At 45.0% G+C, this 71571-nt stretch overlaps 2 protein-coding genes, 1 long non-coding RNA gene and 1 other non-coding gene across 4 annotated transcripts in view; 1 reads left to right on the forward strand and 3 right to left on the reverse strand.

Moving 5' to 3' along the window:
- Positions 1-18249: 18249 nt before the first annotated feature.
- On the reverse strand, positions 18250-18597 carry LOC132010322 (large ribosomal subunit protein uL16-like). Its single transcript, XM_059388218.1, has one exon. It carries the CDS (start codon positions 18556-18558, stop codon positions 18256-18258), a length of 303 nt encoding a protein of 100 aa, XP_059244201.1. The 5' UTR covers positions 18559-18597; the 3' UTR covers positions 18250-18255.
- A 21-nt stretch (positions 18598-18618) lies between these two features.
- Positions 18619-18752, reverse strand: LOC132012736 (small nucleolar RNA SNORA70). The gene has a single exon (XR_009402718.1). It is a non-coding gene; the product is annotated as a small nucleolar RNA SNORA70 (small nucleolar RNA).
- Positions 18753-48340: 29588 nt separating this feature from the next.
- On the reverse strand, positions 48341-51787 carry LOC132012359 (uncharacterized). Its single transcript, XR_009402599.1, has 2 exons — positions 50122-51787; positions 48341-48567 (listed from the first exon to the last, which is right to left on the reverse strand). It is a non-coding gene; the product is annotated as an uncharacterized LOC132012359 (long non-coding RNA).
- IL10RB (interleukin 10 receptor subunit beta) overlaps positions 49294-71571 on the forward strand; it is a 56606-nt gene continuing 34328 nt past the window's right edge. The window contains 8 exon segments of the mRNA XM_059392277.1: positions 49294-49650; positions 58334-58560; positions 59561-59648; positions 60891-60932; positions 62246-62369; positions 63678-63850; positions 65678-65835; positions 68949-69117. Of these exon segments, the coding sequence (XP_059248260.1) occupies positions 59594-59648; positions 60891-60932; positions 62246-62369; positions 63678-63850; positions 65678-65835; positions 68949-69117 (721 nt within the window). The 5' untranslated portion in view covers positions 49294-49650; positions 58334-58560; positions 59561-59593.

Consider the following 71571-nt stretch of genomic DNA (forward strand, 5'->3'; position numbering starts at 1 on the left):
CTGATTGGCCCCCCTGAGTCACGTGCTTCCGCGCGCAGGAAGCTCCCAGCCTCCACCCATCCGAATCAGCTCCCGGGACTGCGCGGCACCGGAAAGAGGTAGGCTGTTGGAAGTGAGGCAGATAGCTCCAGTGTCTGCTGTAGGCAGGTGAGACCCCTTTAGGAGGGAGTGGGAAGAAGCCCGTTGCAGGGGGAGCAGCATGAATGGGTCATGGGACCGAAGTACACACCGCCTGTGAGCGGGCACAATGAGGCGGTGACAAGGGGATTGATGTGGTGGAAGTGAAACCACAGTCAGGCTGGAGGCAGGTCATGGGAAACTTCAGGGGCAGTATTTGCGTATCCTCTTAAGTGTACAGGGGCCAGAAAAGGGTTTGAAGCAAGGGTGGCCAGGATTAGAGCTTGTATCAGGAGGACTGGCTTAGAAACCCGTGCAGATGCGGGAACTCCAGGAGCAAAGGCAATTAGCATTTACTGAGCACCTACTGGGGCCCAGGCCTCCAGCTCGGTGCTTAAATACAGCGTCCCTGGGTAGGATCTTTATGGCAACTTATTATTAGCCTAGTTCCCTGGTCAGTAAACTGAGACTTGGACCGGGGAACGACTGGCCCCAGAGGAACCTTACCCCTTGTCTGGTCCTCAGGTGATCTTTCCATGTTAGTGCGTGGCAGAAACTGGGAAGACTCAAGATCCTCTAGGTGAGCTGGGACAGGACGAAAACACGTGGTAAGAGAAGGTGGGGTCAGATGGCGCTTGGGTCCAAGATGGCAGCCATGGAGTCCAAGGGACACAGGAGAGCCTGATTCCATGGGGTGGCTGACTTCCCGGAGCCCAGGAGCTTCCCAGGCACAGATAGGACCTCCAGCCTTTTGCCTGTATCTGAGGGGTGGCTGGGCCTTCCTGTGCTGCCCCCAGCCTGCCCCCCTCTGGCCAGACCCCTGCCCCCTCAAAGGGGTTCTCTAGAGTCAGCTGGAGGGTGTAGGGGTGGGTATCTCATGAATTTTCATCTCTTCATCAGAACCGCATCCTTTCAAGGCCCCGGGAGCTGCCCAATGACTAGAAACTAGGAAGACCGGAGTGAGAAAGTAGGAAGCTGGGTGTCCCAATCCACGATCCTACAGGCTTGAACTAGGGCAAGGAGGATGGGGGAGAGGAAGGGTCAGATGCAGGACTCATTTTAGTGGAAGAAGTCTGCACACCTGTGACCCACAGAGTCCAGGGTCTTTCACATCCAAGGCCCCACCCTGTAGGCACCATTGCGGCCATGACATGAGGAGAGGGAAGGAAGGCAACCTTGGGAGCACGAGTGCAGGCTGAGAGTGTGACCCAGAAGCCAGAACCCCTGGGCTCTGCTGTTGACTTAGCAGTGTGACGTCAGGCAAGCTCCCCAACTACTCTGGGCCTCGGCTTCTCTTCTCTAGAATGGGACCACCAGTGGCACTTAAGTCCCGGCATTATTGTGAGGATTAGACAAATGGAAGGTAGAAATCACGACCTCAGAGTGTGCTCGGTGAGTGTTCCTCATTACCCTCTGAGTTCGCTCCTTCCTCATCCTATCGAGTGACACCCTTTCCTTCCCAGCTCTCATCGCTGTCTGACCTGACCACATCTGTGGTTGGTTGGCTCATTTGCTGTCTGCCCTCTTTCGTCCCTGTTGCTGGAAGCTCAGTGTGGGCAAGGAACTTGTTCCATCTTCCCCGAATCGCCACGGCCTAGAAGAGTGCCCGCCTGGCACAGGTCAAGCCGTTGCTTAGCAACAAATGCAGAGGCTGCTAATATCAGAGACCTGAGAGTGGGGCTGGAACAATGTTGACACAAAACACAACACAGGAGGACTTGCTGGGCCGGTTCGCAGAGCTACCGGGCTTCAAAGGAAAGAGAAAGGAAATCAGTGGAGAGTTCCAGGAAAGGTTTTGGAGAAGAAGAAGAGAAGAAGACCCCTCTCTTAGGAGAGGGGTCTCAATGAGGAGGAATGTCCCAAGGGATAGAGATGAGGTGGAAGGTGTGGCTGGGTGGGGCGGAATTAGTAAGAGCAGGAGTTTAGCAGGTGTCTACTAGCATCCTCGGGCTGCTCCGTAGGGATTGGCCGAGGCTGAGATTACACAGGCTGGTGGCAACAAGCTTTTGGTGTGCGCTTCAAAGGGTAAAGTGTTCTCTGGGTCCCGGGAGGATTGGCAGCAGGTCCCTCCTGCTCGGTGACACCTGGACCTGACCCTTCCCTGGAGCGTGCTTGAGCTGGGAATGATCTGTGGGGCCACACTCGTGGTTGAAAAGATCCCAGTAGCTTTACGTGTGTGTGTGCACGCGCGCATGTGTTTTAAGAACGTAGAAGCCAGGTTTTCACTTCTGAATTCTTAGAGAATACGTTCCACCTTTAGGGCAATAGGGCTCCCCAAATGTTATTTAGCATTGGGAAAGACAGGCATGATCCCCAGAACACCCAAGAGCATAGTGCACCCATGTCTGGATAAAACAAAACAAAACAAAACACACACACAACCACAAAAAGTCACAAATCTGTCTCTTCTGCACATCGTCACCAAAAAAGGACTCGATGTTTTCTGTAGAGTAGGCAGAACCGGTTTTTCTAGCCCAGGAGCTGCTGTCTTGTCATTCATGAGGTAGAAAGGATGCCCTTTTCATCAGTGTGTTTAGTACCAAACAAGCAGTGAAAGTTAAAATAATTACCTAGGAACAATTGTCTATGTTTCTGTCATCTAATTAGGTAATCTGCCCAGGTGTTTAGCACCAAGGCCTCTGTGCTTTAATTGGAAAAAGTCAAGGACAGAAACTAATTAGCTGCATTAATCCAAACCAGAAGTCTAATGATATTAACCACAAATCACCACTGCAATCAGGAACCTTTCTTCTAAAACATTTTCAAAGTGGGGGAGGAGGAGGCGAAAGCAGAGTAGTTTTGAGCTTTAGAATACTGACTTCTAGCCACCAATTCCCAGCAACCTTGATCCACTCTCTCAAACGGAAAGAATCATGACTGACAAGGCAATGGAGAATTATAAGTGCATAAAGACCTCATCCACACCCTTATTTCAGGCAAGAAAGAAAGAAATACCATTGTAGATTCGATAGGCTCAACTTCTGTTCCTACGTTGACCCCCCACCTCCCTTCTGGAATCCTCCCCAAGTTAGAGAGAAGGATCCACGTACGCCTGATACTTTTAGGGGGTAGATCGATTTTTATGTTCTTGAAACTCTACCAATAGTTCCCTTTCCTTCCTTATTGTTTTCATTTCAGTGTGAGAAAAATAATCAAATTCCACAAGAAAAATCCCTCATTCCAAGATGGCGAGTGGACGACTGAGTCTCTAGAAAGAACCACAAGGGTTGTTTTTATTATGGGCTTTTCTTACTTGCCTCTTGGTCTCTTTTCCAGAATTTTTCATTTTCTGCTGCATTTTTTAAGGAGAATTGCTGGTTTGAAAACGCAGGGGAAAACAGAGCACACAGTCCTGATCTGTTCTGTTTTTAAAAGCTAAAGTAAAATGATCTTGGAATAATTTTAGATTCCTAGCACTATGACGTTTTAAGTGATTAATTAGATCAAAACCCCAAATTGGATGAAAACCTCAATACGGGAGCAGGCTGAAGACCAAAAAATCCTCCAAGGACTTGGAAATTCAAACACCATCTTTATTTGTCTTAACAGAGGGTGTTTTTCTGCCCCCTCTTCCCTCCGTTGATGACTTGAGTTTTATCAGGATTGCTAGCCAGATCCCTTAAGGTTAGTGCCAACAAATTCAAACTTGGGCACCACCAGGAGAAAGAACTTCAGTTGCCGTGCTAAGGACCATTTCTCCCCCGTTACTCTGCTTCTCATTCCCCACTTCATTTCCACTACACCTCCTCAAAGCAACCCGCTGTAGACAAAAATTCTTTCATGAAAAACTAACTTTTCCAAGAGTAAAATCTAGGAGTTTGCATAATTCAATGTCAGCCTTTTAGAAACTAAAAAGGAAGAAAAGAAAGAAAGAAAGAAAGAAAGAAAGGTTTTCACCATCTTTCCCTACAGAATGTAAACTGACTCTGTTTCGTGAAAACATCCCTGTGTCCCAAGCACTGGCCCTCTAGAGGTTGCGGCTTAGAAACCGGGGTGTAAATAAAACATGTGCATAAGGTAATGCTCCCAGCAGCTGCTTTGGGAGATGCTCCCGGCTTGTTTATTTATTTGTTTTTTTCAGCCTCTCTTTGTTTGACACGTGCTAGGTTTCTCCTGAGCTGTGCTTGCAAACACAGCTCACGTCGAAGGGTTAAAATAATGTGGTCATTATGGGACTATTCCCGAGGACCAGGCAGAAGACATCCACAGCCGACTTGTGGCAGCTGTTAGAGGCCCAATTGCCATCCACCAGGGAATTTGCTTATTTCTATATCACAGTCTCCCACCTTGATAAAAAAGAAAACACACACACACACACACACACACACACCCATTTCATTTGGACTGTGTACTAAGAATAATTGCCACCAATATTGATTAGTCCTCGGGGACCCGGCTGAATTTAAAAACGGCAGGCTGAAATCCCAGCTGATGTGGCCTCGCGGAGACTGCTGCTTATTTGTGACATGTTCCTATGTTTAAACTTATCTGTGAAGACTGTGAAATTAACATCCTCATGTCGCCAGCAATATGGTGCCACGCCCGGCTGAAACACACACCTATTTGGGTTCTGTTGTTAACACTGGCTTCTGTGCACGGGCACCCCACTGCAGAGTTTCCTAATGATGCAGCCCAAGTCCGTTTATTGCCTATGTATTTTCAGGATTTGGGCAAATATGTGAGGTTTTTCATTTTCTTCCGCCACACAGTTTTTTCCCGCTGGTCTTTAACCTAGAAGGTCTCTGGCAGTGGCCTCTGGCGTGGGTGTACATGCTCGGCTCTTGCATTAGCTTCTCCTTCACCATGCACACCTTTAACGCAGAAGGGTAGAAGCGAGACGTTTCCTGACAAGTGCCTTCGTCTGGGAAAAACCGAGAAGAAAATGTGCTAGGCTCTTAACCACTAAATCCATGTGATTACCGTTGCAAGGTGCAGAACAGGACAAGGATGGAACTTTCACCTGTTTCTGCAATTAATCACAGCTAAGAAAGAACTCCTACTCATTCTTTCTTAAATCATGCAGAGATGTGCTCTTAACCCACACAAAACATCTAAGTGGCTGTAAGGCTGGAAATTTCAGGACACAGATAAAAGCTGCAGAGAACTATGGCACTCTGCTGCTTGCCCAGCGGCTCTCTGTTTCCTGTGTTGTTATTATTATTTCCTGTGTTATTATCAGTTGTTGCTCATCTCATCTTTCTTCCTCTCTCTTCAGGGTCCTCCCTTTGCCATCTCGTACACAAATTGAATAATCTGAGCAATACCACTTTTTAAAAACACATGCATACAGAGAAAAACTGGAAAGATGTACACCGAAATTCCCAGAGGGCCTCTCTGCCTACTAGGATTACCTGTGATTTTAATTGTTTTCTTTTTGCTTGTCTCTGTGTCTTCAGTTTCCTACAATGTATATGTATCGTGATTGCAATATAGAAACAATTGTTTTAAAAAATGCAACTGGGACAAGTAGCATGACTTCTGTAGTTCATGTGCAAATTCCATGTAATTTCACTTTACCTTACTTAATGTGACAAGTATATTTATAAGCAAAATACTTAATATTGTCATCAATCTTCCTACTGACGTTGTACATGTTAAAATTTGCTTTCGTGTTACATTTTTTCAGATTCACCCCGATATAGCCCAGTGAGTAATTAAAATGGAACTGTCCTTTCTTCTTTTTATGTACTTATTGGTTGACTGCTCTGTTGGTTGGTTTCATTTGATCTTTGGTGGTAGGTTTTCCTGTTTTTCACTTTTATTGAGCATTTCCCTTTATCGTGACCTTGAAATTTCTAACAAAGGTCCCGATTGCACAAATCCAAGTCATAACTAATGAGTTGGAAAGCCCGTAGAATATGAAAAATACAAATGCAAGACACACACACACACACACACACACAGTAGGCATGATTTATTTCATGAACCCAAATTTTGAAAATGTTTTTTAAAAATTACAAACTGAGCAAGCACCTAGTGCACTAGAGAACAGCAGAGAAGTCTCCGTTCACTTATTCTCCCCTAGAGCCATGAATTAATGTGAACAGCAACTAAATTTCTTTTCACACAGGCCGTCTCACTTTTTTATCGAAAATAGAGCGTAAGAAACCAAGATAAAGTGTATTCCTTTATTTTTTTAAGATTCATTTATTTATTTTAGATAAAGAGTGTGTGGTGAGAGGAGCAGAGGGAGAAAGAAAATCCTTTTGTTTTATTAAGAAGATTTTATTTATTTATTGGGGCACCTGGGTGGCTCAGTGGGTTAAAGCCTCTGCTTTCGGTTCAGGTCATGATCCCAGGGTCCTGGGATCGAGCCCCACATCGGGCTCTCTGCTCAGCAGGGAGCCTGCTTCCTCCTCTCTCTCTGTCTGCCTCTCTGCCTACTTGTGTTCTCTGTCTGTCAAATAAATAAATAAATCTTTTAAAAAAAAAAAAAAAGAAGAAGATTTTATTTATTTATTTGAGAGAGAGAGAGAGAGAGCACGAGTCGGGGGCAGGGGTGGAGGAAGAGGATCGTAAGCAGATGCCCCGGCGAGCACGGAGCCCAATGCAGGGCTCGATCCTAGGACCCTGAGATCACGACCTGAGCTGAAATCGAGTTAGACGCTTAACCGACCGAGCCATCCAGGTGCCCCAAAAGAGTGTATTCCTAATTACTTGGGGGAAAACCCGGCTAGCTTCAGGGGTACTTTAGAATCAACTCATTTAAAACCGTTTTGAAGTGGAGTTCGCCGTGTTGCTGTTACTTGTACAAAGTATTTCTACAGAGCTTGATCTCGGGCAGTTTGGCCCATTCCAGCGCCATCCAAGAACTGTCCCATTTGCAGTTCCGGGACCCACAGACTCACGGCGACGGCGACAGGCTGGCTTGTGTCCCTGCTGCCTGTCACCCGCTGCCACCCTGGGAGGTCCCAAGCCAGGAGGAGCGAGGAAGCTCTGTTCCTAAACTCAGCTGCAGGGGCGCCTCTCTCTCCTTGGTGGGGCTTGCTTTCCTGAAATGCAGCGGAAACTTGGCTTTGTTGGGTGTTATTGATTATTTTAACTCTTAACCGCAGGTGTCCGGAAGTACCGGAGGGAAGACAGCAAAGTGGCCCCTCAGGTTGTCTCAGCTCAGTCAGGTGGTCTCTTTACCGTCATCATACCCTAATTAGAAAACACAAAACCTTCGGGCGCCTGGGTGGCTCAGTGGTTTAAGCCGCTGCCTTCGGCTCAGGTCACGATCTCAGGGTCCTGGGATCAAGTCCCATATCGGGCTCTCTGCTCAGCAAGGAGCCTGCTTCCGTCTCTCTCTCTCTGCCTGCCTCTCTCTCCATCTACTTGTCATCTCTCTCTGTCAAATAAATAAATAAAATCTTTAAAAAAAAAATAAAAAAAAAAAATAAAAAAAAAAAAGAAAACACAAAACCTTCAAGTTCTAGAACCTTCCCTTCCTGCCTGGGCTTTGCAAGAGGTCAATTACCAAAAAGTGATGTAACCCGGGCGTTAAGTCAGCAGCCCCGTCCTTGCCAGCTGGTGTGGTTTTGTAAAAATAAATAAAGCAGAGGAGGATGAAGACAAGAAGGATTTCCCCTTATTTAAATTTGGAAGGTTAACGGCTTGGTGCCAAGCACAGACCCACAGATGTTACGCCAGAGACTCTTCTGGGAAGAGGCGGGAGGAGCTGCTCATCCCACATCAAAAACAGCACTTGGAAAACTGCAAACACTGCCTTGGGTTGACGTTGCCTGAGAAATAAATGATGGGCTTCTCCCAGACAGATTAGACCGACCGAGGGACGAACAGCTTTTCTTCCCCCAGGGGTAGATGTGTGATACACTCACAGTGCAACGTACACCTAGAGATGTGAGGTTGTTTACTTGAAAATGATTTTTTAAGGAGTATTTAGCTCAGGAAATTCTAACCTGACAACTCCATCCAGACGTCATCTGAGGGGATAACACAAGAAGTCCACAGACAGCCATTGTGTCCCGGTGCCCCTGCCCAGGGCCCAGGGGGCCAGGCGAAGGTCGATGGAGAAGGGAAGTGGTGATTGCGCAGAGAAAGCCACCTCCTCCAGCCACGGCCTGTCTGGTCACACAGAGACTCCCCAGACAGAATCCAGAACACCCAGTTAAATTGGAACTTCAGATAAATGGTGTAAGTTTTTAGTTGTAAAAATGTCCCGAATATTAAAAAATTACACTCCACATTAGTACATGCCCTGCATTCTAGCCTGTCTTCTAAATCGGACATATTCCAATATGACACATAAGTCTATTCTACCAAAATCTTATTTATTATGGTCTGAAAGGCAACATCAAAGTCAAATGCAAAAATAGAGGGTGTCCTGTATTCTTATTTGCTAAATCTGGAAACCGTGGCACATGGCGATTTGCGGGGCGGTGGGGGGAGGTGCTTCAAGCCCTCTCTGTGGCCCCTCCCTGCTCAGAGCCCCCGACCACCACCGGAGACCCCTTCCTAACCATCTGCAGACCACTGTCTCCTTTCCCACGCTCTGCTCCCTCACCCTGCTGCCTCCTTCCTACAGCTTATCACTAAAGGACATACCACATATTCTAGACAAGAAGGTTTATGCTCTGCCTACCCCATAAGCTCCAAAAGGCCAAGACTTTCATCTTTACTCTCAAACCTCAGACGAGTGTCAGCCACACCGTGGCCTCAGTAAACATCTGCGGCTCTGCACGACTAATGAGGACCCCGTGGGAAAAACAGAACTCTGGCATGAGAGGAGAGGCTGAATGAGGCACTTGGGTGGCTCAGTCGGTTAAGCGTCTGCCTTCTAGCTCAGATCACGGTCCCAGGGTCCGGGGATCAAGTCCCACTTCGGGCTCCCTGCTCAACAGAGAAACTGCTTCTCCCTCTGCTGCTTCCCCTGCTCATGCTCGCTCTCAAATAAATAGGTAAAATCTTCAAAAAACAAAATGTGTTAGGTGAACAGGAACTTCAACAGAAAGTGAGCACCAGCTCTTTTTCTTTTCCTTTTTTTTCCCTTAGTAATTGGTTATTTTTCTTTTGGGCTTCTGGCTCAGCAGGAGGTCCAAGCAACCTCTCCCTCCCACTCACACTCTCTCTTGCTGTATTTCTTTCAAATAAATAAAATCTGAAAACAAACAAACTAACAAAAACCCACAATTTAAATCTGGCCTGTGGTTAGGAGTAACAGGCATTCAAAATTCAATGACAGTTTAAATCTCTGGAAATATCACCAATTAAGTACCCATGATTGATTTGATTTGGTTCTTAACGTAATTACTCTCTTAGTGCCCTGGAGGACCAGGCCACGCCCAGCGGAGTGAAAAGAGCAGAAGTTTATAATGTGGGAGACCCCTGTTTAGCCTCACCTCCGTGGCTTGGCTTGAGGAAAGAGTTGGATTTAATAAAAAAAAAAAAAAAATCTCTAGGTCTCCATTTCTTTGCCTAGAAAGTGAGAGAAATAAATCAAATTACTTTGAAGATTCTCTCCAAGGCTGCCACCAGTCACACTCCCTTTAAAATGAGGTGTCGGCCTCCGACCGACCCAGAGCCCTTCTTCGTTGAGAAACAGCGCCACCTTCAGGTCACAGTGACCATAACAGGGAGGTTGTGTTCTTGCTGTTCCAGCAGCCTGAGGAGGTATTCACAGAAAGCGTCCCCCTGGGGTCCTCTGGGACGTGGTCACACATTTGTGAGTCTGCCAGCTGGGTTAAGATCAATGTGTATGGACACGGAGCCAAGCTGAGCTAACTGGCCCGCCGGAGACAGACGCACGACCTTAGTCTAATTACCAGAGCCCCCCTGCCAATAGGGCTCACCCACAGAACAAGTCCTAGTGGAAGGAAAGGCACCAAGGAACAGTGGATTAACTGAAGCCTATGGAACAATGATAACCATCTAGGCAATTCCACTTGAGACAGTTTCCACCTGCTCTTATCTTAGGACTATGTCATTTAGAGAGATCTCTTACTTACCTTTATTAAGAACAATGACATAACAGACTCTTTAAGTAAATACCTTTCTCTCTCTTTTTTTTTTTTTTTTTTGCACAGTAAATATTTATTGAGCAATGGCTTAATGTCAACGCAGTGCTGAGGGCTCTTACAAAATTAATTTTATCAAATTCCCACAACAGCCCTTGCAAGATAGGCATTAAGGTCCATGTGTTTCGACACAAAGAATTTGAGAGTCAGAGAGGCCCAGGGTGACAGTTCCAGCCTCCAACCAGAACACGCAGACACATGAGACACATGCCTTCACAGGGTCCTCTGAGCGAGGACGGACCCCAGGCAACAAAGAACATGAGAGCAGCTGCCCCTTTCCAAGAGCTTATCTCTAGGGCACGGTGTTGCTCCGCCAACTGTGGTCAGCAGTTTGGAAGCCAAGGCAGTTTAAGGACATGGTTTATTCCTTTGAAGAGTATCTGTATGCAGAATAGAGCGTCGTCTTTGCCAGCTGTGCTCAGCTGCAATCACCCAAGCCACTGATGGATGGGGCCCAGTAGAGGGCGTTCGATGGTGAATTGTTACTAAGTATCGCCATGTCTAAATGATGACACTCCCGAGAAATAGAATAGAAAAAAGTTTAAGATTGTTCCTTTGACAATATCTCATCATTCCCTAAATTCCAGAGGTTTTCATGGTTGGGCAAAGGACAGAAAAAGTGCCGCCCCAGAGAATGCATCATATACGAAAATCCATGCCTTGGGTAGCACTGAGAGAGAGAGGCAGGGAGCCACTGCACTTTGGGCTGTGGATCTCACACTTTCCTACATATTCCTATGTTTCCTATGTTCCTATGATTTTAGTTGACAATACTGGTTTTCAGTCTTTGCATCCCCTGCTACACTTGTAGCACAGAATAGTACAGAATACTAGGCACAGAAATATTTGCTGATGCATTAAGGAAAGAATGTATGTTCTCCATGCAGAAGATAGGAAGTACACTCTCGGGGTGACCAGATCTATCTGAGATGACAGCTGAGTTATTTGAGGACAGAGCCCAAGGAAGGAATCCAGCTGCCAGGGGGATGGGAAAAAGTGCCTATGAACTTTGGATTCTGGGAGGAAGTCAGAGGAAATAGAAGGGAGCCAGCCTGGCCCGGGGCTGAGCGTCCCATCACAGAGGCAACCAGCGAGCATGAACCTGAGCAGAAAAGCAGAAATATCTACACGGCATGTGTCCCTGAAAGAATGGGGTGCACCAAGCCCCAGCAACAGTAGCAGTGGCTCAGCTGATCCCGATTCGAACCCGGTTGGACCCTTCTCCAGACCCACTTGTGACAGTTAGCTTCGCAATCATTTGTCACCCGTCAAAGCCATCCATGCTTCTCATCCCATTCGCCTTCTGTTTGCCTTCTTTCCACCTTACCCTCCGTCAACCCTGCCTCCTTTTTAAAAAAATTCCTGCTCTGCAGGAGGCGAGGACAACAGGGAAATCAGTGCGTAGCTCCCTGAGGGGCAAAGTGAACCCATGGAAACTGGTTTAACCCAAGTGGAGAGACCAGTATACGTAAATAAAGAGGTAAAGATGAGGACCGTTATCTATGAGGAGCAGCGAGTGACTGGTTAGCTCTTGGTGATTGGGTGTACTTTCCGTCCCCTGAATGAGCCAGGCTCCGGGACCTGTCCGCCCACACAGCAACGTTGGGAAGTTTGGGAAAGACATACTCTCTGGACCACTGCAGCCCAGGCTTGGGCTTGGCAGGCAGAGGATGCCTTCATGGGAATTGGGTCAAACAGCACCGCAGCTGGATCTGAGTCCCCACGCACCATCACCCTCCCCCTTGCAATGCTCTGGTGGCGTGTGCTGCCTTGGGCATGTACTTGGGATCTTCTGTCTTCAAGTCTTACCTTAGAGGTGGCTTTTCAGGTTAGCCTGCGCAGCCCCTCACAGCTGACCTTGCTCGTTGTCCACTCTCAGATCACCCTGTCCTCCCCCATAATTAGCCTCAACTCGATCACAGCACCTGGGGCATTGTCTGTCTCTGATGAGCGTGGAAGCTCCCAGAAAGGAGGGTCTGTGTCCCTTGTGCTCTCTGCTGGAAGCCCTGAATGGGTCAGGCACATGGGATGCACTCAGCCAATGCTTCCAGAAGACGTGAATGATGGAACAAATGGAATGTTCGACTCAGGAGTCATCAGAAGCTACCCGATCCTTCTAAGGGAAATAGTTGGTCCACACTCTGCCCTCTGTGTAGCCTGGACACGCCAGGACAGTCCCTATGTCAAATGCTGGGTCCTCTGATAGGACTGGGTCACGGAAGCTGAGGCGGAATGGGCCAGCCTCCTCTGCGCGTACACCCCATCTTTCTCATTCGCATCCAGAAGACATGCACTGGGCGCACGTTACAAAAACGTGCTTCCCCGGACTTAAAACAGAAGCAAATTCCTCACATCATCCAGGCAACCTAGAAGTCGAGAGACCACCCAAGTTCAGAACACATAGGCTGCCAGTGTTTTCATGATGCCCAGTCAGCGTTTACTCCTTTGAAAAGTGTTTATGGGGTACCTACTAAGCGCACCCAGCACAATTCTAGGGGCTGATTTTTCTAATCTCAGGATAGCTGTTGGGAGCACAAGCGGCGCGGGTTGCCCTCTGTTTCATTGCGCTGCCACGGGCGGAGAGTGGTGGAAAGTTTGCCATTCTGACTGCAACTCCGCAGACTTGGTCCAGACTTGCTCTCCCGTTCCCAGCTGGACCGCGGCAAGGAGAGAGCAGCTGATAGCATTAACCTGATTTATAAGGGAAGAGCCACAAACCACAGCAGGACCGTGACTTCCTGCTTTGAAAAGGGTACCCGCCTGTGGACTCTTTCCGGGAGCTCCAGACCAGGTTAAAGATCTGCAGCTTTATAAGGCGGTGATAGGAAGCTATTTGTATAGATTATAAAGTGACCTTCTGCCTGACGCCCAGCACAGCTTCACCTTCCGTAGAGGTCAGTGTCTCTACCCCTGAGCCCCCGCCAGCCCTCCCCACACTGCTCTGGCCATGTAGCCCTTCCTCCCCCTCCAGCCCTCCTCACAGCCCCGCAGCACCCCTCCCCACCTGCCCCTACCCTCTTGGCGCAATAGGGAGCCGTCGCAGGTGCTGAGTATTTTTAATATCAACCCTGATTCCAGGGGAAGAATTCTATAAAGATCCTACAGTCTATTCCATAAAGATTCTAGAAAGGATTCTGTCAGGGAGCATCTAAGTACTTTGTGTTTAATGATGCAGGGTGGGAGCAGGAAGTCGTGGCTTTCAGAGCGGCTGGCCTGTAACACGAAGGCCAGCAGAGGGAACCATTTCCCAGCAGAAAAGTGGCTACGAAACCCAAGATGGCCGCTGTGTTAGGGCCTGTAACCAAGTGCCACAGACACAGCCAAGGGCTCAAACCAGGGAAATGTGTTGTCTCGCGCTTCTGGAGGCCAGGGGTGAGCAGGGTTGATTCCTTTTGGGCCTGTCTCCCTGGCTTGTAGATGGCAAACTTCTCTCTGTCTTTCTGGTCTGCCCTCATACCGCCTGTCCCCATCTCTTCTTCTAAGGACACTTAATTACCTCTTTTTTTTTTTTTTTTTTTTTTAAAGACTTTATCTATTTGACGCCAGTGCAAGCAGGGGAGCAGCAGGCAGAGGAAGAAGCAGGCTCCCCGCTGAGAAGGGAGCCTGATGTGGGACTTTGTGCCAGGATCCTGGGCTCATAACCTGAGCAAAAGGCAGACACTTAACCAACTGAACCACCCAGTAACACGGCCCTTAAACCTCTGTAAGGCCCTATTTCAATTACGGTCACTTTCTAAGATACTGGGGGTTAGGACTTCAACATATGGAGTTAGGGTGGATACAATTCAGCCCGGAACAGTCACCATGTTTTCTATTTAGTTAACTTTTTTAAAGATGTGTGTGTGTGTGTATAATTTACATATATATTTTTTAAAGATTTTATTCATTTATTTGACAGAGAGACACACACAGAAAGGGAACACAAGCAGAGGAGTGGGAGAGGGAGAAGCAGGCTTCCCGCTGAGCAGGCAGCCTGATGTGAAGCTCGATCCCAGGACCTTGGGATCATGACCTGAGCCGAAGGCAGACGCTTAACGACTGAGCCACCCATGTATATTTTTTAAATGTTTGCTCCACTGTTTTCTAGAAATGTGCTCATCTTGGAGTGATGTGGTTTTGGAATATAGGTGAGGTTTGGTGGGGTGGGGTCCGGAGCCGACAACCAAGAAAGAATTCTTGAGACATCTTTGGTGCAAAATGGTGGTTTATTGAAGCGCGGGGCCAGGACCCGTGGGCAGGAAGCGTTGCAGCCCCGGGGTTGTGAAAGATGGCTATGTGGTTGGGGGAGGTAAGGGAAAAGAGAGGTTTCAAGAAAGAAGTTTCGTATATTAAAGAAGGCTCACAGGATGCCAGAGGACTTGGTATGGTCAGGTTGAGGTTATTTACCTCTCTAGTAAGGCCTTAACAGTAGGATAGTTGGGAGGTTCCTGGAGGAATGTTACAGTTGTTACAGTCCTCCTATCACACGTCCTTATCAATGGCCTGCAGGTTTAAAAGAAATTCAGTCTCATCTACATTTCTTTCTGCCTCAGCCTCCCTCAATTTCATGGAGGAAAGGGTGATGTTAGGGCTTCAGGAAACTGAGTGATGGGTCTCTGGAAATTAGGCTGTTAATAAGAAAGCTTCTTCCTTATAAATCACTAGGACATTTGTAAACGGAGGGAGGCTCAGGTCTTGCAGGATTGTGATCTCCACAAATTAACTATTTGTTTTTCCTTTAGGGCAGCCAGGAATGCCTGAGGAATGTCACATATAGCCCACTGGGGGGGTGGATTGTGGTGTGTCAGCTTCAGCTTTGTCCTCAGCTTGCCTTCTGTCCCCTCATCAGGGGCGCCTGGGTGGCTCAGTCAGTTAAGCATCTGCCTTCAGCTCAGGTCATGATCCCGGGGTCCTGGGATGCAGCCCCCCATCAGGCTCCCTGCTCAGAGGGGAGTCTACTTCTTTCTCTTCTCTGCCCCTTTCCCCACTTGTGCGCACGTGCTCTCTCTCTTTCTCATAAATAAATAAAAGATCTTTTTTAAAAATTTGCTAACCTACGCTGTTTTTACTCCCATGGTGATCAACACGTAGTTCAAAGGTCTTGTCCCACTGCCATATTGGCACACACGGATGGTTCGCTCAGATTAACAGAGGGCACGGACACAGGCACCCCATGGGGGAGTCATGCGAGTTCACATATCTAAAGACACAGAAGGACGTGAGTGAGGTCAAAACATAAGCAGAGTGGCTGGCGGCCACCTACAGAGGCCAAGTCGGGTTCCTGAGGTGTGGAGTGGGGAGTCGCAGATGATGCCATGATAGTAAGAGTTGCCCCAGACCTCCTCATGCCAGTCTCAAAAACTCTCTCCTCCCTCCTGGTTTTCCCCTTCTCTTGCTGCAGCTTCGTACCCTCAATGCCGGGGCAGCTCTGCTGCTCGGCTAGCCCGGAGTCGTGCAAGGAAACCTTCCAGGTCTGGTGAGCCTCATCAATCTTTGAGCTAGACACTAGCAATCTGACTACAGGGGAACACTCTCTGCTCCCGGGGCAAATGGAGCCTTGTCTGCTCTACCCGACTCAGAGCCTCAGAGCTGAGACAAAGGCAGGAAGAGTTCTCGCGGGGTCCGGCTTACTGGCCCTTGACTCACCACGCATCTCACCCAGCGCTCCTAAAATGTGGTCTGCCCAGTCTAAAGGTTGTCTTAAGGATGAACGAATGCATCTGAACAGAAACCAGTTGTCTGACCCTATAACCAATTCATTGCAAGTAAATATCATTAGAAAATTATCATATGTACTTCCTTATGCATTCACGCATTGGAGATTTTATGCAAAATACCCCGTTACCACCAACAGTACAGTAGATGGGCTGAGGGAAGGACAAGGATTTGCTTAAAGTGGGAGTCTTTGCTCAAGGTGCGCTTGTACTTACTGGGCAGGTCAGGACGTTTGAGGTGAAGTTTAATTTTTTAAAGAGATTAAAAGCCAGAGCCTGGATCCAGAGGTCAGCAAGCTCCATACCCCTCAGGTCTCCCCCGGGGGGGGGGGGGGGGGACAGGCGCAGTTCTAATAAAATAAGAGTTCTGAGGCAACGCTGATGCACTCAGCCATTCCATCTAGATCCCAGAAGTCAGCTGGGGCCCCTTTCTCTTTGGAGATCAAAGTGTGATTGGCTCAGGTCCGTCTTTATCATGACCCAGGACACGAGCTCGCTGGACCTGTGTTCTTAAAAGCTCCCTCACTTCACCCCAGTATGATCTCAGGACTTCTTTAAGCTCTGCCAAAGGAATGCACTCACAGTCACACAAAACATGATAAGCCCTCTGGGAAATGTACTGTGCTCGGGGATTGTATCACATAATCCACAGCAAACCACCTCACAGAATACTTTAATGTTTTAATATGCTTTTTATTAAATAAAATAAAATCTCATTAAAATATTTTAGTATTAATGAAATATTAATAGTATAAATTACTATTATCAATTTAAAATTAATCTTAATAAAATATAGATCAAATATTACTAAAATATTATAAAATAGGATATTATTTTAGTAAAAATGAAACATATTAATGCTTAATATGCTTCAATATTCTGGCTCTTCCTGTGCCCTGAAAGGGCAGGTGGTGGGGGTGGTGTGGGGGACAGTAGCTCTCTCGTAGCTGTTCCTTCTCCCACATCATGCCCGCCTCACCAGAGTGCCTCCTCAATCCTGGACCTCCCCACTCCCAGGGCCACCTCCAGTCCACAGAGCACCATGGTGGACATATACAGAAAAATCCAGCTCGCTCCAGCCCCCATGCCACGGGTTACCTCCAACCCCGTCTAGGGGCTCCCCTGAACCTTCTTTTTAACAAGATCTGCCGTCTTTAAAGGTCAGCTAAGGTTCCACAGAACTTTTAAGTTTTCTCTTTCTCTTAACAACCCACGTGACCTGTTCTCATTGAATGCCTTCTACATTGTGGTCACAACTAGGGCTCTGGACCCAGACTCCAAGGTTAGGGTCCTAGATTCACCACTTCCTGTGTGACTTTGGGCAAGTTACTTGTCCTCTCTGGGCCTCTGTTGTCTCGCCTGTAGGAGGAAGGTGTTAGTGGCTCCTGGCTCCCGGGGTTGACATGAACACGTTACCTGGTATGTCAGAAGCTCGCAACAGCGTCAGCACGGGTTAAGAGCTTTGGTGGCATTGTGTGGTAGATGCAGGACGAGTCAGGGAAACACAGCCCAGGGGCATGTAGCCCACCCCCCACCGACGTGATGTCACCATGCTGTGATGGGTGAAGTGCAAGGTGCTGGGGGTTTGATGGGAGGGTCATCCTGCCCATATCTGGGGACAGGGACAGCTAAGCTGAGTCCAGGAAAGGAAGGAGGGACCAGAAGAGAGGAGGCTAAGGGTCTTCTGGAGATAAGGAAGAGCATTTGCATGCCCAGCCCATAGGGACAAGGGAAACCAGGTCAAGGTCAGACATGAATTAAGCCTCACAGGGCAGAGAATGGGTTGGGCTACGGCGAAAGACTGGAGCAGGAAGTAGGGACAGGAAGAGGTGGCCTTTGGCCCAGTGGAAGAGTCCGCATTTCATTTCAAGGATGATGGGAGCCCCAGAAGTCCTATGCAAAGGACCAAGGGATGGAATTTGCATTTTAGCAAGAAGGTGCTGGCTGCTGGGTGGGAAGTGAGTGAAGCCTGGGAACATGAGATTTTGTATTTTTCATGTTTGCCCGAGACCTGTAGGAAGTGAAGCCTGCTGCCCCACAACCAGAAAGAGGCCCAGGGTTTGAGGGGAATGAAGCATATTCATCTTGAAGAAAAACAGTATGAGGGGTGCCTGGATGGCTCAATTAAGTGTCTTATTTTGACTCAGATCATGATGTCAGGGTCCTGGGATGGAGCTCTACACTGGGCTCTGTGCTCAGCAGGGAGTCTGTTTCTCCCTCTGCCTCTCGCCACACACACACACACACACACAAACACACACACACACCCCACATAACACACATGCCACTCTCTGCACACACCACACATACACCATGTGTGTATATATACACTTGAAACAGTTCGACGTTTAGCATTATTTTTTTTTTTGACAGGAAGTTGGATTTATTGGTGGGCATGAATATGACGGGAAGGGGTAGTGCTAAGGTTCTCATGAGTGCAGAGCCCTCCATTTGTCCAAGGGACCACGGTTAGGGATGTATTTGACCCCACAGCCATCTGGGATAAGCCGCTTTTCAGCCACCATGTCTTCAAATTCATCTGCATTGAACTTAGTAAAGCCCCACTTCTTGGAGATGTGGATCTTCTGGCAGCCAGGGAACTTGAACTTGGCCCTGCGTAGGGCCTCAATCACATGCTCCTTGTTCTGCAGCTTGGTACGGATGGACATGATGACTTGGCCAATGTGGACCCTGGCTACTGTGCCCTGGGGCTTTCCAAAGGCACCCCGCATACCTGTCTGCAGCCTAAATTGGAGATAGCCATGAGGTCAGACCCCAGCATCCACCAAAAGGGCTGTCTCCAAGGTCCCTTAGGGCAACACATACAATCAACAGGCTGCATACACTACCGAGGAGGCTACTGTTTGCAGCCATGGCACACTGGGCCCCCACAGACAAAGAGCACAGTCGGCTTAATTGGCTGCAGAGGACGTTTAGCATTATTATGTGCAATGCGCTGTGCTATGTTCTAGTCCACTTTTTTTCTTCTTCCCATTCTATTCCTTTCCTTTTTGTCCCCCTAATGATGTCTAAGCCTCACTAAATTGGTTTCATGAATTACTCATAGATCCCAAGCTTCGGTTTGGGAAACACTGACTTAGAGGGAGGCATGGGAAGCCCACAGGCCGCTGTGGATGGGGCTTTGAAGTAGAGTGGGCCATAGGGTGTGCTCTAGGCATAGTGAGGGCCCTGGCCTGGGCCCCAGCTCTGACACACAGCCACCTGCCGCAGTGGGGTATGGATAGGGGGACACAGGGCCTCATAGCCTGCTGGGGGTACTGACAGGAAAGGGCCCTTTCTGCACTTGTGTGGCTAATATGACCTCAAGGTTTGCTTTAAAAAATATATACACACATATATATATATGTATATATTTTTTAATCCATTCATCTGTTGAGAGACTGAGACATCTGGACTCTTTCCGGATCTTGACTACTGTAGACATTGCTGCTGTAAACATTGGGGTGCATGTGCCCCCTCAAATCACTATGTATCCTTCAGATAAACACCCAGTAGTGCAATTGCTGGATCATAGGGTAGCTCTATTTTTAACTTTTTGAGGAACCTCTGTGCTGTTTTCCACAGTGGCTACACCAGTTTGCATTCCCATCAGCAGTGTAAGAGGGTTCCTCTTTCACCGCAGCGTCACCAACATCTCTTGCTTCCTGAGTTGTTCATTTTAAGTTATTCTGACTGGTATAAGGTGTTATCTCATTCTAGTTTTCAGTTGTATTTTCCTGATGCTGAGTGATGTTGAGTATTTTTTCATGTGTCTCTTGGCCATTTGTATGTCTTCTTTGGAGAAATGTCTGTTCGTGTCTTCTGCCCATTTCTTGACTGGATTATTTGGAGTTTTTTGGTGTTGAGTTTAAAGAGAACACAGGCAGCAACTTCTTCGACCTTAGTTAAGCAACTCCTGTTAGACATGTCTTCAAAGGCAAGGGAAACAAAAGCAAAAATGAACTATTGGGATTTCATCAAGATAAAAAGCTTTTGCACAGCAAAGGAAACAGTTGGCAAGGGCACCTGGGTGGCTCAGTCAGTTAAGCGGCTGCCTTCAGCTCAGGTCATGAACCCAGGGTCCTGGGATCAAGCTCCCTGCTCCGCAGAGAGCCTGCTTCTCCCTCTCCCTCTGCCTGCTGCTCTGCCTACTTTGGCTCTCTATCTCCCTGTCAAATAAATAAATAAAATATTTTTTTAAAAAGTCGACAAAACCAAAAGGCAATGGGAGAAGATATTTGCAAATGTCTTACCAAATAAAGGGCTAGTATCCAAAATCTATAAAGAACTTAAGGTTTGATTTTTAATTGCACTTTGCTTACAATGGCCTATGGGTTTCCTGTGCCTCCTTCCAAATCAGTGTTTTCCAAACTGCACTTTGGAGCCTATTCATGGGTCATGAAATCACTTCAGCAAGTCTCAGACCACTGAATAAAAAGAAGGAATGGAATGGAGTGGCGTGGAATGGCGTGGAGTGGAGTGAACCGGCAGAGAGTGGAAGGAAGGGGAATGGAAAGGAATGGAGTGGAATAGAATACAATGGAATGGATTGGAGTGTAATAGAACAAAATAGAAAGGAATGGAATACAATGGAGTGCAGTAGAATGGAACAGAGTGCAGTGGAATGGGATGGAATTAATTAGAATAGAATAGAATAGGGTGCCTGGGTGGCTCGGTGGGTTAAGCCTCTGCCTTCGGCTCAGGTCATGATCTCAGGGTCCTGGGATCGAGTCCCGCATCGGGCTCTCTGCTCGGCAGGGAACCTGCTTCCTCCTCCTCTCTCTCTCTCTCTCTCTCTCTCTGCCTACTTGTGATCTCTCTCTGTCAAATAAATAAATAAAATCTTTAAAAAAAAAAAAAAAGAATAGAATAGGTGCATTTCGTGGCACATAGTACGGATAAGTACTGGCTTGTTTGGGATTTGTATCTGTGTCTGTGAGTGCGTGCACGTGTGTGTATGTAACTTTTACCTCAAACCAGCCATTAATAAGTAAAACTGTAAATACAGAGAAGAGAAAATCAATCATGTCCAGTGATTCAGACACAGAATTTACAGAATGGAGCAACTCAGGAAACTACAGACTGAAAAATAAAGAAGACATCCAGCGCCCACGGCCCGTGACTGAATCTGCCAGATGATACCCCAGCGAGGGCAGAGTCGTTTCTTCCCGGGCCAACTTTTTTTCCTCATTGATGTTCAGTCTGGCTGCTCTTTCCTCCTGCTTCCAGTGGGCCTGAGTAAGACGGGGCCTGTAGTAATGGAGTGACTCACCCTCCTGAGAGTCCCTTAAGAAGGCCCCAGGCCAAGATCATTCCTTGCTATCCTTCATAGATGCCTCTGCCAGCAACGGGCAGAACATGTGGGAACCTCGAAACCTGTGGGGACCGGCTTTGGAAATTTCCCACAAAGTTGCAACTCAGTCCTTTCTGAGAAATGGCAACATTACTGGACTATTATTCACAATTCACAAAATTAAAAAGTTAACAGTTTGTCAACTAAAAACCGTGACAAGGGGACTTCATTTGATCAATTTCCTGATTTGAGTTATATGAAGATTACAAAATGAAATTCTACTTAAGTATATTTTTAATTAATTGCTTTTGTTGAGAAATAAATATTTTAAGTGGTGCTGTTCTAGAAAAATCCAGAATGTGGAGCTATGAGAATCCGGACATGTGTATGTGCACACACATCAGAGTGCAGGCAGAGCCCCCCACCCCCATCCCGCCCGGGGCTGTTTTTATCCCCCTCGCTCCCCATCTCTCCCCACTCCAGCTTGCACCCCTCCCCCACACTCCACTGACCCAGCATTGGAGATCCTCGTTGATGGGGCTCTAAAATGCAAGGGGAGGGCGCCTGGGTGGCTCAGTGGGTTAAGCCACTGCCTTCGGCTCAGGTCATGATCTCAGGGTCCTGGGATCGAGTCCCGCATCGGGCTCTCTGCTCAGCAGGGAGCCTGCTTCCCTTCCTCTCTCTCTGCCTGCCTCTCCGTCTGCTTGTGATTTCTCTCTGTCAAATAAATAAATAAAATCTTTAAAAAAAATAAAATAAAATAAAATAAAATGCAAGGGGACACACTTGGTTCTCTGCTCGATCTCTCCCCAGCATTCAACACAATTCACTTCTCTCTCCTTCTCAAAACGTTCTCTTCTCTCGGCTTCCACCTGACACCACACACTCCGGGCATTTCTTCTGCCCCTCTGGCCACTTCTCAGCTTCCTTTGCCAGCTCCTCCCCCTCTGCAAAATGTGAGCGTGCATATTCTGTCCTGGGTCCTTTTCTCTTTTCATATATTTTCTCTCTAGGCTATAAGCCCTCACGACGAGGCCCACGGGGAAGGTGGGAGCGCAGATCGGGGCTGTCACAGGGATAGAGTGGAGGCTGCATTCCCAGCATTTGGTGGGTGGGGCCCAGAAAGTCTGTTTCTGTTCTGTCCCAGAAACAGAGGACAGTGCCACCAAAGAATTAGCCCTCCCCAAGGCCACTACTCAGCCCCCATTGAGAGACACAACAGCCGCATCCATGCCCATGGGTTCCGTTACCATCTGCAGCTCGATGACTCCCCAGCCAGACCTCGTCCCTAAGCTCTGGTGTTTCTTATGGCATGTGTGTGTTCATGAGTGTATGCATGTGGCGAATGGTGTGGGATGTGTGCATGTATAGTGAGTGGTATATGTGTGGAGGTACGTGTGGGTAGTGAGCGGTGGGGCGTGTGAGCATGTGTATGTGTGGTGAGTTGTGCAGGGGTGTGTGGTAAGTGATACGTGGGTAGGTATGTAGTGAGTGGTGTGTGTAAGTATGTGTGCTGTGTGGCATGGGTGTGCAATGAATGGTGTGTGTATGGTGAGTGGTGTGTCTGTGTGTGAATGTGAATATGTGTAGCAAGAGGTGTGTGTGAGTGTGTATATGTGCAATGAATGGTGTGAGTGTGTGGTAAGTGGTGTGTGTGTGTGTGTGGTGAGTAGCATGTGTGTGGTGTGTGCATGAGGGTGACGATGCGTAATGAGTGGTGTGTGTGTGTGTGTAAGTGTAGTGAGTTGTGCGGGGGTTGGGGTGAGTGGTATGTGGGTGGGTATGTGGTGAGTGGTGTGTGTATGTGTGAGTGTGTGAATGTGCAGTGACCTGTGTGTGTGTGTGTGTGTGTGTGTGCGCAGTGAATGGTGTGTGTGGTATGAAGCAAGCGTGTGTCTAACAGGCATGTCAAAGACAATATGACCAAAGTCAACTCCATTTTCCCCGCAAAGCTGCTTCTCCAGAATGTGCTTCCTCGCCCCTTGGCATCACCCCTTGGCCCCCTCTCCCCAGTGCAATCACCATGCCCGACTTCGCCCGGCTCCTAAACACTGCCAGTCCCATCTGCGTCCCCACCCCCTCACAGGGCCAGTGGTGAGCCCGGCCCTCGTCGTCTCTGCCAGGACCACTGCAGTAGCCTCCTCATACATCTCCCTGCTCCCAAGTCCCTGTCCCCACAGCAACCAGAGCCGCCTTCTAGAACAGCAGCTCTAGTCCGTGCACTCTCCTGCTCTGACTCACCGATGGCTTCCCATTGCTCTCAGCATCCAGCCCCAGCTCCTTCCCACAGCCTGTGAGGAAAACCCTGCCAGCTTCTCCAGCATTGCTCACCTCTTGAGTCACTGGAGCTCCAGCCACCTCGTGCCAGCTCCTCGAGCGCACTATACATGCTAGCTACTATAATCACTCTTTTTTATCACTTAAAATAACAATTTGGGTGACAAGAAATATGCTGGAGACTTAACAGCTAAAAAATATTTACTGCTTCTGATCCTTAAATAAATAAATAAATAAACTATCATCACTCTTTTTTTTTTTTTTAAACAAAGAACATTTTATTATGTCAGCCAAACCTTTTCTCCAGAATGACACAAGCCCAAAACAAATCACAAATACCGCCACCTTCGCGAATGTCCTTTCTCTTATCCTCTTCCCAGGAGCTAATGCTAACATTTCTCTGGTGTCCCAGGATCGGTTCAATGGTCACATCTTCCCTAATTCCCGAAGATAAGTGCCTGCCGCCATACATTCTCATGGCTCCTGGTCTGTCTCCTTTCCGGAACAAATCCTAAGTGTCGTGAATTATCTAGTGGCATCACACTCTAGTGAATGTCTTTCTTCGCGGCTCTGGAAACAGCTGCGTGAGATGAGGAATGAGCCAGCCTCCCTCCCTGAGGGTCCTGTGGCTCCTGGCGCAGTGTCTAGCAGAGTGGACACTCGGGAAATAGCTAATAAGTGCGTTCCAGTTCCAGTTTCAGACACTGACTCAGCAAGAGATCTGCTTCACCCAAGATAAAGCCAGGGGAAACTTTAAGGAGAAAACTGATAAAAATATGAGAAACTCCTGGAGAATGTGATTGTGAAAGCATGAGGGGCTTTGGCCAGAAGGCAGAAGGCATTGGTAGGCTGGCTCTGAAAAGGCTCACACAGAAAAGAAACCACGCGTCTGTGCTTGTTCCTCCGCAGCCAATGTCAAGGGGGAAACAGTGACTTCCTTACACCCATCCCGACCCAGAGCTGTGGTCCAGTTATCTCCAGGAGAAAAAGCAGGGCATCTCAGTAGTCCCGTGTTTATAAGGAGTTAAGAAAAACAGGTGGGGAAACACACACAGTTGATGCCCTTCTCTGACAGCTCCCTTTTTAAACCTCCATGCCAAAGGAATCACAATCCAAAACTCTTCCTAAATTGTTTCTGCCTGGGGCAAAGGATGGAGAGCTAACCTGAGGAGTTCGTGGCATTGAGTGTGGAGTGTAGGGGTGGATCCATTCCCACCTCTCTCCCTGGGGCCCATGTACACTGGAGGCCAATCTTCACAGGTATTGCCAGAGGGAGACACCAATCCCCCACAGTCGTCCCCAGGGACAATGAGCTCACAGGTCAAAATAGCACAAGACATTTGAGAAGCATAACCCTTTTCAAAACAAACAAGCAAGCAAATAACAACAAATACTGGATTACAGATTCCATCAGAAGTGGAAATGTTGTTTAAGGGAAGATGTTAAAATTAGCCTTATAAATTATTAAGAAATAAGGAGAAGTGGGGCACCTGGGGGGCTCAGCGGGTTAAGCAAGCTTCTGCCTTCTGCTCAGGTCATGATCTCGGGGTTCGGAAGCAAGAAGCCTGCTCCTCCCTCTCCCTCCGCTGTTCCCCCTGCTTGCGCTCTCATGCTTGCTCTCTCTCTGTCTCAAATAAAGAGAATTTAAAACAAAAGAAAGAAGTGAAACAATAATAAGGCAACATAAAAAGGGAACTGAGCATAAGAAAAAATATAAATAGTCGAAGTACAGAGCACATTGATGGAAATAAAGAGCAGACTGAATGCAAGTTAAGAACATGTTGGTAAGCTGGAAATCCATACTGAGGAGCTCTCTTAGAAGAAGGACAAGAAAAAATAGAATATATTAGAGAAAAGTAAAGAAATATGAGTGATGTATGTGTAAGCACTAATATCCCAATAATGAGACCTAGAAAGACAGAGGAATGAAATGAAAAGAAGGAAATGGTTGAAGGAATAATGGAGTTAGATTTCCTAATTTTTCTTAAAAAATTGAAATATCGCAGAATTAAAGGGCCTGTTCGATGAGAAAGAAGAAAAATAAGGGATAGCAGGAATCACACCTAGACACCTTAAATAAAACAGGGAACTATTGTTAAAAGCCATATGTGAAAAACCCACACCTAACATCATCCTTAATGGGGAAGAACTGAGAGCTTTTCCTCTAAGATCATGAACAAAACAGGGATGTCCACTCTCATCATTTCTATTCCACATAGTACTAAAAGTCCTAACCACAGCACTGAGGCAAGGAAAAAAAAAAAAAAAACAACAAGACATCCTAATGCTCAAGAAAGAAGTTAAACTTTCACTAATTCCAGATAACATATTACTCTACATTGAAAGCCCTAAAGATGCCACCAAAAAACTACTAGAATTTATAAATGAATTCAGTAAAATCATAGGATAAAAAATTAATATACATAAATCTGTTGCACTTATTTAAACTAATAATAGAAGTAGGAAAAAGGAAATTAAGGAAACAATCCTATTTATGGTTGCACCAAAAAGAATAAAATATCTAGGAATAAACATAATCAAGGAGGCAAAAGACCTGTACTCTGAAAACTACAAAACACCAATGAAAGAAATTGAAGATGACACAAATAAATGGAAAAATATTCCATGTTCATGGATTGGAAGAACCAACAATGTCCATGTGACCCAAAACAATCTACAGATTTAATGTAATCCTTATCAATATACAAACATTTTTCATAGAACTAGAACACTCATTCTAAAATTTGTATGGAACCATAAAAGACCCCAAATAGCCAAAGCAATCTTGAGAAAAAAGAACAAACCTGGAGGTTTTCAAGATTTCACGATTTCAGATTTCAAGATATACTACAAAGCTATAGTAATCAAAACAGTATGTCATTGGCAAACGTAGATGTTTAGATAAATGGAATAGAATAGAGAGTCCAGCGGATGGAACTAGAGGGAATTATGCTTAGTGAAACAAGTCAGTCGAGAAAGATAATTATTATATGATCTCCCTGATATGAGGAAGTGGAGATGCAATGTGGGAGCTTGGGGGGTAGGAAAAGAATAAATGAAACAAGATGGGATCGGGAGGGAGACAAACCATAAGAGACTCTTAATCTCACAAAACAAACTGAGGGTTGCTGGGAGGAGGGGTGTTGGGAGAGGGTGGTGAGGTTATAGACATTGGGGAGGGTATGTGTTATGGTGAGTGCTGTGAAGTGTGTAAACCTGGTGATTCACAGAACTGTATCCCTGGGGCTAATAATACAGTATATGTTTATAAAAATTTTTTTAAAAATAAAATAGGCGGCACCTGGGTGGCTCAGTGGATTAAAGCCTCTGCCTTCAGCTCAGGTTATGATCCCAGGATCCTAGGATGGAGCCCCATAGCAGGCTCTCTGCTCAGCAGGAAGCCTGCTTCCTCCTCTCTGTCTGCCTATCTCTCTGCCTACTTGTGATCTCTGTCTGTCAAATAAATAAATAAAATCTAAAAAAATAAAATAAAATAAAAAATTAAAAGAATAAATAAAACAAGATTGGATCAGGAGTGAGACAAACCATAAGAGACTCTAAATCTCACAAAACAAACTGAGAGTTGCTGGGGGGATTGGGGGGGAGGGTTAGGGTGGTGGGGTTATGGACATTGGGGAAGGTATGTGCTATGGTGCTGTGAAGTGTGTAAACTTGGTGATTCACAGACCTGTACCCCTGAGGCTAATAATACATTATATGTTAATAAAAAAAATTAAAAAAGAAAAAGAATAGAGAGTCCAGGGGCACCTGGGTGGCTCAGTGGGTTAAGCCTCTGCCTTCGACTCAGGTCATGATCTCAAGTTCCTGGGACCAAGCCCCATATCAGGCTGTCTACACAGCAGGGAGCCTGCTTTCCCCTCTCTCCCTACCTCCCTGCTGACTTGTGATCTCTGTCTGTCAATAAGTAAATAAAATCTTTTAAAAAGAGTACAGAGTCTACAAATAAACCATATTTACATGGTCCATATTTACACTGACCATATTTACATGGTCAATGAATCTACAACAAAAAAGACAAGAATATCCAACGGGAACAAGACAGTTTCTTCAACAAATGATATTGGGAAAACTGGATAGTTATAAGCAAAAGAATGAAATAGACCACTTTCTTACACCATACACAAAAATAAACTCAAAATGGATTAAAGACCTAAATTTGAGACCTGAAACCATAACACTCCTAGAAGAAAACATCAGCAGTAATTTCTTTGATATTAGCCATAGAAATGTTTTTCTAGATAGGTCTCCTGAGGCAAAAGAGATAAAGACAAAATTAAACTATTGGAACTACACCAAAATAAAAAGCTTTTCCACAGTGAAGAAAACCATCAGCAAAACAACAAGATACCCTACTAAATAAGAGAATATATTTGCAAATTAAATACTAAAGAGGTTATTACTCAATGTATATAAAGAACTTCCACAACTCAACACCCAAATAATAAATAATTCAAGTAAAAAAATGGGCAGAGGACCTGAATAGGCATTTTTCCAAAGAAGACAAATGGCCAACAGATACATGAAAAGATGCTCAACATTCCTCACCACCAGGGAGAAGCAAATCAAAACCACAATGAGATACCATCTCACACCTGTCCGCACGGCTAAAATAAAAAATACAAGAAACAACAAGTGTTGGTGAGGATGTGGAGAAAAAGGAAACTTTGTGCACTGTTGGTGGATTGCAAACTGGTGCAGCTACTGTGGAAAACAGTATGGAGGTTCCTCAAAAATTTGAAAATAGAACTACCCTATGATCCAGTCATTTCACTACTGGGTATTTGCCCAAAGAAAACAAAAATGCTAATTCAAAAACTATATGCAGCCCTATGATTATTGCAGCATCATTTACCATAGCCAACACCTGAAAGTAACCCAAGTGTCCACTGATAGATGAATGTATAAAGAAGATGCGTGTGCGTGTGTATGCATGGTACTGTATACCTGATACTATATGTACACACACACACACACACACACACACACAGTGGACTATTACTCAACCATAAAAAAGAACAATGTCTTGCCATTTGGGACAACACGGGTGGACCTAGGGGATATAATGCTAAGTGAAATAAGCCTGATAGGGAAAGACAAACACTATGTGATTCCACTCCTATGTGGAATTTAAGAAACAAAATAAACGAACAAGAAAACAAGAGAGAAACGAAAAAACAAACTTAATACAAAACAAAACTTAAATACAGAGGAAAAAAATTGGTGGTTGCCAGAGCAGAAGTGGGTGGGGGGAATAGGTGAAATAAATCAAAGGGATTAAGAACACTTTCATCATGATGAGCATTGAGTAACAAAGAATTGTTGGCTCACTATATTGTACATTTCAATGAATATGACACTGTATGTTAATTATACTTTTTAAAAAGTATGCAAGAGTTGAGATTTAATTAAAATAATTTTTTAAAATATGGAACTCTCAAAGACAAAATTCCAAAGTCTTCTAGAGGAAAATATATTTTACCCAAAGGAAAAAAATCTGACTCTTGGTTTCAGCTCAGGTCATGATCTCACGGTCATGCGATCGAGCCCTGTATCGGGCTCCGTGCTCAGCAGGGAGTCTGCTTCAGATTCTCTGCCTCAGCCCCTCTCCCTGCTTTCTCCCTGTTCTCTCTCTCTCTCTTTATCTAAAAATAAATAATTTTTTTAAAAAAAGTTACAGCAGGAAAAGAGAAACAAATCAGGACTGTCTTAAGCAAATCATGGTCAACCATGCAGTATAAAATCAACCAGAAAGTATTATTCAGGATGAGGAAGGTTTCTCAAAATCATGAACATTTTAATGCCCCAATAATATATGAAGCAAAACAATTGATAAACAGAAGAAAAAGAGACAAACAAAAAAACTCTTAAATGCAGAGAACAAACAGGTGGTCACCAGAGGAGAGGTCGGTGGGGGGATGGGTGAAATAGATAAAGGGGATTAAGAGGTACAATCTTCCACAGACAAAACAAGCCACAGAGACGAAAAGTACAGCATAAGCAATATAGTCAATAATACTGTAATAATATATAGTGACAGGTGGTGACTGCACTTTCTGTGGTGAGCACTGAGTCATGCACAGAATGGCTGAATCATTATTTTGTACACCCGAAACTGACATAACACTGTATGTTAATTGTACTTCAATAAAAAAATTTTTTTGATAGAAATACAAGGAGAAATTGATCAAGTCCACCTTCACAATAGGAGATTTTAACACACTATTCTCAGGGAATGACGGGTCAAGGAAAAGAACAAAAAAATAAGCAAAAATATAAAAGATTTGAGTATCACCTAAAAAATAAAGAAGGTTATGCATCCAAAATTTTAAAAACACAGTTTTTCCAGCAGATATGAGACATCTACAAAACCTACCCATACACTAGGGCCATAAAGGAGCCCCAGACAAATTTCAAAGTATAGCTACCGCACCAACCAGACCTTCTTGACCAAACACAACCAAGCTCAAAGCTCATATAAACAGAAATGGTTAATAAACTCATCTCTGTGGAACGTTTGGCATGTCCTTCTAAAGTGAGGTATTAATACACCTTACAGTTCAACACTTTCACTCTCAGAAACATCCCCGAAACTCGTGCCCCTGCAAAGCAGGCAAAATACACAAGGATGTTTGGAGCAGGACTGCTCTCAACTCGGAAACTGTGGCAGAGCCCAGAGGGTTCAGTCGGTAGAGCACGTGACTCTGGATCTGGGGCTGTGAGTTCGAGCCTTATGTTGGGTAGGGAGATTACCTAAATCTTGAAAAAAAAAAAAAAAAAGAAAGAAAGAAAGGAAGAAAAAAGAAAAAACCTGTGAACACCCCAGTTACTTATCAAGGGAAAGTAGCAGATTAGATTATCATCGTGTTTTTTTGTCCTGCTGCATAACAAATTAGCACAGATTGAGTGGCTTAAAACGACACTGATTTATTACCTCCAAGTTCTACAGGTTAAGAGTCTGGATAAGTTGGAGCTGAGTTCTCTGCTTCCTAGTCGGGCTTTAGCCCCAGATTTAAAGGGTTCATAGGATTAGGTCAAGTCCCTTTCTTAAGATCCACCGATGTGGGACTTGAGTTATATACACGGAATCCCATCACAGCGGCATTCATTAGTATTTGAATTCATGAAGTGTGTGGACACGGGGGCCTAGGTGGCCACGTTAGAATCCTGCCTTCCTCCGTGGGGGTCTCCCCATGATGAACCTTATGCCGCAGCCAAATGGAATGAGATGTTGAATCACCTGCCACTGTTGAGATGACCCTTAGCAATTTAATAGTATGTGGAAAAGTACAGTCCCAACACCCTAAATTAGAAACAACTAAAAATCGTTAAGTTCTTTTAAGGGATACATAGTCACGTAACAGAGCACTATAAGACAGAGAAAGTAGGGAAATGATAGGCCCGGGTTTGGGGGAATCAGGAGGGTTAGATGCAGCTTACTGTAGGGGGCATAGAGCAGGTAAGTGGGTTCATAAATGGTACTGTATTGTTTGAAATAACTGATCTAAAGCAGGACAGATACGGTTCAATGATGGGAACATGTCGTGAAAATGTCATGAAGCCTTACGGTGATTCCGATTCTGCATACCTGAGGTGTGATCAAAATTGAAGGAAAAAAAAAAAAGAATTGTTAAATGAAAGAATATATTATGGAATTAAAAAGCGTGTTCCCTCGGTGGCAGGGGAAGCAGTTGGGTTCCAGAAAGCACCAAAAAGGCAGTGACTTATTTCCAGCCTGGGAAACTTCCAGCATGCAAGCAGAAATTACCATTTGTTAGAAAAGCCTCGTCTGAAAATATCTGTGATGATCAGGTACCACTCTGACCTGCTCAGACCTTGAACTGTCTCAGCCCTGTCTGTTTCCTCTCCTCCTGAACGCCAAACGCCATGGTTCCTGGGCACCAGCATTTAAACAATCCCAAGGGGAAGCCCGGGTGGTTCAGTCGGTTAAGGGCCCAGCTTTTCATTTCCGCTCAGGGCTCAGGTCATGATCTCAGGGTCGTGAGATCGAGACCCTAGTCAGCTCTGAGCTCAGCGCCCAGTCTGCCTGAGACTCCCTCACTCTCCCTCTGCCCCTCCCCTGCTCATGCCCTCTTTCTTTCTCTCCCTCTCTCTCTAATCTTAATTCTTAAGTTTCTCAAGAATTTGTAATTCTTAAATAAAGCTTTAAAAAAAGATTTTCTCTCCTTCTCTCTGTCCCTCTCGTGCTCTCATACGTTCTCTCTCAAAAAAAAAAAAATTAAAAATTAAACACATCCAAGGCCCCCCCCTGGGGGGGGGGGGGGGTGGGGAATGAAGCGGGACCCCCCCAACCACCCCCCAAGAAGCAACACTATCTCCTCCCACACTTTCCTGGCAAAAATCTGTTACAAACAAGTCTTCTGCCTTTCGGCCCTCAGGCTACCCACGGCCACCTGGCTTTCCCCCTCCCCACCACATAAAAACCTGCACACCACCAAGTCACCCACCACGGCTAGGCATTTAATTTTCCTGACATTTTGGCACCTTTAGACTGTCAACCACTTCCTCCATGAACCCTTTTCCCTTGGCAGCTGTGGTTTTTCTGTCACCTCCCTGACTGGTCCTTTCCTGTCTCATCGGCCGGTTTTCTTCCTCCACTGTTCCCCAGAGGTTGCGGTTGCTGGTAAATCTGTCCCCACATTCCCAGGTCCTGCTCTCCAGGCTCTCTGGAGTAGCTTGTTGGCACTCAATGTGGCAGTCACTGTTTGTACACGGCTGGTCTCCAAGCCCTCCCCTGTGCTCGCTCTCCCTTGCTCTGGCTGCCTAGAACCAACTACCTTCTGGAAACGTCTTCAGAGCCCTTGTACCTTGAGTCCTCTATAGATGCCTCAAACTGGGCTCACCATTTCCTCCTCCACCCCTGACCCAGCGTCTGCTCCTTCCTTGTTATATACTATATTAGTCAGGGCTGTCCAGAGAAACAGAACCAATGGGATATGAAGAGAGAGAGAGAGATTTGTTTTCAGGAACTAGTTCACATGATTGTGGAGACCAGCAAGCCAGAGACGTAGGGAAGAGTTGACGTTGCAGCTTGTGTCCAAAGTAGTCTGGAGACAGAACTCCTTCTTCCTCAACGGACCTCAAGTCTCTTTTCTTACCACCTTCAAGTGACGGGGTGAGACCCCACCTACGGTATGGAGGGAGGTCAGCTTTACAGCAATATCTAGACTGGCATTAAGCCCAAATCCAGGTACCATGGTCTAGCCAAGTTGCCAGAGGAAATTACTCTCCCCACATAACACTTTGGAAAATGGAACCACTATCTGACTGATACCTAACCCAGGATCCTGGGAATTTGCTCTGGCTGCTTCAGTAACCATAAGTCCTCACCAAGTCCCGCTTACTCATCTTCTGACATATTTCTAACCCATCCCTGCCACAGACGTCCTGGCCCAGGGCCCCAACACATTTGAGCTCCTACCAGAGTCTCGGGCATGCGCTCTGCCCTTCAGGCTTCGCCTTCCTCCAGCCCTCGCTAGACACAGTGAGGAGTGAATTTGCTCATCTGTACATTGGTGCTGATTTCCGGTGCCAGAGTCACCAGCTGCCCCAAAGTCTGATACAAATGTAATCCCATGTTGACTCAGATACCATGAGTGGTGTTATTGGTGTGTGCTTTTCCAGAATGCAGAACGGGTAGTAAAGTTCTGCATGAAACAGGGTACCATCTTTCCTCGATTTACACAACAATTATATTTCTAGAAAATTCAAGTATTTGAAAACTGTACTATCTAAGTCTGCTTGGGCTGCTACAACAAAATACCCTAAACTGGGTAGCTTACACAATGGGTGTTTATTTTTCATGGGCGTGGAGGCCAGAAGTCCAAGATCAATGTGCCGGCCAGTCAGTTTCTGGCGAGAGTCTCTTCTTCTATGAGGGCACGCATCCTATCATGAGGGCTCCGTGATTCCTCACAGTGTTCATTCTGGGGGACACTGAATCTTCCCCAATGAGATCAGGAACCTTGGAGAGCTGCCATACCCAAAGACATAGCCCAGCCAAGGTGCCTGAGGAAACTACCCATCACACACAACACCTTGGAAAATGGTACCACTATCTATTGTTCCCCAGCACTCACCAGGACCGAGGGTCAAGTCCAGGCAGTTCAATAGGCTCTTGTCAGCCTCCTATGAGCTGGCCACTCCCCTAGACGAACAGGGTTTCCTGGGAACACCCTCAGGTCCCCACGGGCATAGCCCTCCCATGGAATGGCTGTGTGACATTGGGAGAGTCAAGGTATGTGAGAAAACAGCGAGGTTGAGGGATTAAAAAAAAAAAAAAAATGAATCCGCATTTGCATAGTAGCTCACTAGATGAGATCCAATAACAGACATGCAAAATGAGTCCTTGCTATAGCTATAGTATGATCTCAACAGCCTTTAGGAAGCACTTGGTCCATCAGCACGCTCTGGATAAGAAAGCTGCCTCAAATGCCCTCACTTCCTTTTGTCTTTCCTTTCAAGCCCTAGTGGCATCCATTTCTCAAGCAAGTTTGGGGGATGGTCTGGGCTCCACAGGACTGCAGTTGCCCCAGGGCCCTGGTACCTCACTCATAAAGAGCCTGGTAGCGTGAAGAAAGGACAGAGCCGAGCCCTAGAGAATGATTCTAGCCTAAGAAGAGAGTAAAAGAGGAAGGAAATGACCCATTCTGAGAACTGGAGGTGGGGAATGAAAAGTCATGTGCATACGGCTTGGTCTCTGAGCTGAGGTTGGCTGTGAAGGAGGCAGGGCCTCTTTGTCACAGAGGGCCAGAAAATGCCAGGACGCTAAGGCTGCAACACCCTGAACCATTAGCTGAGAGATTTTGCACCTGAGCCGGAAGCAGCAGTCCCGCCGTGCCCTGTTTCTCTCCACTTGCCTGGGCTGCAGGAGACGGCTGTATGCATAAAGAGAGAAACGAAGTGTGGTCAAACCATGGTTTAGGGTTTCAGTCAGAGTTTCAGGGGGGGTGGTGTGGGGTGGATTGGCCCTCACTGTCCTCACACATGCAAGTCCTCACGCATGCAAGTCTGAGCAAGAGCTCGTGGCTTATAATGGGCACAGCCATCACCAACCTCAGCCTGGACCTGTCAAGAGGAAGCTAGAGCTGAACACTTGGCCTCAGAAATAACCTTGGCTAATGACACATTCATGCCTGAATTGAGACCAGATCCTGCTCTCTGGGCTTCCAATTTGGTCTTCTTTCCAGTGACCACCGGAAGAGTAGAAAGGTATAGGAGTATGGACCTTACGAAGGGAAGGATCGAACTCAGTACGACTCTCTCTGGCCCAGAGAAGTGGCTTCACTGGGTCACCTCTCATCATGAAACCTTTGTTCTCTGAGGGTGTTTCACATCTAGAATGTTCTTTCTACATAAAACTCCTTTATGAACCTTTCTGCTTATCGCATTAGCGGAAGTTGTCACATACTTCCTACAAAAAGCCACATACTTCCTGTCAGATAAACTCTTACCTTCTGCCTTCAAATCTGCCCACTCTTTCTGCCTTTCCTTTTCCTGTTACAAAGGGGAAAAGGTCCCTGCTCCTACCTAACACTAGCCCCCTCGGTGTTCTGCATTTGCCTCCCCTCTCAACAACTTCACTCTTGCCTTTATCTCCTCTTTTCCTCATTATCAATCTATCACTCTAAAGGATCTTCTTCAATAGACTATGAACATGCCTAATAAACTCCCATCTTAAAAATACTCACCCCGGGGCACCTGGGTGGCTCAGTGGTTTAAGCATCCCACTCAAGGGTCATGATCTCATGGGTGGTGGGATGAAGCCCCCCATCGGGCTCTGTGCTCCGTGGGGAGTCTGCTTGAGATCCTCACCCTCTGCGCCTCCCCCCACTTGTATGCGCTCACGCACACACGCTCTCTCTCCCTCTCAAATAAATAAATAAATCTTAAAAAAAAAAAAAAATACTGACCCTGAGGGCACCTGCGTGGCTCAGTCAGTTAAGTCTGCCTTCGGCTCTGGTCATGATCCCAGGGTTCTGGTCTCCTTGAGCAGTAGTGAGTCTTTTTTCCCTCTCTTCTGCCCCACCTGCTTGTGCTCGCTCTCTCTCCTTAAATAAATAAATAAAATCTTCAAAAAATAAATAGATAATAAATAAATACCCACCCTTTACCAGAGGGAAGGTGGGTGGGGGGGATGGGTGAAATAGGTGATGGGGATTAGGAGGGCACTTATTATAATGAGGACCAGAAGTTGTCTGGAAATGTTGAATCACTAAATTGTACACCTGAAACTAATATTACACTGTTTGTGAACTAACTGGAATTTAAATGAAAACTTAAAAAAAAAAAAAAAAGAAGTACCCACCCCTTAAAACACTGGCGAGATACAACCACACACCTATCGGAATGACAAAAGTTCCAAACACTGGTACCACCAAATGCTGGCAGGGATATGGAACATTCAGTCCCGTGATGGGACTGCAAAATGGTATACACCCACCGTAGAAGACAGTTTGGTAGTTTCTTACAAAACTAAACATATTCTTAAAATATGATCGAGAGATTGCACTCCTTGATATAAACCCAGTTGATTTGAAAACATGTTTATACAAAAACCTACACTCGGGTGTTTATAGAGGCTTTACTCACAATTGCCAGAACTTGGAAGCAGCTAAGAAGTCCTTCGACAAGCAAATGGATGAGAAAACTGGAATGGGCAGACCATGGACTGTTATTCAACACTGAAAAGAAAGGAGCTCTTGAGTCATGAGAAGGCATGAAAACTTAGAGAGAGCATTGCTAAGAGAAATAAACCAATCTGAAAGGGCTAGGGGCTGTATGATCCCCAGTATATGTCATGCTGGATAAAGCAAAACTATGGAGACAGTAAAAAGATAAATGGTTGTCAGGGGTCGAGAGGAGAAAAAGAGGGATGAGTAAGAGCAGCACAGGGTATCATACTCTGTATGGTGGTATAATGGTGAATCCCTGTCCTTATTCATTTGTCAGAACTCATGGAATGCACAACACCAAGAGTAAACCCCTAGTGTGAAAGATGGACTTTAGTAGATAATTACAACTCAATATTGCTCAGTTGTAACAAATGCACCCACACTAATACAAGATGTTTATATCAGAGACTTGAGGAAAGGGTAATATAGGAACACTCTACTTTCTACTCATTTTTTCTGTGAATCTAAAGCTGCTCTTTAAAAAAAATATACTTACTTAAATAAAATAAAATAAAACTATTCACTTGTGTCCCAAGGTCCACCCTGGTTCCTACCTCATTTCTCTGCTCACTTTGAAACCAAAACGTTTTCAAAGCTGCTTTCTCTCTCCTTTCTCACCTGCTGGGATTGTTCACAACCTTGTCTCTCTTTCTCTGTATTCCTCTCTTGGTTTTCTCTTGCTACTAGAAGAAACGTCATGATCTTTGTGGCTAAAGACAATGTACATGTATTACCCTACAGTTTTGGAGGTCAGGAGTCCTAACATCGGACAGGGTTACATTCCTTCTGGAGACTGTAAGGGGAAATCAATTTCCTTGCTTTTTCTAACTTCTGAAGGCCCCTTGCATGCACTGGCTCATGGTTCCACACCTCCATCTTCAAAGTCAGCAGTGCAGCCTCTTCCAAAGTCTGGCCCCTCCGCTGTACTTAAATCTTCTTTCTCTGACTCTGACCCTTCTGCCTTTCTCTTATAGGGATTTTGTGATTACCTGTGGCTCATGCAAATAATCCAGGACCATCTTCCAATCTCAGAACCTTAGTCACATCTGCAAAATCCTTTTTACCATCTAAGGTAATGTAGTCACAGATTCTGGAGATCAGGAAATGGATGGATTGGAGGATGGGCATTATTCAACCTGCTACACTCTCTAACTGGACTCCACTGAGACTGCTGTTGTCAAGAGGTTCCTGACAGTCTCTGAGTTGCAAAGCCCACTGGTCAGGTCACTCCATCTTATTCCATCCATCAGCCACATTCAACAGAGTTGACTGAGAAATTCTCTTCTCTCTGCTGCCATGACATCCAATCTCTTGGTTTTCTCCCATCCAACTGACCACGCATGACAGTTCCCTTGCCTCACTTCTCTCCTGGATGTCTAAACACTGGAAAGTCTCAGTCATCAGCCTCTTCTCCACCTGTTCTCTAGGTGACCCAACACATCTGATGACTTAACATTCCAGCTCTATGCCAATGATGTGCAGTGTCATACTTCCAGCTCATACCTTTCCACCGAAGTCAAAAACTGTAAATCTCACTACCTCTTTCTTTGTTTGTCTTCCACAATTTTTTAAACAATCATCAACTTACAGAAAAGTAAAGCTATGATACAAAGGACTTTTTGCTAAGCCATTTCCTGGTGTCACATCACCCATAAATACTTTCCTGTTTATTTCTTATGAGCAAGGAAACTTCCACAGAACTTACAATACAGACTTCACAATCAGGAAATTCACTTTGTTGAATTAATACCATCTAATCCCCCGCCCCCCCTTCAAGGCCACCAGTCATGTCCTCTCAGTAAAAGGATCCAGTTCAGAGTCACAAGGTGTATTTAGTTGTCAAGTCTCTTTAATCTCCTGCAGCCTTTGAGCTTCATGACTTTGACCATCATGACTTTGGGAGATGACTGGCCAGTTATTTTCTAGAATACCATTGTATTTGCTTATGCTTCTTTGGCAGGAGTGTCACCAATGAGATACTGCTATCTTCTTCCCATTACTCCCAGTTGAATGGTGTGCCATTTTGCTTCATCCCAACATTGAGGATATTCGATTATATCATTTGATTAAGAAGACCTCTGCCAATATTTGCCACTATGGAGTGGCTCCCTGCACTTTTGCAATTAATAAGCATTTTTTGTGGAGAGATGCTTTGAAACTTGGCAAACATCCTGCTCTTTATCAAACCTTCAATCTTTTCAATATAAAATAAGGAAACTACCAGTGAGAACTTGTGATTTCCCTTCTTATTCAGTGTGTCATAACCCATTACTAACATTATTTATTTCGATACTCTCATTGTCCTGATTGGACCAGTCCTTTTAAATTGCCCTTATCATTCTTAGAGAACTGCCTTGCTTTCCTGAATAAGAATAAGACCTACCTTATGCTTTCCCCCTTACCACACCCTGGAATCAGTCATTTCTCCAAGAAACCGAGCTTCTTTAACCAGATAATTATATTCAGAATCAAAGACTCGGGAACCAGGTATGCCTATCACTCTTAGAATGTCACCAGGCCCCTCTGAAGGCAGAGCTAGGGAGGAAAATACACACATACGTGCATACATATATACCTTAGAGGGCAGAGTTAAAGGGAAAAAATATGTAACTATTTTATAATAATACATATTTATATTATATATAAAATATACATTCACACATATATTTATATTATATAAAAGTATGTACATTCACATGTGTGCATTTATATCTATATATGTATTTTATATATTATAATATTTACGGTAGTTATGCACAACATCTAATTATTTAATATATTATATTATTATATCTCTTTATAGTCTACATGTCTATCTATCTTTCTTTCTATGAGTCTATTTTTTTAGAGAAAACCGAAAGTTCACTTCAACACCTCCAATTCCAGTCCAACACCACAAAGTTGGTTCTAGTTTCTCCCTCTCGATACTTATAACATCTTGGGACATCTGGGTGGCTCAGTCAGTTAAGCATCTACCTTCAGCTCAGGTCATGATGCCAGGGTCCTGGGATCGAGTCCCATATTAGGCTCCTCCTGCTCTGTGGGGATTCTGCTTCTCCCTCTCCCTCTGCCTGCAACTCCCCCTGCTTGTACTCACTTTCTCTCTCTCTCTTTATAAATAAACTAAAAAAAGAAGAAGAAGAAGAAGAAGAAGAAGAAGAAGAAGAAGAAGAAGAAGAAGAAGAAGAAGAAGAAGAAGAAAAAGGGGAGGAAGAAGAAGAAGAAGAAGAAGAAGAAGAAGAAGAAGAAGAAGAAGAAGAGGAGGAGGAGGAGGAAGAAAGGAAACTTGTAACTTCTTTCTCCAACAATGAAAGAGTGTGATTGTTCTCCCCCAATCTCTGATCTCCCCTGCCACTGCCTTCACACCATGGATGCCCTCCTCAACCCAACTGGGCCCCAAGACCCCACTCCAGCCTGTCCCCAGGAAAATTTCTTCTTTACCCCTTTGGTGCTTCCTACTGCCCCCGACCCCAGTGTGAATGTAACCCTCATTCTCTGGCATGCTCTGACACCTCATACAAGATTGCCCCCATATCTGTCCCCTGACCCTGTTTAGAATCTGACACCCTTGATGGCTCTCCATGGCTCCCCTATCCCTCACCGGCATGGCCCCGGTCTTGCTTTGCCCTACCTAACAGCTTTAGGACTCTATCTGCCTGGATATCAGTAGGCCTCTCAAATGTAACACTTCAAAACAGAATGGTGGATTTCCGTCCTCTACCCCTGACCATCTCTCTCTCTTCCAAGTCGATTCATGATCCCACTAGCCAGGTGCCCCTTGTCCCAGCCCTCAATGTGGTCATCCATGACTCCATGCTAGACTGGCTCTTCCCTTTCCTTCTTTGGCTGATTCCTGCCCTGTGGGCTTTTGGACTTAGCTCTTCTTCCAGCCTGGCTCTCTTGGAACTCTTGGCCTCAGACTTGCCATTGTCTAGCTCTCAGCCTACATGTCCTGAGCTGAGGGAATCCCTCCCAGACCAGCTTGTGCCAAGGAGCTCTCCCAGGCACCCTCCAGCTTACCACCTGTTGCTTTCTCCTTATGTCCCTCTGAAATGATCTCGTTTGCTAATGGTTCATGGCTGCACAACCGCCCCCGATCCGCTAGTATAGAAGCCCCACCGGAGAGCAGAAACTTGGCCTGTGTCAGATACAGCACTAGCTCCAAAACACAGAACAGTACTTGGCATGGGTGGATGCCCAATAAATCCTCTGTTAACAATGCAAGATTGTTAACATCTTGCATTAACGTGATATACCTGTTACAACTGATGAACCCATGGATAACTAAAGTCTGTGGTTTACATTAGGATTCCCTCCTTGGGTTCTGCAGTTCTGTGGATTTTGACAAACATATAAGGGTCATGTATCCACCATTACCGTATCATAAGATAGTTTGATCTCCCTGAAAATCCTCTATAATCCACTTATTCATCCCAAGCCCCTTCATACACTAGAAACCACTGATCTTTTTACTCTGTCTACCCTTTTGCTTTTTCCAGAATGTCAGGTCATTAAAATCACAGAGTATGTAGTCTTTTCAGGCTGACTTCTTTTAATTTTTGATTCCTCCATGACTTTTTGTGTCTTAGTAGAGCGTTTCTTTTTATTACTGAATAATATCTCACTGTATGGATGTGCCAGTTCGTGAATACATTCACCTGTTGAAGGAAATCTTGGTTGCTTCCAGATTTGGGCAATTACAAATAAAGCTGCCCGAGGTTTTTGGGTGAATACAAGCTTTCAACTCATTGCAGCAAGCGCATGGTTGGTGGAAAGAGTATTTCTAGCTTTGTAAGCAACTGTCAAACTGTCTTCCAAAGTGGTTAGACTATTATGCATTTCCATCAACAAGGAATGAGAGTACCACTGCTCCACATCTTCACCAGCATTTGGTGTTGTCAATGTTTGGGATCTTAGCCATTCCAATAGGAACACAGCAGTACTTCACTGTTTTAATTTACAATGCATTGGTAGCCTATGATTTTGAACATTTTACATGCTTACTTGTCCTCTGTATATCTTTTTTGGGTGAGGTGTCTGTTCAGATCTTTCATTCACTTCTTAATTCAATTGTCTTCTTATTAATTGAGCTTTGAGAGTTCTTCGTTCTTTCAGACACAAGTCCTTTAAGATACGTTTGGCAAATATTTTCTCCTAGTCTGTACCTGGTCTCTTCATTATCTTACTAGTGTCTTTCACAGTGCAGAAGTTTTTATTTGAATGAAGTCCAACTTATCGATCTTTTCTTTCTCGGATTGTGTCTTTGGTCTAAAAGCCACTAAAAGTCTAAAAGTCTAGACTAGTGCAAAGTCTAACTAGTTTAGTTTGCATTTTACATATATAGGTCTGTGATCAACTGAGTTAATTTTTGTGAAAGGTGCAAGGTCTGTATCTAGCTTCTATTTTCTTTTCTTTTCCTTCCCTTTCCTTTTCTTTTTTTATTTTTTGTTTTGTTTTGTTCTGTGTACTCACTCGTGTCAGCACCATCTGTTGGAAAGACTACCCTTTCTCCACCGAACAGTCTCTGCTGCTTTGGCAAAGGTCATGAGACTGTATTTGTGTGGGTCTATTTCTGGACTCTTTATGCTGTTTCTTTGATCAACTTGTCTATTTTTTCACCAATACCACACTGTCTTGATTATAGTAATTTTATATTAAGCCTTGAAGTCAGTTAGTTTTAGTCTTCTGAATTCGTTCTCCTTTTGTTGGCTAGCTGGGTCTTTTGCCTTTGCACATAAACTTGAATATCACTTTATTGATATCCACAAAATAACCTGCTGAGATTTTGATTAGGATTGCTTTGAATATAAACCCAATAGGGAAGAATTAACATTTTAACAAAATGATTCTTCCTATCCATGAATATGGAAATCTCTTTATTTAGATTTTTTAAAATTACATCAAAATTTTATAGTTTTCCTTATGCATATCCTCTACTTATTTTGTTAGATTTATACCTAAGTATTTAAGCTGGGGATGCTAATATAAATGGTACTGTGCTTTTAATTTCAAATTCCAACTGTTCATTGTATATAGGAAAGCAATGGACTTTTGTATATTAACCTAATATCCTGTAGCCTTGTTATAATCCCTTACTGCTCTCAGGAGGGTTTTTTGGTTTGTTTTGGTGGGTTTTGGGGTCAGTTCTTTGTGATTTCATACATAATCATGCCATCTGCAAACGACATTTTATTTCTCCCTTCCCAATCTGTACATCTTCTACTCCCATATTCATAGGACTTCTAGTGCAATATTGAATAGGAGGGAGAAGAGGAGACGTTCTTGTCTTGTTCCTGATCAGGGGAGAATGCATTCAGTTTTTATTATAATGGCTGTGAACTTTTTGGTAGATATTCTTTATTCTGAGTTTGATAGGAGTTTTTGTCAGGAATGAATTTTGGATTTTGTTAAATGTTTTTTCTGCATCTACTGATGTACTCATGTGATTATTCTTTTTCAGCCTGTTGATCAATATTCATTGATTTTTGAAGGTTGAACAAGCTTTGCCTAACTAGGATAAATCTCCTTGGTCATGGTCTATAATTCTTTTGATACACGGTGGGACTTGATTTGCTAATATTCTGTTGAGAATTTGTACTTTTATATTTATGAAAGTTATTGGTCCACAGTTTCCTTTTCTTGTATTGTTTTTATTTAGTTTTGGTATTAGGGTGGGTAATGCTGGCCTCACAGAATAAGTTAGGGAGTATTCCCTCTACTTCACTTATCTGGAAGAGATCGAAGGAAATTGTTGTCTTTTTTTCCTTAACTATTTCATAAAATGCACAGTGAAATCATGTGGGCCTGGTGCCTTCGTTCCAGAAGATTATCAATTGTTAATTCAATTTCTTTAATAGCTATAGAATGATCTCAATTATCTATTTCTCCTTGTGCGACTTTTGGTAGATTGTGTCTTTCAAAAAATTGGTCCATTTCATTGAAGTTACCAGATTTATGGGCACAGCAAATTATTCATAATATTCCTGTATTATCCTCTTAATATCCATTAGATTAGTAGTGATGGCACCTCTCTCATTTCCAATAATAATATTCAGTGTCTCGTTGCTTTTTTTTCTTGTTTAGTCCAGCTAGAAGTTTATCAGTTTCATTTATTTTTTCAAAGAGCCAGTTTTGGTTTTGTTGATTTTCTTTACTGATTTCCTATTTTCAGTTTCATTGATCTCATCCCTGTATTTATTTATTCTTTCATTTCTACTTGCTTAAGTTTATGTTGCTCTTCTTTCTCTGGCTTCCTAAGGTAGAAGCTTAAATTATAGATTGGATATTCTTCTTCAATACATATTTTTTAATGTTATAAATTTTCCTCTAAACACCCACAAATTTTGGTAAGTTGCATTTTCACTTTCATTTAGCTAAAATTTTTTTAAATATCTCCTAAGGCTTCTTCCTTGGCCTCTGTATTATTTAGAAGTGTGTTGTTTAATCTTCAAGCATTTGAAGGTTTCCCGCAATCTTTCTATTACTGATTTCTAGTTTAATTTCACTGTGACCTGACAGCATATTCTGTGTGATTTCCATTTTTTCAAGTTTGCTAAGGTGTATTTTATGGCCCACAAAGTGGTCTCTTTTGGCAAACGTTCCATGTGAGATAAAGAAGAATGTATATTCTGCTGTTGTTGGATGAAATACTCTATCAATGGCAGTTAGATCCAGTTGATTTGTGGTGTTCCTAAGCTCAACTCTATCCCTACTGATTCTCTGAGTGCTGGATCTGTCAATTACTGCTAAAGGGGTACTGAAGCCTCTATAATCATGAATTTGTCTATTTCTTGTTGCAATTCTACCAGATTTTGCCTCATGTACTTTGACACTTTGTTGTTAGACATTCACATCCTAAAGATTATTATATTTTCTTAGAGAATTAATCCCTTTATCATCATGTAATGCTCTCTTTATCCCTGATAATTTTCTTTGTTCTGAAATCTACTGGTCTGAAATTGACACAGCTACACCTTTCAAAGGAAATCAAACTTTCCTTTGATTAATGTTAGCATGTCATTTATTGTTATGTATGTCATATAATATGTATGTCATATAATGTTAGCATGTCACATATTCCCCCAATCCTTTATATTTAATCTAAATGTGTCTTATATTTAAAGGAGACTTCGTCTGGATAACATGTAGCTCGGTCTTACTTTTTAACCCACTCTGTCAGTCATAAAAATCTACCATATTTGTAATGGCTTTGAATTCATTGCACTTGTTCTTTGCGTCTTTTTTTAATCTTCTACTCTTTTCTGGGTAGTCTTCTAGGTTTGTTTTTGTTTTTGTTTTTGTTTTTGTTTTAAGATTTTATTTATTTATTTGACAGACAGAGATCACAACTAGGCAGAGAGACAGGCAGAGAGAGGGGAGAAGCAGGCTCCCTGCTGAGCAGAGAACCCGATGCGGGGCTCCATCCCAGGACCCTGGGATCATGACCTGAGCTGAAGACAGAGGCCCCAACACTGAGCCACCCAGGCGCCCCTAGTCTTCTAGTTTTAATTGTCTTATATAATTCCATTTTCTTTCCCTGGTGAGTATATCACTTACACTTCTTTTAAACATAGCTGGCGTGGTTGCCCTAGAGTTTTCAATATGCATTTACAACTAATCTAAATCCACTTTCAGATAACACTAGACCACTTCATAAGTAATGTAGGTACCGTTTCACAATATATTCCCAATTCCTCCCTCCCACCCCTTACAACCTTACTATTATATATTTCATTTATCTATAAGCTATAATCATCCAGTACAATGCTGCTATTCTTATTTTGAACAGTAATCTATTAGATCAATTTAGAATAAGAAAAATAAATTATTTTATCTTACTTTTAGTGATTCCTTCTCTAACACTCTTCCAATTCTCATATAGGAAAAGTTTCCAAACTATATTAACTTTTTTTCTTTCTGAAGAACTTCTAACATTCCTTTCAAGGCAGGTATACTGGTGGCAAAATCCTTCCATTTTTGTCTGCCTGAGAAAGTCTTTATATCCTTCTTTATTGTTAGAAGGATAGTTTTGCTGGATATAGAATTTTAGGTTGCTGGGTGGTTGTTGTTGTTTTTTAAATTTTGTATCACTGTCTTCTTGCTTGCAGTTTCTGAAGCAAAATAAGATGGAAATCTTATCCTTGCTCCTCTATAAGGTAAGATGTTTCATACTTATGGATTCTTTCAAGGTTTTCTTTTTCTCTTTGACTTTCTCTGGTTTGAATATGAAATGCCAAGGTATAGATTTTTTGGTATTTATTTTTACTAATCTCTGAGCTTCCTGGATCTATGGTTTGGTGTCTCATTAATTTTAAAAAATTCTCAGCCATTATTATTTCAAATATTTCTTCTGCTCCTTTCTCTCTTTCTTCTCCTTCTAATAGTCCTACTATGTATATGCTATACCTTTTGTAATTGTCCCACAGTTCTTGGATAGCCTGTTCCTATTTATTTATTTATTTATTTATTTATGTTTACTTTATCATTTGGGAAGTTTCTGATGACATATCTTCACACTCACTGATTCTTTCCTTGGCTGTGTCCAGTCTGCTGATGAGCTCATCCAAAGTATTCTTCATTTCTGTTAGTGTTATGTTTTGTTTTGGTTAAATTTCTAGCATTTCCCTTCAATTCTTTCTTAGGATTTTTGTCTCTCTCCTTACATCACTCGTCTGTTCTTTCTTGTTGTCCACATCTCTGTTAAAGCCTGAGGAGTTATGTCTCTTCCCAAACACCAACCCAGTCTAGCACCGGCTGGTGTCCTAGAAGTCAGTTCTATTCTGACACTGACTACACAGAATCAGCACCAGACTTCCACAGGTTCAAAGCTCAGTCCTGCAAGACCACCCTCATTTCAGATACCAGCCACAAGAACGGGGCCCCCAGTTTACCCACAATTCTCTCTGACTTGGCTACAGAGTCAGGGGTTTCCATGACCACCCCCTCAGGTTTGGTCATTTAGTAAAATGACTCACAGAACACATCAAAGTGCTTTCCTTATTGTTACTGGTTTATTATAAAGGCCACACCCCAGGAACAGCCAAGGAGAAGAATGCATAGGGCAAGGTATGGGGGACGGGGTTGGGGGGCAGGGGAAGACACAGACCTTCCATGCCCTCAGCAAGTTGTTCACTCTTCCGATTCCTTGCCAACCCAGAAGCTCTCCAAAACCTGTCACTGATGGGCTATGGTGGAGGTTTCATCATGTAAGAATGATGATTATTAACGCAATCTTCAGCCCTTCTCCCTTCCTCAGAGGTTGCGGGGGCTGAGTTGAAAGTTCCAGACTTCATTTGTGACAAGGCTTGGTCTTTCTGGTGACCCATCCTAAAACTACCTTGGGCCTCTTAGTGTCACTTCAGTGGAACAAACACATTCCTCTCACCCTACCACTCAGAAAATTATAAGGGATTTAGGGTCTGGGATTAAAAATAAAGATCAAATATCTTTCTATGATAATAAAGAACCCTTACAATATTAATCACATGGCTTTTAAATTCCTAGTTTCATCATTCCCAATTCCCTGCCACATCTTAGCCTTGTTCTCAAACTTATTTTGCTTCTTCAGATTGTGTTTTTTCCTGGCCTTTTAGCAAGCTTTGTACTTTTCACTGAAAGCCAGACAGGATGTATCAGATAACAGGAGCTGACCTAAATAACCCTTTTAGTGTGAGATGCTATGTTTACCTGGCTAAAAGTCTGTGTTTGACGTTTTCTGTACTTGTCAGAGAATTTTATTTGATCTAGTGTCTTCATTTTTGCCTCCCCTGTGGTTTTTGGGTTTCCCTAGAAACTCCCTCTTAAATAAAGTTGTAATCTACTGTTACTGTTCTAGAGTTGTGTGGATGTGGTGGTGACATACTGTGAAGGGGAAACATTCCATGATACTATGATTAAATCTCAGGGCTTGTTTTCCTTTCTGATGGGTCTGAGACTGGACTGTGACCTACAGAGGAGTTTCTTGGAATCCCTACCCCTTTATTTTCTCTCCTATGATGATAGACAGGAAGGTTCAAGGGGACTGAGCTGTCTAATTCCTCTTGAGCAGGATCAGATTGGGTTCTGGTAGAATGACTGGTTCCCTTTGAAGGCAGGCTTTCATACAGAACATTCTGGGTGTATTCCAAAATGGTTAGTCTCTTCCTCCCAAACAGGAGAGGAATTTCATGTTCACCAGGAGAAGCTGGCAGAGGACCTGGTGGAAAGATCAAGAAACCGGAGGACCCCACTAAGACTAGGCTCCCAGGAGTTTTTAATTCTCGAGTTAGTCCATGCTCAGTCTTCAGCAGTGAGTCGAAAGCAGTTTAAGTTTTCTTAAGGTTTCAGAGATTTCCACTCCCTGTACACTGATTGTCTACATCAGCCTGTCTCTCCAGTTTTCAGGCTACAATTTTCCCTGGGACCCCTATTCACTGGTGGACCTAAGGAGAGATTTTCAGTTGGTTCGGAATTTCTCTTGTGGGACGTGGAGTAACAATTTCTAAGCTCCTGACATCGTGGAACATACTGTGTTTATTTTTTAAAATCTTTTCCCTCATCATGCAAGTAAAAATACTTAGAAATTTGGAAAGTAAAAAAGAAGAAAATAAAAATCACCTCTGATAACCCAATCTGCAATTAATCCTTGTTATCATTTTAATCTATTTCTATCTGTTGTATTTCCATTTGCATCCTTCGTTTTATTTACTTATATAAAAGGATGCATACAACTACTGAGTATTTACCCTAAAGATACTTCGCAGTGATCCGAAGGGGTGCATGCACCCAAATATTTATAGCAGCAATGACCACAATAGGCAAACTATGGAAAGAACCTAGATGTCCATCAACAGATGAATGAATAAAGAAGATGTGATATGGAATACTATGCAGCCATCAAAAGAAATGAAATCCTGCCATTTGCAATGACGTGGATGGAACTAGAGGGTATTATGCTTAGTGAAATAAGTCAATAGGAGAAAGACAATTGTCATATGATCTCCTTGATATGAGGAAGTGGAGAGGCAACGTGGGAGGTTTGGGGGTAGTAAAAGAATAAATGAAACAAGATGGGATTGGGAGGGAGACAAACCATAAGAGACTCTTAATCTCACAAAACAAACTGAGGGTTGCTGGGGGGAGGGGGGTTGGTTGGGAGAGGGTGGTGGGGTTATGGACATTGGCGAGGGCATGTGCTATGGTGAGTGCTATGAAGTGTGCAAACCTGGCGATTCACAGACCAGTAGTCCTGGGGCTAGTAATACATTATATGTTTATTTTTTAAAAATTAAACAAAAAAATTTTTTTAAAAGGACGCATACGATGGAGTATTGGCTTTCTCCCACTGTCAAGGACTATTTCTGCAGCTTCTCCAAAACTGCTGCTGAAGATATTATCAGTGTTGAATGTCTTTTATGAGGACACGAACCCGGTGATGATTTCCCGTCAGGTCTTACAGGACTGCTGGAAATTCTGCTTCTCTGAAAGACAGGAAGCCGACAGACATCCTCTTATGATCATCTCTGTGCCTGTTGTAAAGAGGGGTCAGCAAATACTAGTTGACTGAATGTATGAAAATGTTCCCTTTTCTAGCTACAAAAAGTACGAAACATCCTCTCCCCCTCTTCCTCAGAGGCGGGAAAGCTGACGGTGAGATTGAATGCTCAATGAGAATAATTCAGGGTTTAGTGTATTTCTTTTCCTTCTCTTTCGAAAGGATTTTTAACATTCCCATATGAGTAGCCTTAACGTTTAAAATACACATACATTTTGGAAATTGACAGGATATAAACAACAAATAAAATATTGAGGGACTATCTGTCCTCCCTCTTTACCTGCCCTGAACAGACGGAGGGAAAGACCCACAGGTCTTCGCACTTGCGAAGGCCTGCCGGAACCTGGAACTGTACCAAGCCTTTGGTACCAACTCAGTGGTGGCTATATTTATCCCCGTTTTATTGACTGGAGAATTAGAATCAGAGCGTTTTATAGAACTCGTAAGTGGGGGAGCCAGATGAGAACCCATTCGCTCATTCATTCATTCATTCAGTGTATTTTTACTGAGTGCATGAAAGGTACTCGGCGTGGTTCCAGACGCCACGCGCTGTTCCAGCCCCTGAGGACCCCGCAGTAAACAAAAAGCCCAAACCCCGGGTCCCTTCCCCTACGGAGCTCCCGAGGGGAGGGTGCGAGGGGAGTGGTAAGAGGCGGCTCGATCAACGTCAGTAGAGGAACGAGTCGGGGCTCCGCCCCCGGCCCGCGCCCGGGCTGTCCACCAGCTGCCGGAGGCCGGCGCTCAGCGCGCGCACCCCCGTCGCGCACTCCAGCCACCCCGCGGGGAGAAAGTCCCGCGGATCGCCCTGGTGTCGTCTCCCGGCGGAGTCTGCGGTCCGCCCCGGGGCCCACCGCCCGCTCCGCCCGCCCGCGCCCGCCGCCAAGGCCGGGGCCGCCCGCAGCGCGTATCCGGGCCGTGGGCGCCCCAGCCGGAGGCGGAACGGCGGGGGCGCAGGCGGCGGCCCGGAGCCGAGCACCCCTGCGGGCAGCGGCGAAGCGACCTTGCCGAGGTAAAGGGCTGACGGGGTCGGGGCGTGGGGACAGCTAGGGCGCCTGACCTCTGGGCAAACGCCGCCTCCCCGCGCCCGCTTCCCGGAATCCCCCGCAGGCTCCGAGCCTCCCGCGGACTCCGCCTCCGCCCGCGCGGCTCCCTCCCCGCTGGGCTCCCGCCCTCCCGCTCCCCACACTCCCTCCGCCCCCCACACTCCCCCCGACCCCCGTCCCCCGCCTCCCCCGCCCTCCCCCGGCCGCAGGGCGGGGCGGCCCGGGCGTCCTCCGCTGTCCCCGGCTGTCCCCCGCGTGCTCCGCTCCTCGCCGCCCCGGGAGCTCTCGGTCTTTGCACCCGGTCCCGCGCCCCCTCCCCCCCGTTCCCACCAGCGATGCCCCGGACACCCGGGCACCGGCGGCTGCGAGATGTGAGCCGCCACGAGTGTGAGAGTCAAATGCCTCAAGATCCCCTGGGCCTTGCAAAACGGGGCTACCGGCTCGGGCCTCGGGGTCGGGGTCCGCGGCCGGCCCTCCGCGGGAACGCCCGGAGTTCACCAGCCTTGGCGGGCGTGCGGAGAGGGTCCCCAAGGGGCGACGGCGGCTGGGGTGTCCGGCGCCCTTCCAGACGCCTCGCTAGGAGGCAGAGGGGCGGGTTGAGGGGAGAGGGCGGGGAGACCGAAGAGCGGCCCTGCTCCCGGGCCGGGGCACGAGGGGAACCGGGTGCCAGTCGAGGCTGGAGTTTCCACCCGGAGAAATCAGCCTGTTCAAAGCTGTCACCAGTTCCATCCATCGGCAGGCGTAGGTGGTGAGCGGTGGCTTTATTGAACAACGCTAGGAATCCCAGGTCATTTTTTTTTCTATTTATTTATTTATTTTTAAGATTTTATTTATCCATTTGACAGAGAGAGAAAGAGAGCACAAGCAGGGGGAGCGGCAGGCAGAGAGATAAGGGGAAGCAGGCTCCCCAGGGAGCAGGGAGCCGCAGTTGGGGTTCGATCTCAAGAACCTGGGATCATGACCTGAGCTCAGCAGGGGCTGCGCCGCCCAGGCGCCCCTCATTTCTTTCTTTTAGTATTTGTTTGACTTCCTTGCATTTGTTTGGGAGGAGGTCTAGAAGATAGTGTAACAGGCCAGAGGGGTCCGATCTGAGCCCGCTGTGCGGGGACGTGCAGAGCCGCGCTCTGGGAACCTGGAGTCGGGCCCCGGTCCGCCGGCGTCCTACTCACTGAGCCTGGGGGCTGCGACGCCCAGGCCGTCCCCTGTCCCACACCTTGGCACGGTTTCTAAGTACCCGCCACTTGCAGTTCAGGTTTAGGGAACCAAATGGGCGGAAGCGGAGGTCACACCAAAATCTGCACTAAAGAAAACATCTTTTAAACTCTCCTAGCGGTATGGGCTTCCTTGATAAGGTTTGACCTGTTTGTTCCAGGAAAAGGCTTGAACTTTTAAGTTCTCTTGTTCACAAGCTGGCTTTCCACTTTAAAACATCAAAAAATCTGCCTGGCTCTTTTATTCTTACCCATATTTCCTCTGAAGTTCTTCATGTATTTATTGAAAAGTTAAAATCTCCCTGAAATTTGGTTCCTGTGATTTGACAAATGGTAATTAGTCTAAAAAAAAAAAAAAAAATTAGAGGGACGCTTGAGTGGCTCACTAGGTTAAGCATCTACCTTCAGCTCAGGTCATGATCCCCGAGTCCTGGGATCAAATCCCACTCTCCCACTTGTGCTCTTCCCCCTCTCATTCTGACAAATAAATAAATAAATAAAATCTTAAAACAAAATTAGAACCACATCCCGGGAGATAGTATTAGGAGTAAAACGTTTATTAAAATATATATTTCATCCCTCCCACTTGCGCTCAGAGCTGAACTAACTCATTTTCCTGTTACATTTATAAACCTTCAAATGATTGAAGAACATGGCCTCTATCTTCTTTGACTCTCCGTCATCATATGTCACCAAAACTACAATGTCATGGAGTCTAAGACGCACTTGTATATTATGTAATCAAGTGAGAAAAACACACATTCTGATTTCAGAGCTGTTTGGATGTAAGAAAGAAATGTGCGGTTTATAATCTGTAAAATGTAATCTGAGCAGAAGCGGAGCCTGACAGTATTTTCCCTGAGGATTCTTCATTCCTTCCGAGAGTGAAACTGATTGGTATGCAATTCTGGGGCGCCTGGGTGGCTCAGTCCTTAAGTGTCTGCCTTCCGCTCAGATCCTGATCCCAGGGTGCTGGGATCCAGCCCCATATGGGGCTGCCTGCTCAGTGGGGAGCCTGCTTCTCTCTCTCCCACTCCCCTTGCTGTGTTCCTGCTGTCACTCTCTCTCTCTCTCTGTCAAATAAATAAATTTTTAAAAATCTTTAAAAAAATAATTCAAGAAGTATAAAGGAAAACTAGTTCTTTGAGAGAGCTGGAGAGCTGAAGTGAGAGTCCAGAAATTGACTGAGAATTCAAGAGGAGGGAGGAAGAAAAAGGGAGAGGTGGGAGTAGTTGAGAGCCACTAAACGTTTTCTCCAGAGCAGGCAGGAAAATGAGGACACTTAGTTTCCCCGTAAGCCCGGGGACATGGGAGAGAGAATCTTAAGCATTGTCTTTGTCTTGCTGTTTTAATTTTGAGGGTTTTTTCTTTAATATAGTTAAAATTTGGGGCCCCTGGTGGCTCTGTGGGTTGAGCATCTAAGTCTTGGTTTCAGGTCAGGTCCTAATCTCAGGGTCGTGAGATCAAGCCTCATCTGGGGCTTCAAGCTCAGCACAGACTCTCCATGGGATTCTCTCCCTCTTCCTCTCCCTGGGGCCCGCCCTCCCTCTCTCTCAAATAAATAAATAACATCTTTAAATATACTTAAAATTTGAGTTGTACCTGACCACCAGAAACTATACCAGTAAGTCAACAACGATTGTAAAAAGCCTAATACACAGGAAAGAAGATAACAGTGCCTTGACTGTACTTGACCTTCTAGTTCTTTGAGAGAGGAGCAGTGGTCAGAGGACGTGAGATGGGGAAAGTCAGCTGGGCGAGTGGGAGCAGCAAAAGCCAGTGCCAGAATCCGGAGAACCAGCCAGAGGCCCAGTGGTGGACTCTCTCTTACCTCTCCTCCAGAGACAATGAACAGAATCTTCCAGGAAAAAGCAGGGCTGGGGTAGCCTGACATCTCTCTCTCCCTTGACTGAGCTCACCTGATCCCAGGGCCAGTCCTGTGGGCTCAGGAAACAGCCCAGTCCTTACAGAACAAGCTGGAAACAGGTGTGGAAGTTAAGGAGACAAGGAGGTTAAGATTTCACTGCTGTATCACAGTAACAGAAGACAAAGCCACCTAAGTGCCAGCAAGGTGACTGGAAGTGGTGGGGGAGGGGAGTGGTAAGAAGGGGGAAAAAAACCAACATAGCTTGCCAAGAGTCTTACTACAAAATTACTATTACTCCTGGGTTAGGAGAAAATTTCTTCCAATAGCCTTATATTCTACAACCTGATAAAAATATGACTTCAAAAGGATAAACTCAGAGACTATAATATTTTAAACTGGGCTGGAATGGGAGATCGCAGACTTTAGGGGATAAATTGAGCATCATGGAAACATGATCACAGAAGTCAGAAGTATGAATAGATACTGCAGAAAGTAAAAGCATTTTTAATAGAGGAAAGGCTTGATTCAAGTCAGTGAATGCTAATGAAAAGAAAGATCAAGTCAGTTAGTAAGACTCTGATGTGGAAGATAAAGCATGACCAAGCATTTGGATAACTGGGGTTCCTGATGTAGGAAACCCACAAATGGGATTAAAAAAGCATATAAAGATAAGAGAAGAGAAATTTTCTTGAAATGACGAAAAAAATGGTCTGTAGGCCAAAAGAACATTTTCCGGGAAATTGCCACCTTCCAGGAAATTTCCATATGGGAATGCCCAGCACCAAGAGGTCGAAAGCAATTTAAAAAATTAAAAAAAAAAAAAAAAAGAATTATTTAGGAATCCAAAAAGAAGTAAACAAAAGAGGGGCGAACAAAGTCAAGCTGACCTCAGACTGTCTACCGAGAGTATGGGGTTGCTAAGAAGTGTTCTGAATGGAGGACACTGTCCCCAGGAAGACATTTTATCCAGCTAAGACGTCATTCGAGGTAAAAGTCAATTGGCAGGTCTTCTCAAATATGAAAGAGCCAAAGGAATTCAAGACCCAGTGAGCCCTCTTTGGGGAAAAAACTGCTGGATTAGAAGAATCCAGTGAATTAGCAAAGTAAGAGTTAAAATAAAAGAATAAAAATAATGATAATAAAAAATAAATAAATAAATAAATAAAATTGAAAAAAGGAATGAAAAAATAAAGAAAGAACCCAAGCATAGAGAACTCATGCTTGAAAGGAGTGTTCGTGGGTATTTATCTAAATGTGGAATTAATACCAAACAACTTTGACAATTGTAGGTAGAATAAAAGGTGATTGTTCTATCAGTTTAGACACAAAAAAACAATAAAGGAAAAAAAGATATAAGGAGGTAGGGAGGAAAATGGGAGGAAAAGGGGAATAGTAAAGTTCTCTAGTTTGAAAGCCTGGGTCAATAAATATGGTTTAACGCAAAAGATGCTGTGAACATATAAAACCCCAACCTTCCGAATTTCTTCCGTAACTTTTTTTTTTTAAACATTAGTGGACTATCTTAGAAAGTTATTCTTTCCTAAAGAGAAAAATAATTCAAATTGCAACAATTCCTTTGGTCTTTCCTTCAGACTTTTTTCCCCCAAGTACAGTTAAATTTAGACGGAAGTGCTGTGTGTGTGTACGTATGTGTGTGTATACTCATGCATAGAAAGATCTCTGGGATTATGTTCACCTGTAAATAATGGAAATATCTGGATGCTGGAATTTGTACTTTTATACATTCTTAATTTTTCTAATGAGCACACGAAAGAAGTGCTACAGAAGCAAGACAGACATTTGAAACATCAACTGGAAACAAACATGCTGCGATATTAGCAATGGTTGATGCTGGGTGGTAGAAATAGGATGCTTGTTACTTGCTTCTTTCTACTTTTTCCCTAATTTCCAGGGGAAAAAATTACGTAATCGCATTTGTGCAGTATTTCCAAATCTAATCCATTCATTACTCATTGACGACCAATGCTATGCCAGGCATCAGGCCAGATGGAAGGAAAAACCCTTATGTTCTCCACCAGGGGACCAGGAGGCTCCTTGAGGGCTGGCTGGCTGGCTATTTAAGAGGAGCTGGAATTCAGGGAAGAGTCTCTTCACCCCACAATGTCCACTTGAGTGGGGCCCTGAAAACCAGCCGTGTTGAGAGGTCAGAGGCTAGGGTCGCTCCCAGAGGAATGGAGGGGAGAGCCAGAGCAGGGTGAGGGACAGCCTGAGCTGGGCACCTGTGCAGGGCAGTGGCTCCTGGGAAAACTTCGAAGGCTGAGGACAACCTTGAATTCAACCCAAGGCGCTTGATGCCTTGTTAGGTGACAACAAGCTGCAGATTGTGGGGAGCCCAGAGCAAAACAAATGCAGGACCCCTATGTTTACAGAGCAAGAAGTACCACTGAAGGCCTTAAACTATAAAGCTTTTTCTTTTCTCTCATTGTCTCTGTCTCTCAACTTGTGGCTTTTGTATTTACTGTTTGATGTCTTCCTGAATTTAAAAAAAAAATTACATTATTAGCAGGAATTTTCCCATTCGACTTTATACTGTGCAAAACCAGATCTAAGAGCATTTCATTCCCATGGGGAATCATTGAATTACACAATTGGCATCTTACAGGGTACCTCGAGGGTACCTCGAACTAGCTGGTAGGAGCGAACGCAGGCCAGACTCAGGAAGGAGAAGAGGGGTCCCCCCAGGCACACAGCCCCAGAAGCATTCCCTCATGCCGGGGGTACGGTCCCGGCCAGTGCAGCTCCCCGCAGGTGCCCAATGCCACCCCACCCCTTGCGACTCTGGGCACACATGCACTGGGGCCTGAGGAATGCTGGGATCCCCCTCCTGCTAGATACCCCACCCCGCAGGTCCGGGACGGGTTCTGGAGAAGCTCAGCCCCAAATCCCTCCCACTGGAGGACCTTCTATCTCAACCCACCACATAGAAGCAATGTCCGAAGGTCTTTAAACCCCTGCCCATGGACATGCTAGGTACCTGGATCAAGGCTGACCTCGATGCTCACCCCTACTGGTCCAGCTAGCTGCACCCCCCCAGGGGGGTTACTGCCAGCCTGGAGGGGGAGCAACTGCCACTCGGGCGATGTGACGTAGCTGCACCACCACACCAAGTGCATCAGCGGTCCCCAGGGTAGAGGGAGAGGCCAGGCATGGGCCTGGGACCACCTCCAGCAGGGGCAGGGGGGCGAGACCAAGTGTGAGCTGAGGCTACCAGCTCCCCGTGTGTCCCGCTGTCCCATCAGACTTCACTAACAAAACCCAAGTTCAAAGACAAAATGACTAAGAATTTCAGGTCAGCCTCGGGAGAGCAGTAAAACAAGTGTGGATCCCTTCCACCTGGGGGACCCAGGACGCGAGGTGGGGGAAGGAGCGAAGCCAGCCCTGGCTGGCTACAGAGAAGAGACGGGACAATAGCTTTGCTTTAGGAAAGCTGATTGGTAGTCAGGGAGGGTTTCCAGGCGCCTCATTAAACAACTGCGGGCAGGATGCCAAGAGACAGGAAATTAGATTTTCCAAACAACAAGGAATCTCATTACTGGACATTAGGCTGGAATTGGGGTATGGGTCATCAGAAACAAAGAAGGGGAGGAGACATCCCCTGGCCCACAGAGGATGAGGGACTTTTAATTGTGTAGTTGTGTGTGGGTGTCCGCTGTGGAAGAAACCAAGTGTTCTGTAGAACAAAGGTGAAGATTTTACCACCATCAAGAAAAGACAAAGGAGGGGGTGCCTGGGTGGCTCAGTGGGTTAAAGCCTCTGCCTTCGGCTCAGGTCATGATCTCAGGGTCCTGGGATCGAGCCCCACATTGGGCTCTCTGCTCAGCGGGGAGCCTGCTTCCTCCTCTCTCCGTGCCTGCCTCTCTGCCTACTTGTGATCTCTGTCGAATAAATAAAATCTTTAAAAAAAAAAAAAAAAAAAGACAAGAAAGAGGGGCAAGGGGCCACAGGGCAGATGGTCAGTGCAAGGTAGTGTCACCACCACCCCCCTCCCCGCCCGTGGCATTCTATACTCTAGGTGCGCCCAGCGTCTTAGGGAATGTCCATACCCGTGCAGACCCTCCGCCGGCAGTGAGGGTGGGAGATGGCGTCACACATCACAGTGCTCTCTGTAGACCTTCGAAATGGGCACGATATGGCGGGATAGCTGGAGGCAGAGGAGCCTGGGTATATCTTCAGCAGGGATGGCAGTTTTAACCTGGAATCTCTTGGATTCCTCCAGGACAGTACCTTGGGTGGGACGTGATACCCTGGCAGTCCAGAGGACATTTTAAATTTGTTTTGAACTTCAACTCAAGTCTGGTGTTCTGTGGTCCTTATTCAGTTCCAACTTGGGGCCTGATGCTGCTACAGTGTTGGGGGGTGGGGGGAGAGAATACCCAGAATTGGTAAAGCCCAGTTGCTTGGGTAGAGGCAAAAGCCCTGAGGCAGAAAAGGAACACGATCCATTGCCCGGGGCGGGGTGGGGGGGAGTGTTTCCATAAAACTCACGAAGAATTTCTCTCCATGGAACGATTTCGGACTATGACTCAAAAGGCAAATGCCAAGGAAGCTTTAAATCTGAAAACATAATGATTTTTTCTTTTTTAAGCCAGGATGAGGGACACGGGTCAACCCAGGTCGTGATTCCAAGTTCCTGGGATCAACTCCCTCATCAGGCTCCTTGCTCAGCTCTGCTTCTCCCTCTGCCTGCTACTCCCTCTGTTTGTGCTCTCTCTCTATCTCCCTGACAAATAAATAAATAAAATATTTTTTAAAGGAAAGAATCAGTTTTCTGATTCATATTTTTTAAAACTTACAAATAAAATAAAAAATAAATAAGGCCGACATGAGCAAATCAAAGGGCAAGGTGACAACAGAGGGGGAAAGATGTGATTTGTATCAAAGACAAAGGGCCAGTTTAGCTCATAATTAAAAGTTCTGACAAACAAACCAATAAGAAAAAAAGCTACAACTCAGTAGAAAAATGAGCAAAGATAGAGTTAACAAGAAAGAAAATGCAAATACCTCTTACGTGTATAAAAAATGGATACTCAACTCAGAATAAGAGAAATGCAAATTTATATTCGTCTGAAGATCATTTTTATTTATGAATCTGATTTGAAAAAGTCCAGGGGTGGGGTGTATGAGTGGCTCAATTGTTAATAGTCTGCCTTCAGCTCAGGTCATGATCCCAGCATCCTGGGATCGAGCCCCACATCAGGCTCTCTGCTTAGCGGGGAGCCTGCTTCTCCCTCTTCCTCTGCCTGCCACTTGCCCTGCTCATGCTCTGTCTGTCTCTGAAATAAATAAGTAAATAACTTTAAAAAGAATAAAGTAAGTAACAAGTCTAAGAACTTGATGAAGCCTCCCTGAAGAGCTTGTGGCCAAAGGAAAAATTGTCACACATCACAGGTGGCTGTGTACGTCACACAGCCACCAGGGCAAGAGGGTGGCCGTTTCTATTTGAATTACGAGTGCAGCGCCCCTCTGGGTCAGGTGTCCATCATCGACGCCCCCAGACCCAGCCTCCCCACATTCACCCCTTACTTTGTCCTGCGATCCTGTCTTGCACAGGCACAGTCACCAGCACCCTGGTCCTTCCAACTGGAATCAGCCAGGGATGAGCCCCAAGTAAGAGGACGGAAGAAAGACCGTGAGGGCTACTCACCCTCCCATCACATGCCGCCCCCCTGCACTACTATCACATTGGATTCCCACAGGATTTTCTACTACCAGATTCTAGCACCTTCCATTTGCGCCCCAGCCCAGGAGGGTGACAGCCCCGCAGCTGTTAGCTCCAGGTACTACTTGCTTCCTTACTGTTTGCCTACATCCTGCTCACGCATTTGTAACTGATTAAAGTCTTTGTCCAATGTCCTCATTCGAATATCTTTTTCCTGCTGAGACCCTGAGCGGCATCACCTTTTGCCTGCCATCCTACTCCTGGGAAGTTTTCCTACACTTAGACTCGCACACATGTGGAAGGACACGTGTCCAAGATAATCTGTTGCAGAAAAGACCGGGAGCAACTCAGACATCTCTCGTGGAGCCTAATTCCCTCCATGGTAGTGTGTCCATAAACTGGACAGCTTAACTGGTTAAAAAAAAAAGAAAGAAAGAAAGAAAGAAAAAAAAAGAAATTCTCTTGAGTGCTGATGTAGAAAGATCTCCCAACTATGTATCTTCAAGTAGAAAAAGCAGAAGTAGGACAAGGATTGTACATCCCATCTCTTGTGTTAAAAAAAAAGGGGGAGGGAGAAATAATATATATTTGATTTTGCTGGTGCATAGAGATATTCTGAAGGACTCACCAGAGAATGAATAAAAGTAGTTTTCTGAAGGAAGCAAGACCCTTTGCTATTTACTTCTGTGTGTTTCTGGAAACAGATAATCCCATCGCCTATTCCAAAGTTAAATTTAAAACCTGTCCCTGGGGGCCTCTGGGTGGCTTAGTTGGTAAAGCGTCTGCCTTGGACTCAGCTCTCAATCCCTGACTCCTGGGATTGAGCCCCACCTCCGGCTCCTTGCCCAATGGGAAGCCTGCTTTTCCCTCTCTGCCCTGCTGGTGCTCCCGCTCGCTCCATCTCTCTCTCAAATAAATAAATAAAATCTTCAAAATAAAAATAAATAGATAAAACTTCTCCCTGGTAGACCAGGAATTGGTACCAGGTCCAGCTCCCAGGAGGGCAGTGGAAGCCTGGACGCGGAAACCCTCGCTGTCCTGTTTTTGTCCATCTTGATCTTTGTCATTTAATTCCATTCTTCAGCGTGGGGAATCACCTAATGCTGATTTCCTTTCAGATGTGAACGTAAAGAAAAGAGTCAATAACCAAGATGCTTTGGAGCCAGAATGCTTCCCCACTTAGATCACGGAATCTGTGTCTCGTGGGTGAGTGTTAACTTTTGTCGGAGCTCTTGTAGGAGCAAGCCAGCCAAGTCACCATGCCCCGGAGCCCTGCTGGGCAGTAGCAAATGGATGTCCCCGACCAGGGGCCCAGCATCAGCCTGTCCAATGCCAAGAGCCAGATGGAACATAGACAGGAAGCCTGGATTCAGGGTCTTGAGTTTCCACCCTACTATTCATTTTAGGAAAAGAAACAAGAATGACTCCGTAATGATGGAGAGTACCCTCCTAGGCACTTTGAAGAGGAATTCCTCTTAATTCCCTCATTCTAATCCAGGGCGGAGTTTCTCACTCTACTCCCCTACGGAGGACAAGGCCAAACCCCCTTATCTCCTCTCGGTCACCAGACTGAAAAGTCAGCCTTGAACTTTGGTTTCTGGGCTTCATTTATTCTTGACTTTTTTCCCTATAGTCCAATGCTGCTCTTTCTCTACCTTTCTTTTGATTCTATTTCAGTGTCACTGTGTCATCTCTTCTAGAACTTACCTGTAGGGGATCCATGAGGGGGACACTTCTCCCCTGTGCAGAGCTGCCCTTGCCTGTAACCTCTCCTGCAAGTCACTGTGACAGCCAGAAAGCAATGGAGAATCCCCAGCTCCCATCACTGGCAATTTTCTTCCTATGCCACCCTTGACAAGTCTTAACCTTCAAACTGTATCAGCTGACAACATGCACATTCGTATTCTGAGACTTCTTCCAGACACATAGCTAGCTGTGTCTCAGCACTCTCTCCCAACCCATCAGCCCTGTTATTCGCAGCAATTCCCAGACAGATCTTATTTTGGATTCACTCAGGTTGAAACGGTTGAACCGTGACCCACCGATAGCAACATCGATCTTCCAAGAACCATTTGCTTGAGGATATTTTTTTTAAGCACAAGGAAGTCTCAATCCAGGGTTAAGACATGTGTCCAGGGGTGCCTGGGTGACTCAGTGGGTTAAAGCCTCTGCCTTCAGCTCAGGTCATGATCCCAGAGTCCTGAGATTGAGCCCCCATCTGGCTCTCTGCTCTGCGGGAGCCTGCATCTCCCTTTCTCTGTGCCTGCCTCTCTGCCTACTTGTGATCTCTCTGTCAAAGAAAGAAATAAAACAAAAATTAATTAATTAGTTAATTAATTTTAAAAAAAAAAGACATGTCCAAAAGAATGCCAGACTCAGCGCTAGAATTACACATTGAGCCTGCAGAGAGTGTTTTTGCTTGTCTAATTTTTTTCTTCTTCTTCCTAGTGTGTATCAGCCTCCTGTCTGGTGTGTTATCTTCGCTGCCTGGTAAGAGATTTTCTTGGCTTGACTGAATTTTGTGGAAGGGTCAGGGTACTGGGGCGACTATCCAGAAGTTTAAAATGTGGGGAATTTGATCTCTGATCCCAGATCTGTTGCCCACGTGGTTTGTATCGCTTTTCTTTGATTTTCTCAAATACTCTTTTCTTTCCTCTGTCAAAGGGGCAAAAATTAGCCAGATTTGTACATTTGTCCCTCAAAACACTTATAAGAAATTAATGCACCCCCCCCCAAAAAAAGAGAGAGAGAGAGGGAGAGAGAGAACACCAGAAGTCATTTTAAAACTCCTTAAAAGAATATGCAATTTCAAGCCCCTTAATCGAAGAACAAGGAGGTCCAGACCATGTCAAACAGGAAATGATCCGAATAATTTCCCCTTCATTTCGTTCTTCCACATGCTGTCTGGTACCTGGTGCCAGATAAAGGAAAATAATTGTTTTAAACCAAACATCTTGCCTACATCTATAAATCTGTCCATATAATGTCACTGTACATTGACTCTGTGTCCAAGCTTGGGTTGAGCACAGGAGAGGAAGGGTTTCCAGCCAAGAAGCAAAGTCCTAAGTCTGAACCACAGGCAACTTAGAGGATCATAAAAATTGAATTTGGAAAAAAAAGACTTGAATTTTTTTTTTTTATTAACCTATAATGTATTATTTGCCCCAGGGGAACAGTCCTGTGAATCATCAGGCTTACACATTTCACAGCACTCACCATAGCACATACCCTCCCCAGTGTCCATAACATGTAACACCTCCCTCTCCCTACCCGCTGCACCCCGAAAAGACTTAAATTTAAACGGAATTTGACCAGTGTAGCTTTCAAGTCTCTCTTGCTACCGCCTCATCCCAGCTGCGAAACACTATATAACCCATCTGCTCGGTTTCACAGTCTGTAGAATGGGTCTCTTCCTGGCACCGACTTTAGCATTTTTGCTCAGATTAAGTGCCTGGAAAGGGCCAGTCTGAGCGCTCATTGTCTGTCCCTTACTTCCGTAACTGGAGAGTAAGTGCGATGGGAAGTTCAGAGGAGGGAAAGTAGGCAGTGTGCCGAGCCGCTTAGGGGGACTACAGGAGGCATTGGAGTTGAGTTGAGAGAATTAGGTGGACACGGATCCTTGCCCTAATGACGTGTTGCTCATGAATTAGTTATGTTACTTCATTTCTCATGTCTCACACTAAAACCGTGTCCTTCCGGTGTTCCCAAGACCGTGTGGGCTCCAGATCCCAAGGGACCGATTGGACAACCTTGGGTTCCAGATTTCAGCGTTTCTTTTTTTTTTTTCCTCCTGTTTCCTCTAGATTTGTCAGACAAATCTTGCACTTTCAAGGTGACATTACGCAATTTCCGGGTCATCTTATCTTGGGAATTGAAAAACCGTTCGATTGTACCAGATCGCTATACATTACAGTACACGGTTATAAGGTTGGTTTAGCATTTCATTTTTTCCTTGCTAAATACATTCTCTTTATATTAACTGGGGGATGGGGATGGGGAAGGGTCGTGATCTTTCTTGTGTTAGAACTCTCTCTCTGAGTTCAGAGCTCTCAAAGTCCAAGTCCACTTTTAATTAAATTGAGTACTTTAACAGTTTCAAACTGGTTTTGACAAAACTTGTATTTATAATCATCTCTACAGGTCAGAGCCGCAGAAGCAAAATAATCACTGTGTATGGTTTTCACAATTATTTCTCTAACTCATTGGACAGTCAATGAATAAATGAATACGCTGTTTTCTGAGGACAAGAGTCCAAAGACCTGGCGACCGTATTGATATTGGGTTCATGTTTCTTTACTCGGGGAACCGTGTGGCACATCAGAAAGCTGTCTGGCCCAGACCAGGAGAGGCCCAGGTCTACAGTCTGGCTTGATCACTGATGGGCCGTCATCTTGGGGCACAGAGCTCAGCTTCTCTGAGCCGAGTGTCCAAAGATGAATAACATAATGGAAAGAGCCCTCAATGGCTCTCTTCTTCCGATGTCTGATGTCACCCTTCTAAGTGGTTGCTTTGATCCAGTCGCCCCTCCCAGTGTTCTTTTGTTTGCTCTTTATTTGGCTAACAGCTGTTACTACCCCTCACTGACCCAGTAGAAGGCCTCTTGCAAGTCTCTCTGCTGCCTGCCAAAGTCTTAGTTTCTCTCTGCGTTAGGCGGTCACGTGTGCCACCCACTTACCTTTCTGAAGCTCAAGAAATCAGATGTCTCTGCTGTCCCTACATAGCATGGGCTGACTTGGGACTGGACCATGTGATCCTCGGAGGGACAGAGGGTTTCAGGGAGGACGCTCGTGATTGTTGTGTGGGCAAGGGACATCTGGGGCCCCTCCCACAACAGCATAAGGGTTTGCTCATTCATTCATCCAGCAAATATTTACTGAGTACCTCCTGCATGCCAGGTATTGAACCGTGAACCCAAGTCCTTGACCTCCTAAGGCTTAGAGCAGATACTCTGAAAGTAGGCATGGATTTCAATCAACAAATAAAGACATAATGTGGTAGGTGCTGGTAAACAGTGTGCAGAAAAATAAACCCGGGCGAGAGGGATTAGGAGAGAATGGGTGGACACTGTGGGGTAAGGTGTATTTCCATTTTAAATAAGGTGGTTAAGGAAGACAACTTGATACAGTGATACTTGGGCAGAGCCATAACACAGCGAAGAAGCTGGGCGTACAGTTAGTGGGTTCTTATCACATAAACACTGAAATTCTCCTTTTGTCCTTTATTTTCCTTTCAAAGTAGACCAGACGGTGTGAAGATTGTGGAGCACTGTTCAAATATCACAGCATCATTCTGTGACCTAACGGATGTGTGGGAGGTCCTGCCCGAGACATACGCCGTCACGGTTGACGGGTTCAGAGGGAACACGACGCTGGTCACGTGCTTCACCGATTTCTTCCTGGCAGCAGACAGTGAGTAGATCTCCCTTTATCATCTCCGTCATCATCAATATTTGCTTCGATCGTGAAGCAGAAAGGTCGGCAAAGCGTGGCTCAGACTCAGGGCATGCCTGACCCTGACACTTTTCCTAGCTCTGGAACTGTGAAGTATTTACTTGGCCGAGCTTCAGTTTTTGTAGCCAAAAAGTGGGATGATGATCCATACTTTGGAGAGGATTCCTCTGTGCCCGAGTGAGGCAGGCATCCTGGCAGCAATGGCCGCTACTTTCTAGTATATTTCAGAACCCGACGGGAAGTAGAGTGAGGTCCAGATGGCCTGTGTCTGAGCTGTCTCAACTCTTTGGGCCAATGTGTTCCTTAATACTGCAACCTCTCCCCCAGATCATAACCCAGTAGCTCTTACCTACACCAGTGCCCAGTCTCAGAGAAGACCAGAGCCCAAGAGTGGGTCTGCCTCTCTCTTCTTCCCCTGTGACTGCAGTCAGCTCCCTATGGCACTTGCCTTAACAGTCGCAGGGTCAATGGTCCTCAGCCAGACTCCAGCATTTCCTCAGTGTCCTACTGTGCAACCGGTTTCCAAGAGAAAGATTTGATTTCAGCTCCCTATTAAAGGCTGTGTGGGTGTGCACTCACGCATACATGCTTACCAAAGGGAAAACGACCGAATCCACACAGTCACAAACATCCTGAATGGGCAATTCACTGGAATAGTGCGTGTATGTTTATGTGTGTGTAGAAATATACATATCTGTGTGTATAAAAAAAAAAGAAAAGAAAGAAAAGCACAGGAGCACCTGGGTGGCTCAGTGGGTTAAGCCTCTGCCTTCGGCTCAGGTCATGATCTCAGGGTCCTGGGATCGAGCCACGCATCGGGCTCTCTGCACTTAGCAGAACAGAAGCAACCACGAAAATTCACAATGAGTATCAGGGTCATCCAGCTTTCTGTAAAAGGCCAAGAAAGAAATACTTCAGACTTTACGGGTCACACATCATACACTGTATCACCAATTCTTCTTTCACTGTTTTACAACCCTTTCAGAACTAAAAACACCCTGAGCTGGCAGGCTGTACAGAAACCCAATCCACAAGCCTTTTGGCCAGCCCTCAATGGAGATAAATAGGCATTAATATGTTTATGAGATGAGTTAAGTGCAATATATTCCATGCAAAACTGCGGGTAAGAATGATTTAATTTTAGTTTAGATGCGTGTGTGTGTCTACACTAGTTCAGTTTATATACATATACACAGTAGACACACAGTAGACAAACAATGATTAACCACATTCAGGGACAGTTGTCTACTGTGTTTTCTGCTATTTCTGCAACAGTTGGATATTATTACAATACGAAAAGAAGTCATTTGTACTTTCGTGTTTAGAATACAGCCTGAAAATCAGGAAAGACTGACTTCCATCCCCAAACCTGCCCTCCATTTCTCCATTAAGCAAATCACATCACTGTTATTGTTCTCAGTTTTTCACCAATAAAACAAAGACATGGGGCGCCTGGGTGGCTCAGAGGGTTAAGCCTCTGCCTTTGGCTCAGGTCATGACCCCAGGGGCCAGGGGTCCAGCTCCGCATTGGGCTCTCTGCTCAGCAGGAAGGTTGCTTCTCCCTTTCTCTCTGCCTGCCTCTCTTGTGATCTCTCTCTCTCTGTCAAATAAGTAAATAAAATCTAAAAAAATAAAAATAAAATAAAACAAAGACAACCCATGCCTCAACAAGAACCCTAGGCAGGCTAAAGAAAAGATAGCTGTCAAGAAATCAGGTTATGTTACAGCACTGGGAACAGTACGGTTAGATATTGGGATTTGTTTCTGATTTTGTTTTCTGAACAGTATCTTTGGAGCCACCAGAGTTTGATATTGTTAACTTTACCGACCACATTAACGTCAATGTGAATTTTCCACCCGTCCTTCCCAAGATACTAGAAGAACTATTACAGTTTCACCTATCACTTATCATCGAAGAACAGTCAGGGGAGATTGTCAAGAAGGTAAGTGGTCAAAACAGTTCTGAGTTGGCCATGAATATGTTTTTCTTTTTAAAAAAAAGACATTTGTAATGACTAGAACAATGAAGGGTAAAGAGGCTGAAGCAATAGGGCCTGGCTTAAGAGAAGAAGTCTCCATAGTTCATTCATTGTGGAAATATGTTGACTTAGCCTAGTGGTGTGGTCTTCCTTCGAAGAATAAATCGCACACACATCAGGGGACACACAGGAAAGAGAAAGGAGTGTGGTGTAGACCAAGAGAACAGACTAATTTCAGTATAAACTGGGGCAAAATTCTAAATGGAGGAATGAATGAAGGTGGCCTCTGCTTGAGCAACTTACATGGGCATAGCCCTTTGCCAAGTGTAAACCCTTGTACATGACACCAACCTGCAGGATACAGGGGCACATTCTTTTCAGGTAGAGGGCACCAGAAGTCAAAGGTCCTGAGGTACTGGAGCGGACCCAGTGGATTTGAGAAACAGCGGGGAGCTGGAATAGAGTGACCAAGACAGGAAAATAGAAGGAGGTGAGGTCATGGAGACAATGGGGCTCAGATCTTGTGGGGCTTCAGAGTGTCATGAAGATGCTGGAGGACCCGAGGCTTTTCCAGGGTTATCCTGCCTGGTGTATTGAGGAGTAGATCATAGGGGCCAAAGGTAGAATTTGGAAGATGAGTTAAGAGGCTATTATGATGGCTACTTCTCAGTAGGAAGTAGCAAATTATACAATTATAATTTTCCCTTTAATATCGACTTGAATTATAATCAACACCCTAATCCTTTGATTAGGAGAAGGGTACAAAAATAACAGAGGGAAGAAGTAAGCTCATGTAGCTCAGAGACTGTATCAAGTTTCTTTAAAGCTCATAATCCAGTTACATCTAATTTATATTCAACCCATGAGCTATTAATTCTATTTGAGATTATTATTTCTAAAATAAGAGTGCCATGCTTATTAGGATATTGACAACACTGTAAGGGGAAAATGGTGGTGTTTCGCATCTTCTTCATTAAATAAATAGTCTTTGGACTAAATTAGATCAAGAAAAAGAGGCTCCTGGTGGAAGCCAGGTGACAGCTGGTGGTGGCTTGGACTTCTCCGCAATAAAGAGAAGTGGTCAAATTCTGCATATGTATTGCAAGTGGAGCTGACAGTATTTTTGCATGGGTTGGATGTGCGGTATGGTGAAGAAAAAGACAGGAGCACCTGGATAGATGGAGCTTCCATTCATTAAAATAGGGTAGATTACGGACAGAGGAGGTAGATGGTTGGATCTCAATAGCTTGGAATTGTATATGTCCATTTTGAGATGCCCACAAGGCATCCAGGAGTAGATATTGAGCAGGAGTTGAAGGCTCCAAGTCTGGAGTTCAGGAGAGAGCTTCTAGCTGGAGAGATGTCCACAGGAGTCTTTAGTTTCTTGGTGTGTATTAATACCTTGAGAAGAGACAAAATCATCCAGAGGCAGATATGCAGAGAGAAGATGTCCAAAGTCAGAGTCCCAGAGGACTCAAAAATGTAGAGATCTAGCAAATGAGGAAACAGCAAACTCTTTGCTGGGAAGGAGCAACCAGCAGTGTAGGAGGAGAAGTAGGTGAGAGTGATGTCCTGGTGGCTGAGAGAAGAAAGTTCTGGAAGGAGAAAGTAATCTACTGGGTCAAATGCTATAAATAGGACACATTAGAGGAACACTATGGATTGATGATTGGATTTCGCCGCATGGAAGTCCCGGTGACCTTGATAAGAGTGACTTCGGTGGAATGTTGGGGTGAGGATCTGGTAGGAATAGATTCCAGAAAGAGAAGGGAGTGAGAAATTGGAGAAAGTGAGGTGAGCTAATTCTTCTAAGGAGTTTTTCTATCAAGAGAAGAAGAGATACTCTGTGATGGAAAATGGGATCAAGGGAGGAACACTTTAAAATGGAAGAAGTTACAGGACGTTCATGTGCAGATGGAATGTCCCAGGGGACTGGCAGAGTGACATTGTAGAGGAGATGAGGATCAATGAGCACAAGAAGGGGTTGGCCTTGGCTTGGAGCGGGACTGGGCATCCAAAGCACGGTGGGACAAAATAGTCAGGCTCAGGGGCATGTCTGCCTGCTTAGGGAAACAGGAAGCAAGTATCTCACACTTCATCAAGATCACATAATGGCAACACCAGGTGTGGGACCTAGATCTTCTCAGCTACGGTTGGCTATTCCTCTTCCAGGAAGTTTCTACTTCTCTCCCCCTTTTCTTCTTCATTGCTTGTTGGCCATGCATGGGATTTTAGTTCTTTAAGGCTCACCCACTCTTTCTTTCTTTCTCTCTTCCTTTCTTTCTTTTCTTATTTCTTCCTCCTTCTAAGCAGAAACTTGCAAAAGAACATTACTACAGAAGGCCATATTTGAACTGCTGGAAATCCTAATTCATAGAACTGCTAGTATTTTGAAAAGTGTAAAACTTTACACAGAAGTTGTTTTTTCTTGGAAGAACAACCTTCGTATCATCTCTTTAATTCCAAAATGAAACAGAACTACGTGAGAAGGACGAGGCAAGGTGTTTTAAGGGAAAAGATAAGAAATTAAACAGCACCCACAGATCTGCCACAGACCAGCTGTGTGGCTTTGGAAAGTTACCTAACCACTCTGAGCGGTAGTTTCATCATCTGGAGAATGCAGATAATGCCAACTTTGCAGACCATTTTAAAAATCCCATCCATTAATGCATATGAAAGCACTTCTGAAGGGTAGATACATATCATTAATGAAAAAAGACAATCTTTTTTTATTTTCTCATTTTTGCTGGGTTATCTCAATGCAAGACAAAATAATCTTGTAAAATGACATCATGGAAATCTATTCCTTGTTGAAACTTTTTCTACTCATTTATAAAATGAAGTTTCTAGACCAGATTTTGTGGTTTGAAAGTGTGTGTTGAACGATCAATTCCTGGTCCCTAATAATTTAAAAAATCCTTTTTCCCATCAAGCCAGTATTTTTCCCATCAAGCCAGTATATTTTTATTTTAGGGCAGTTTAAGATTTGAAAACAAATCCCCAAAGACACTGTTTAGACCTGCCTCTAAACGAAATTCTCCCTCAAAATCTTCCTGATTTTTGGCTTCTTTTCACAGCATAACCCCGCACTAGATGAACACGTCATTGGAAATTTCACTTACGTCATCGACAAATTACTTCCAAACACAAACTACTGCGTATCTGTTTATTTTATGCCTAGAAATCTGGAAGCAATACGCAGATCACCAATAAAATGTACCCTCCTTCAACCTGCACGCGACACAGGTAAAAGTTTTTAAAAATTCATGTGTGGCTTTTGCTCTGTGGGAAAACATATTTAATGAAAAGAATCTGAAAGTCGTGGAGTATGGAAGTTATCTCTTCCCCTGAAAGCCCATCACAGTGATGTGTTCTCTTGGTCAGTCGCAGCCAAGTGATGGAGTCCCCTTTAAGGTACCATACCAGAGGGACAGTTCCGTGTCTACCTTTATAAAGTCAAGTCCTCCTGAAATGGAAATGCTTCAATTTCAGGGAGTCAGGATGAAATTCAGTTCTGGGCACCCTTAGCTTGGCCATTACTCAAGCCAAGGGCTGGAGGAGGGAGGGATTCTGGAAGCAATTAGAGGCAGAGGTATCAAAGGGTCAAATTATGGAGGTTGGGTGTGGCTCATCCATGTGGCCTGCCTCATAGGAAGGTGAGCTATTGTTCGCACATGGAAGGAATACTCACTAGTGTGGCTGAGATAGTTCCTGAGGAAGACGGAGAAGTCCTGTTGCAAAGGCATCAGAACAGTAAATAGCATAGTTCCCAAGCCTTCCCCCAAACGGAGAAATTTGAGTGAGACCAATCAGACTTAGGAAAGTTCGCTGCCGCTGATTAGCCCAGGAAGTAACAAGTTCCCTGATTGTTTTGCCAAAAGTGAACATCTCCACCAAGGAAGCCTTTCAGAATTTCCCAGCCCCCATTAGAGTTTCTTTAACCTGCTCATTTACCAGAGTTCAGACCCTAAGGTGAGACGAGAGGAAGGAACAGTCAAGGGTGTGGCTTATTTGTGGGTTAAGTGACCTACGGTCCACACTGCCTGACACATGAAGTTCCTCCTTGTGATTTTACTCTCCTGTGTTCCTCAGGGTCAGATGACACACAGACCAATTTTAAAGGAAAAAATATCTCCTTTAATGTATCTTTAAAGGGAAAACGCGTTAGCTTCGATCATTATTAGAGTGTCAGTCAAATCTAAACTTGCGTATAAATTCTTTATGCCTGTAGCTCTTACAAAAACGTGAATTCCAAGTGAAGTTACATACTTATGTCCTCATACCGAATCGCCAACATCAGCTCACTGTCCACCGATTTGGTTCATTTCCGACACTCTCTGGAGTTGGTGCAGGCCACCCAAACTTCTGTCCAGCCCGGCTACAAATCCAGAGGTTCCCATGACCTCCCTTCACATTTAAATAGGGCAGGAGCTCCTGTCCCCTCGGAGTCATGCGGTGTCAACCTCCCAATACTTCCATGTGTCCACCGACTTGGAACCTCTCTAAGCTCTGCTGACCAGAGTTTGTACTGGGTTTCATTACGTAGGCGTGATTGATTAAACCATCATCCATTAGCGACTAAATGCCATCGGCAGCCCCTCTCCCTTTCCTAAGGTCAGTGAGACTAGAAGTTTCCACTTTCTAATCACCAGGTTGGTTTTTCTGGTGACCAGCCCCCATCCTGGAGCTCTCCAGCACCCTGCCTTGCCTTGTCTCGTCAGCATAAACTCAGATTTGGTCCCCGAAAGACACTCCTGAAACTGGTATTTTGTGCCAAGAACTAGGGGCAAAGACCAGATGATTTATTGTATTATTATTTTTTTATTTGTATTTGTATTATACCATGACCTTATAAACAAATGAAACTAATGGACTGGAGAAACTATTTTCTCCTCTCCTCATGGAATACTTGCGTATTCCATTGGTGTGGGGGTTTTCTGCACTCCAAGTCATCCTCTTGGATGACCAATTCAGGGTCTTACGACGTAAGACCAGTTCAGGGTCTTACGATTTCACTCAATCTCAACACTGTCTTCCTGGAGGTAGAGACCCGATCTCACAAGACTGTCCCACTGCCACTGCAAATGCGAGTTGCGATCAAAGTTGTCACCTGGGTGTCATACTGACCAGCTGTAAATTAGAGATAATCACAGCCCTCTCCCTGGGTTTGATCATTCACTAGAATGACTCCCAGAACTCAGGAAAACAATTTCTTTACTGGGTTCCTGGTGGATTCCAAAAGGATATGTCCCAGGCACAGCCTGGGGGGGGAGCTGCATAGGGCCAGGTATGAGGGGGAAGGGCAGGGAGCTTCTCTGTCCTCTTAAAGTGAGCATGCCACCCCCACGCCCCCAACTTCCCAACCCAGAAGCCCTTAGAACCCTGTCTTTTAAGGGTTTTATGCAGAGTTCATTACAAAGGTAAGACTGATTAAATCCTTTGCCACTGGCAATTAATTCAACCTCCAGTCCCTCTCTTGCCCCCAGAGGTCCAGGGGTAGAGTTGAAAGTTCGAACCTTCTAATCACCAGTTGGTTCTCCTGGCAACCAGCCTCCATCCTTAGTTAGGGGCTTTCCAAAGTCATCTCCTTAACAGTAAACTCAAGTGTGGTCAAAAGGGGCTTGGATATGAACAACAAAAGACACTGCTTCACCTTCCCTGCTCTTATCACTTAGGAAATTCCTAGGAAATTTCAGAACC

The sequence above is a fragment of the Mustela nigripes genome, chromosome 2, assembly GCF_022355385.1.
Source record: "Mustela nigripes isolate SB6536 chromosome 2, MUSNIG.SB6536, whole genome shotgun sequence".
Taxonomy (NCBI): domain Eukaryota; kingdom Metazoa; phylum Chordata; class Mammalia; order Carnivora; family Mustelidae; genus Mustela; species Mustela nigripes.

Bases quoted from the DNA above. Each gene is read 5' to 3' on its own strand.
- LOC132010322 (XM_059388218.1), bottom strand. From the start codon at position 18,558: ATGCGGGGTGCCTTTGGAAAGCCCCAGGGCACAGTAGCCAGGGTCCAC.